Raw genomic sequence first — 65701 nt, 5'->3', positions numbered from 1 at the left:
AAAATAATTCTCACGACGTTTCGGCTACAACGCAAGCAGCCGTCTTCAGGTGAGAATTATTTTATTATGTTTTATTTGTATTATTTTATTACTTCCCTTCTACGTGACTTTACCGAAAGAACCAAGAAGAAAAAAGGTGGACTTCTCCACAAATCTGGCCCGGCTGTAATTGCTGGCGAAACGCCGTACAGTACTCGGATTGTAAATGTTGTGGCTTGGCTCTACAACGCGCCGGTGTGCTGGCCACGTTCTGTTTACGTGACAACCCTTACTAGTTGGCCGTGTCGGGTGGTGGTGGGTTTAACGACACACATATTTACGCGATCTAACCCAAAAAAAACTGTATTATGAACAAAGGTTTTGTTCTTGTTGGGTTAGATCGCGTAAATATAAATGTGTGTCGTTAAACCCGCCGCTACCACCACCCGACACGGCCAATTAGTAAAGGTTTGTCGCGTAAACAAGACGGGCCAATTCGTTACTAGTTCAGCACACCGGTTGTGTTGCAGAGTGAACCCCCCACACTCGTTACAATTCGAGTACCCGTGGCGTTTCGCTGGCTGTGTCGGGTGGTGGCGGGTTTAACGCACAGCAAAAACATTTGCTGTGCTTTTCACACCTGATGATGATTGCTTGTGTTGCAATCGAAACGTCGTGATAATTTGATTGTTTAATATTTTTTATTATTTTATTGTTTCCCTTCTACGTGACTTTACCGAAAGAACCAAGAATATGAGGTTAACGCTGTGAATGACGTCGTTGTTAGCCAGCGAATGTTCTTTAATCGAGGGTAGCGGGGGGGAGATGTGGTCGAGAAAATACATGAATGAAAAATATACATAGAAAACATTACAGACACTAATAATCAATGAAATAATATCAGACAAATGCGGGGTGTTGTCAAGCGATCTCGCGGTGTGGTTTGTAGTTTCCCTGGGGCACTTCCACCGAGACGCAGGCACGCGAGGAATGCACAACACGGGGCCTTGCCGCGACAAACTAATGGCACGATTCACTCCAACACACCACGCGTGGCACCACACACCACGCGTGGCACCACACACCAGGAGTGGCACCACAAACCACGCGTGACACCACACACCACGCGTGGCACCACTCACCACGCGTGGCATGATTCACTAGGCATCATGGCACGATACACGAGGCATGTTATGATAAAATTTTGATTTAAAGCTTTCGTGACTGCAGGGATTCATATTTTTGGTTCTTTCGGTAAAGTCACGTAGAAGGGAAGTAATAAAATAATAAAAATAAAACATAATAATCATAATAAAATTATTCTCACGACGTTTCGGCCACAACGCAAGCAGCCGTCCTCAGGTGAAAACCGAAACGTCGTGAGAATAATTTTATTATGTTTTATTTTTATTATTTTATTACTTCCCTTCTACGTGACTTTACCGAAAGAACCAAGAATATGTTATGATTAATTGAGTCGTCGTGTATTCAAATGCACTCGTGCTTATAATATTTAGAAGCAGAATGTGCAGTGTTTGGTGACGTCCGCTGCTGGATGAAGGCGTCTCCACGCAATGGTGGTGATGGTGGCTCGGCGGTTAGCGCACTGCACTATGAACCCGGCGACTCGGGTTCGAGTCCTGCAACGTCGAACATCCGTGGCGAGTGACGTCTGAAGCGGTCGTGCCCTGGGCCTCCTGCCCCGCACCAACCCGCACAGATGTGGGATGCCTTCACGCAGAAATGGCATTTTTATAACGTTTGTATATTATTACGTGTGTATGACGAACTTCTTTAGTACCGTACGTAGCCAACCATGCTAATCTGAGGTGCAGGGGGCAGGATAACAAACTAAACACAAGAAGCAGGCTCTAAATCAATGTGTTTTCGATCTGGATGTAAAGGTGCGGCGTAGCTCCCGATGGCTCCAACACGTCACTGGAGTGACGTGGGACACTCAACACCATCAGCCCCACGTGCCAATCCAGAATCGGATTGTTTATTTCGACTGGAGGAATCCCATGAGCTATAAAGCCCTCCACTGGACATCCGTGGGGAAGAAAGAGCTTATTTTCACAGTTGTTCAGGAGGGGGGTGGGGGCAGGTCAGCCAGTTGCGATCCACTGCTGGATGAAGGTCGCCCCAAAGTCACCGGCCACCTCTCTCAGTATCCTGCGATTTCATCGTATAACGTGGCACACTTGAGCGCTCCGTTGGTGTTAAGCCACACACATGAACCCGTGTGTCGCAGCGGCGTTTTTGGCTGAGCCATCGAACAAAAACGGCGGTCACTGCATCGCGCGGCGCTTTTGGATGCGCTTCTGCGGCCGTCTGGAACGCTCTTCCTTCCGATATTAGGAAGCCACTGGGCGCTATGGCGCTTTTAAATCATCTGGATTGAAAACGCATTTAATTAGAACGCATGTCTGTGTTAAATGTGTTTTCCTGCTCCCGCACCTCTGATTTAAGATGGTTGGTGGCTACGTACGGTGCGAAAGAAGTTCAACATGCAGTACATACATGGATCTCGGCTGTATTTATAAAAGGACCGTGGCTGCTTTAAAGAATTCAAAGAGATTTCAGCAACCAGGTGCAGATAAGGGCCTGCAATGGTGGGTGTGGGACAGGGTGGTGGGGGCGAGGGGGGGTAAGGGAGGGAGGGGTCAGGGAGAGGGTCAGGGGGGGGGGCTCTGGACCGTGTGTGCCCAGCGAGGCTTTGAGTGAGCGCGAGATATTTCTCAACAAGTCGCCTAACAATTTCTGTTGCCCGCCCGCTATTCAAGTGCCCGCCATCAAATGGGCGAGCGAGATAGTGGCGTTTCTTGTCGCTGCTGCTGTACCCCCCCCCCCTTCGCCAAACCCTTCCCCGACCGAACGTTTAAAACCAAATTCTTGTTTTTTATCTCCCAAACAAACTCGCGCTGATAACGCTCCATAACGCCCAAGCGCGCGTGTATTTGTTTTTGCACCACCACCACCGCCGCCCCAAACCTTAGAGGTTACAAAAAAAATAAAGCCCCCAATGAGTAATTCTGAGTTGGGTTTTTTTTTTTTGCGGTTGCGCGTCGTGGCTGTTTTTGTTGTTGTTGGATTGTTACCGCACGTTTGTTTGTTCGGTGTGTGTTGTCCGACGTTTCGCTCCACGTGCCGGCAGCCTCTCGTGGAAGACGCTCGACCAGCACGTGGCGCAAACCGTCAGAGAAATCGTGCCGGTACAACGGCGCGGGTGACAACCCAATAAAAAAACACATCGGCGAGCCAAACCTGAATAAAAAATGTTTTTTATTACAGATCCAATTTCTTAAAACAAAACAGTTAAGTTTAAAAAATATATTTTGAAATTGATGTGTGGCCTGTCATACGCGTTTAATTATTTATTTTGTAGCGAGTCAAGAAGCGTTTAAAGTGATGCCAGCACACTTGAAGGACCTGCTCGCGATTTGCCGCGAAATCTCGAGCCGGAGAGAGAGGAACAAACTTAGAGCCGGCGACTGTCGGGTGAGGGAGCGTGATACGCGGCAGGGTGGAGCCGTGGAGCAGTGGAGCCGAGGCCGTGGGCCCACAGAGCCGCGCCCCGCTGTGGCCGAACGCGAGCAGCAGCGGCCTCAGAGCCAGCGGCAGAGCCAGCGGCAGCAGAGCCAGCGGCAGACTCAACGCGCAGAGTCGCCCCGTGAGTGTGTGACGAATACTTGCCGGCTGCTGTACTCCTGCAGTGACTGACTCAGAGACGCTAAGAGTTGGAGGCACTCTGTTTATTAACGGCCTTAACAGTTCACACTTTAGCAACTACGGTTCCCAGTAAGGGCAGCTGGCAGACTGCCCGACTGACGACGCCCAGATGGTGAAGACGGAGACGGTGACGAAGACTCCAGCAGCACCACGAGGGGGGCCCCACTCCACACGACAGCCCCGAGCTCCCCTCCCGGGTCCCCCTCTTATACTGTCAGCGTGGCCTGGCCACGCTCCCGGCCACGCCCCCCTTCTGGAACCTACTAGCGGGTTCTCGACGTGTCCCTTCCGTGACCCTTCCCCGAGATCCGTCTCTGGTCTATCACGTGGCCTGCTGCTGTCAGGGCTGCTGTAGCTGCAGATCCCCTTCCCTGCCAGCAACCAGCGCTATGCTGCCACGTGACCAATTCTATGTCACTACACTATGGTTGGGTGGATCACCGCACAAATGTTGTGCAACTTCCTTACCCGTGAATTGTCGAGGTTGTGCCATACCCTGACTCACCAGGAGAAGGCTGTACAGCAAATGTGGACCCCCCCGCCCTCCCTGCCACTCCCCACCACCTGTTCCATCTGGGGATCGAGTGCTGCTCCTTCGCACGCGTGGCGGGTTTTTTTTCGGGTGCTACAGTTTCCTCTCGCATCCAAAAGCTCAATAAGTAGGAAGGCACTTCATGAGCCTGTGGGCCCGATGGCTCGAGGTTCATTCTACCTCCGAGTGGAAACTGTTGCGTGTTACAAGTTAACAGTGATGATTATTAATATAATTTTATTATTTAATGCCGTTTCATTTTAATCTTTTCTTTTTTTGAAATGTAATATCGTGAGACGAGTAAGTTTCTATTTCGGAAATATTTGAGTGGTAAGTAGTGAAACCACCCCTGTGTTATCGATTGGCCCTGAAAGTTGATTTCACAGAACGAGTCTTTGAAGTCACTTCACTTGTCGATCTATTCGAGGGCTGCCTTTTGATTGGCTCTTCAGAGAGTGTTGTGTTCTGTGCCACACTGACGTTTCATATATTTTGGTTAAAAAAAATCAGTTGTAATTTATTACATTTGTGTGTGTGTGTCTGTGTGCCATCACTGTTGACCTTGAACTCGACACTGGCAACACCCAGTCGAGGCACAGGCGGTTGAGACCTCGGATTCGAACTCGAACTCTCAGCATCGCCAGCTCAGTGTATCTGACAGCGCCGTTATGTATGACTCCCCCCCCCACCCTCCCCGAGGTAGCCCTGTTGGGACATGGCCTTGTGCGTGGTGAGCCTTCATGCGCTCGTTGTGCGTGGGGGCGCCGCGGTGGCTAGCAGATGTTAACTCCCTCGCCTGGTATGCAGGAGGTCGTGGGTTCGATCCCGACCCTGACGCCTGCTGCTGTATATTTGGAGTTTGAATGTCTCTCTCATCATCATCACGGCGGCCAATGAGATGTTAGCTACCTCGCCTGGTGTGCAGGAGGTCGTGGGTTCGATCCCAACCCTGACGCCTGCTGCTGTATATTTGGAGTTTGAATGTCTCTCTCATCATCATCACGGCGGATAAGAGATGTTAGCTACTTCGCCTGGTATGAAGGAGGTCGTGGGTTCGATCCCGACCCTGACGCCTGCTGCTGTATATTTGGAGTTTGAATGTCTCTCTCTCTCTCTCATCATCATCACGGCGGCTAGGAGATGTTAACTCCCTCGCCTGGTATGCAGGAGGTCGTGGGTTAGATCCCGACCCTGACGCCTGCTGCTGTATATTTGGAGTTTGCGTGTCCCTCCCTCTCATCATCATCATCACGGTGGCTTGGAAATGTTAACTACCTCGCCTGGTATGCAGGAGGTCGTGGGTTCGATCCCGACCCTTGACGCCTGCTGCTGTATATTTGGAGTTTGAATGTATCTCTCATCATCATCACGGCGGCTAAGAGATGTTAGCTACCTCGCCTGGTATGAAGGAGGTCGTGGGTTCGATCCCGACCCTGACGCCTGCTGCTGCTGTATATTTGGAGTTCGCGTGTCTCTCTCTCTCTCTCTCCCCGTGGCGCGGTAATTTTTCTCAGGGTCCTCCGGGTTTTCCCTTCACATGTAGAAACAACGTCACGCGTTCAGAGTATTTCGCTGCAATACATTTCCACGTGATAATCCACTTTGTTGAGTCGTAATTTGTGGCCAGGTCGCTTTTGAAAAAGGGCTACGTAGCTCGGTGAGCCTCAACCGATGAAATAAAAAAAATAGTTTAGAATTAGTTAATGTGTATGTATGCTTAACAGCACTTGCCTCAAAAGTACGCGAAGGCTATACGGGGGACCTTTGTCTTTGGGCTTGTTTGCGCGTCCGTGCGTGTGAACAAATTGCAGGAAGTGTGTTTAGATTTGGCTGGAGACAGGGGAAATGGTCGAGCCTTTGCTTGAGATAAGTGAAAGTAAATCCACGACCTTGCGTAGAATAGCCGACAGTAACCATAGCGTGTGTGTGTGTGTTTGGGCTATACGGGGGAGCTTTGTGCGTGTAATGTGTGTGGATGTGCAAATATGGGGAGTGGTAGTGTCGTGGCGACCAGGGGTCCGATTGCCGCTCACGACCACCAACACCAGTGTGACGATTATCTGACCCGGTCGTGGGCCTCCACTAGGTCTACTCGGCCTCAAATGAGTAGCCGGTGCGGGTTCGTGAACATCGACACTGGGGGAGACAAAGGCGGCTGGGCATGGGGTGCTGGCCACCCGCCCTCTGGCGTGCCGCGCCGGCATTCATAGGCATTACTCGCTCAACAGTACTTGCCCCATCATGTATGTTCATGCGATACGGGAGGGCCGGGGGTGGAAATTTGTCTTGTCTTCGTGTCTGTCGCACGGCGCGTGATAAGACGGAGGAACAGCTATTGTGCTGTTCCTGTGGGAAGGAGGCCACCCGTCACCATCACCACCACCACCCAGAGAGAGAGAGAGAGGCAGGGGAGAGAGTCACTCGCGAGCCCGCCGAGAAGATGGAGTGGCGAGTGTCTGCGCGGTGACGGGAAGGATGCTCGCCGCGGACGCACGGACCGACAGAGTGAGGGAGGGCGGTGGGGGGGGGGGCCGTTTTGTGCGATAAAGAAGACGAGTGCTCCCCCACCCCGGGAAGGGCGAGGCGGCCTCCGCCTCAATTAACCTGGGCGGGTGCGAGGGCTCTCATGCCGATACCGAGCGCCGCTTGAACCCCGGTGCACTCTGTCCCCCCCACCACCGCCCCCCCCCCACCGCCCCCCCCCCACCGCCCCCCCCACCTTTACACGGTGACAGGGCCGAGCGTTAACCCCTCGTTGCAGAGGTTTGCAGTGCGAGTGCAGCGGCCCGCCCTGGTTAATAGTCAAGAAAATGTCAACGTGATTTTCTGCTCGGACGAGCGGTCGAGGAGATCGTGACAATAGACCAAACCAACTGTTGACTTCTCCAAGAAAGTACTCGTTTTATCGACCCACCCCCCGATTGTGAGCGGCTCGCTTTTGCCTGCTGAGTCACGTGGCCGGCCAATGCTACGGGGTTTTTAATAAACCAGGGGGGGGGGATCCACGCCGGCCAGCCTTCAGAATTGCAATCGGAATATTTATTTCGTAAGGAATCCGATGAGTAATAAAGCTCTTTTTTTCACACAAAGGCAAAGACAAAGATCTCCCGTATAACCTTAACAGACTGTTGGGGCAAGTGCTGTTAACGAGCACCTATGAAGTCCGAAACGGTAGCACGAGGAGGTGGGTGGCCAGCACCACGCCCGACCGCCTTTGTCTCCCCAATGGCGATGTTTACACACCGCACCAAGTACTCATTTGAGTCGGTGATGATGATTGCTTGTGTTGCAGTCGAAACGTCGTGAGAATTTGTATTGTTTTATATTTATATTATTTTATTATATCCCTTCTACGTGACTTTGCCGAAAGAACCAAGAATATGAATCCCTGCAGTCACGAAAAGCTTTAAATCACAATTTAGACTACCCATATGATTTTCGAAATCACCAAAATAACGCTATAAAAACAATGTGACAACAGTAATCATAGGAAATGTGATTTAAATGTAACAATAAACGAATTATATATAACATGTACGACCAAACTTTGCAGCCACTGCCGGGAGTGATAAGGATCGAGTCGGGGTAGATGGGAGGGGATGTTGGGGGGGGAGCATGTTGGGGGGGTGGGGGGAGCATTTGGGGGGGGGGAGGAGGAGGGGCGGGGTTGGTGGGAAGAGAAAGGGAGTTCTCCCCAGATCGCATGTCCCAGAGGGAAGACTCTTAAGTCCCACGGACGCAATCTCAACGGGGGAGCGAGAGAGAGAAAGAGAGAGAGAGGGAGAGGCGGCGGAGTTTTTAAAGAACCGCCCGGGCCGCGGGCAGATAATGAGACGATCGCTAAAACCGTAATCCTGCACGGGGCGGACACACTGGGAGGGGAGGTGGTGTGTGTGGGGGGGGGGGGGTGTGGGGGGGTGTGGGGTGGTGGTGATGTGTGTGGGGGTGTGGGTGATGGTGGTGGTGTGTGTGGGGGGGTGGTGGTGGGGGTGTGGGGGGGGGTGTGGTGGTGGGGGTATGTGTGTGGGTGATGGTGGTGGTGTGTGTGGGGGGGGGGGCGTATGTGGGGGGGGGGGGTGGTGGTGTGTGTGTGGGGGGGGGCGTATGTGGGGGGGGGGGGGGGTGGTGGTGGGGGTGTGGGTGATGGTGGTGGTGTGTGTGGGGGGGGAGTGTGTCGCGGGGTGTGTGGGTGACGGTGGTGGTGGTGTATGTGGGTGACGGTGGTGGTGTGTGTGGGTGACGGTGGTGGTGGTGTGTGTGGGTGACGGTGGTGTAGTGGTTAGTGCGCTACGCTACAAACCCGGCGACCCGAGTTCGAGTCCTGCTCACGGCCAACACCGGTGACGATTATCTGAACCGGTCATGGGCCTCCCCTAGGTCGACTCAGCCGTAAATGAGTACCCGGTGTTGTGTGTAAACATCACCACTGGGAAGACAACGGCGGCCGGGCGTGGTGTTGGTCACCCACCCCCTCGTGTGCCGTGCCGGCCTTTATAGGTGCTCGCTAACAGCACTTGCCCCCACAGTCTGGGCAGGCTATACGGGGGATATTTGTATTTTGTGTGTGGTACAGGTAGGAAGCCACTGGAGTTGCGCACGTTTTCAAATCTATATTGAAAACTCATTCATTTTCGAGCTGTTTTTTGTGTCCAGTTTGTCGTTCTTCCCCCGCACCTCCGATTAGCGCGGTCGGCTAAATGAGTTCAACGAGCATACGTAGCGGAGCAGTTAGTGCACCGCGCTACGAGCCAGGCGACCCGAGTGCGGTTATCTGAACCAGTCCTGGGACTCCACTGGGTCGGCTCAGCCTCAAATGAATCACTGGTGCGGTGTGTAAACATCGCCACTAGGGGAGACGAAGGCGGCCGGGCGCGGTGTTGCCCACCCACCCCCTCGTGTGCCGTGCCGGCCTTCATAGGTGCTCGCTTACAGCACTTGCCCCAACAGTCTGTTAGAGGCTATACGGGGGGTCTTTGTCTTTTATAGTGTCTGTACCGCATTGTTTTTTTTAACATTGTATTTGTTCTGCGATCTCTTCCATGACGAGGAATTGTCGGAAATGCCTCTTTGTTCTGATGTCTTTTGGAGGTGGTTGCGGTGATGGTGGTGGTTGAGTGTGAAAAAATGTGCCCGGTGTCGCATCTGAATAGCTTTCAAGAGCAGAAAAAATAGCGATGCCTTTTAAATTGTCCGAGGAAAGCCCCGTGGAGTCTCAAGACGTGTTGGGGGGTTTTGGGGATTTTCTCCAGGAGAAGTCCTGCGTTGAGATGTGTTTAGCATGCGGGAGGGAACATCGGAGTAGAGTACGCACAGAAATACGCTGCCATTCACGACATCGGGGATTACACTAATCAGGGGAGAACACATCTTCTTGGTTCTTTCGGTAAAGTCACGTAGAAGGGAAATAATGAAATTTAAAAAACATAATAAAATAATTCTCACGACGTTTCGGCCACAACGCAAGCAGCCGTCCTCAGATGAAGAACAGGTCTGTCGGGAAAGACAGCGTCTGAATGAAACACCCCAGGCTTGGAGCGTATATTTAAGCTGGATTGGAGGGGGAAGAGCGCCTTGACAAAAGGGAGCACACTAGACAGGTTCCTGAACCAACTTGCGGCACTTGCCGATGTACAACGCCATCGCCACAGCGCAACCTGTTTGGCACTTAAAAAAAAAATCCCGGCATCGTCCAAGCGAACTTTCCCTTCCAGAGCACTTGCATCCCAGGCGTGAGCCACCAATCCATTGAGCGATCGACCAAATCGATTGAACAATCAGTTAAACAATCAATTGAACAATGACCGCCGTTGTTATCACACCTGCGTTCAAGCGCAATCGGATTCGTAATCGCCCCCTTTTGACGGCGAGAAACATTTTGATACCTGCGGTGAACGCACAGAGAGCCCGTTTCGCAAGGTAGGGGCCAATACATATGCAGGGACAGGGAGGGAAGGTGGCTGGAGAAGTGGCCACGGCACAAGAGGCGTTGCGTGAAACAATGAGAAATAATACTCCTGTTCTTCTTGGTTCTTTTGGTAAAGTCACGTAGAAGGGAAATAATAAAATTATAATAATAAAACATAATACAATAATTCTCACGACGTTTCAGCCACGACGCAAGCAGCCGTCCTCAGACGCTGTCTTTCCGACAGACCTGTTCTTCACCTGAGGACGGCTGCTTGCGGTGTGGCCGAAACGTCGTGAGAATTATTTTATTATGTTTTATTTTTATTATTTTATTATTTCCCTTCTACGTGACTTTACCGAAAGAGCCAGGAAGATGAATCCCTGCAGTCACGAAAGCTTTAAATCGAAATAAATACTCCTGTTGTTGTATTGTGTTAATTGGTTTACTCAGAAAAGTCCTCTCACCGAGTCCTCAACTCTCTTGTTTCAGGAGGGTACCGGCCAAGTTAACCACCAAGCCACTGCGCCTCGCAAGCAACGACGACGGTGATACTGGTTTCCCTCGCTTCGTGCGGGTTCGCTTTGTGCGATTTCGCGCTGTATATCACGCTAACATATTTCTCCCCCAAAATTCGCTACATGTGGGGGGAGGAGGGGGGGGAGTGGGGGGAGGAGGAGGAGGGGGGGAGTGGGAGGAGGAGAGGGGGTGGGAGGAGGAGGAGGAGGGGGGGAGTGGGGGGAGGAGGAGTAGGAGGGGGAGGAGGGGGAGGGGGGGAGGCACCCCCTGCCCTCCCCCCAGTGCTCGTGACGCCGACTGGCCAACAGTGAAGACGACGAGCAGCAGGAATAGAACACAAAGCGGCCGCTCCGTGATTCTCACTCTCTTCCTCTCTTCCTCTCACTCTCTCTCTTCTCCACCCCCCGTCTCGCTGTCCCACCCAACGAGCCGGGGGGGGGGGTTCGCGTCATCCCGGCACGGTAACGCTGTGGAAACGGGCCGGAGTCTTGTAAACGCGCCGATTTAATTTAACGGGAGGAGGGGTGGAGACTTATTGTTATTTGTCGCTTGCCCCCCCCCCCCCCGTGTTTGCCGATCGCTTAAACGGCGATGCCCCCCCTCGCCCCCGTGGAGGAGATGGGGAAGGTGGGGGGCAGGGGGGGCGGGGGGGGGATCATCAGCGTAACGAGATTACGGCCCCGGGACCAGCACAATGCTGGGGGCTCATGTCGTCTGGGATTCAGCCGAAGCTGTTTGCCGCAGGTGGCCCCTGTGTGATGCTAATTGCTCGCTCGCTCGGCACGAAAAACCTAATCGTTATTTATTTTATATCTCAATGTTGAAATTGTTTCGTTTTATTTTTTGTTATTTTATTTTGCAAAACCGCGATTTTTTTTGGCATCAACCGGAGCCATCGGCACAGCCGTTGCATGCACGTATGTTTCACTTCTTTCGCACCGTACGTAGCCAACCGCGCTGATCGCAACGAAGAATCCCTTCGGAAATCTCGGGGTGAGCCGGGGACAGTTCCAGCACTGGTGTTGATGCGTAAAGTTTGCGTTGCTAAACTGCGTTTTTTTAAAGTCACTAAAAATGTATTATCGGTCAATTCTAGCGGAACGCGATGGAGGTCACGCGCTGTGAACATCAAAAACCCGGATTGCGTGAAGTTGTAAATGTATGGCGATTCCTGGGTGACAAAGCATGAGCTGAAGCCTTTTGAGCAAGAATAATGATACTAGATTTGAAGCTTTCGTGACTGCAGGGATTCATACTCTTAGGTTTTTTTCGGTAAAGTCACGTAGGTAAAAAATAATAACATAAAAAAATAATAAATCACGACGTTTCGGAGGCAACACAAGTCTCCGTCGTCAGGTGGGTTACTGTATCACTTGATACCGTAAATTTGGCTGTGACGGTCCCACCTGAAGACGGAGACTTGTGTTGCCTCCGAAACGTCGTGATTTTATTATTATTTTATTTTATTATTTTTACCTACGTGACTTTACCGAGAAAAAAACCTAAGAGTAAGAACAATGATAATCTCAATCAAGTGCAGCCCGCACTACAAATTGTTGTTGTGGCCTTTTTGTCCCTTTGTCTCTTGATGAATTAGTTCGTTCATTGCCAGCAACATTAGCGGACGATTTCATTTCAAAGGGCTTCTTCTGAGCTCCCTTCAAGTGACCTCCTTTCACCGTGCATTAGGGGGCACTGCCCCCCCCCCCCACACTCACTTGACCACGGAGAAAAACTTTCAGCGCGTAGCAGCGACACTGATCAAATTCTCCAGGGCTGAAATTTCTCCAAGTGTAGCTACATTTGTATTTGTTTAAACCCAAGTTTTTGTGTGCAGCAATTGGTGACCGGGCTGAGACCATTACCTGGTTGCACTTGAGGACCCGGTCCACTCGCGGAATCTGAAAACCCATATTCCACTTCAACATGACAGTGGTGCCGATGAAAATATTGATTGATTGTGATGAAAAATATTTGGAGGATCTGTACGGTGAAGTGAAATGAATCTGTGTTCCCACCAGGTGCACATTTTAGCATTAAGGGTTTACTTACTTGCTAGCCAGGAAAGATGAATAATATGGTTCGGACAATGTGTCCATGAAATAAATTGTATTAGAAAGTGTAAACATCGCCACCGGTGAGACAAAGGCTACCGGGCGTGGGTGCTGGTCACCCACCCCCCTCGTGTGCCCTTCCGGCCTTCATGGGTGGTCACTAACAGCACTTGCCCCAACAATCTGTTAAGGCTATACGGGGGATCTTTGTCTTTTATAGTGTCTGTACCGCATTGTTTTTTTTTACATTGTATTTGTTCTGCGATCTCTTCCATGACGAGGAATTGTCGGAAATGCCTCTTTGTTCAGGCGTTGCAAGATGCACTTCGTGGCAGTCGAAGTACTGTTTTCGATATTTCATTTTATTTCAGCAGGTAAGGGCCCACCAAACTATACAGCTCTTTTTTCAGAAGCGACCTGGCCACAGATAATAGCTCAACGAAGTGGCTTCATATCAGCCAAATGCAATCAATGCGCGATGTTGATTGTAAATATTGTGGGGAAAAGCGGAAGACCCGGAGAAAAATGCACGCGACCACAGCGAGAGAGACACGCAAACACCAAATACACAGCAGCAGGCGTCTGTGTCGGGATCGAACCCACGACCTCCGGCTATACGAGACGAGGTAGTTAACATCTCCTAGCCACCGTGATGATGATGAGAAAGAGAGACACGCAAATACCAAATATACAGCAGCAGGCGTCTGGGTCGGGATCGAACCCACGACCTCCGGTATACGAGGCGAGGTAGTTAACATCTCCAAGCCACCGTGGCGCTACGTAATAAATGACGATGACGGTGACAAAGAGAATGATGATCCTCTGGCAACTGCCTTTGGGTCACAACAAACACAGCCATTAAGAAGAAGCCACCCACCCACTCCACCTTCCCGCCCCAGAATCACCCTTCCTACCTTGGACCCCGCTGTGCCAACCCCATTCACCACATTCATGAGCCAAGTGCAATACCGCGCGGGCCGCCTCCACAACAACGCCGGCAGGTGTTGACTCTCGTGGAATATTAACCCGGGGGTGGGTGTGGGGGGGGGTGTGGCGGCTGTGGTCTCCCCGATGCCGTTGTTTTGTCTGCTCCGTCTCCCACGGAGGTCCCAGACGTCGACCTTGCGCCTGGGAGATTCGCTTGCTGTGAGTCGCCCTCGCTCGATCGTTAACGACGCTCGCGACCGCCTCGAGCCGGATTCAAAGCGCGTCGGTGGCTGCTGCTGCTGCTGCTACTGCTGCTGTTACTGTAGCCCAAGGCCTCGTGGATTTTGGAAGACTTCCAAATAATAAAATGGAGAGTGTCTGCACGACGATGGTTGTAATGCAGCGCTGCATGTATGTACGCGTGCGTTTGACTTCTTTCGCACCGTACGTAGGCAACCGCGCTAATTGGAGGTGCGGGGGGGTGGAAGGTCAACAAATTAACACGCATCGGTTCTCAACCTTAACTGCAGCCTTGCACCCCAATCGTCAAAAATGTGCAATGTTAATAAATACGCAGGGATTGATGAAACGAATTAGTTGTGCTTACCTACCCGTGCTTAATGTGCTTCGATTATTTACCTTCAAAGAAAATCTGACCACGTCTCGCCACCCCCAGAAGGAGCATCTCGCCACCCCCAGGGGGTGCAGCGTGCACCCCAGGTTAAGAACCACCACTGCTCTACAGCTAAGTGGGTGATTCAAGCCGCGTAAACGCTGCGCGTATCACTACCGGTTAGGTCAAAAGGTCACGCTCAAACAAGGACCCCGCACTCATCTCTGTTTACAGCCCCGCAGTCAATTGTCGGAAAGTCCACGTTGTTATACCAGGGATGGGTTTATCCATAGGACATAACCACAGGTTACTTCCCCGCTAAGTTAGTACTGATTTTATCGACCCCGGAGGGAACGTGGGCTGAGTGGACCGCCGACCAGGATTCGCTCCCGTGGCCCGGTTAACCCGTTTTTAGTGCCGACTTGACGAATTGCCGTTCGTCTCATCATTGCTTTTGCCTTTCTCGAGAAACAACTCGCGTTTGTCACATTTTGAAAATCGAGGACAAGTGGAATAACCGAGGGTAAATAACCATCAGGTATGTGGCAATCAGGCCACGAGTGGTGGTGGTAAAAACCCAGTTGCCCTGCGCCTGTTAACCCACCCACCCACTCACCATCCACCGCTTGGCAAAAACGGCCTCCCGCGATGTCTGCCACCAATTCCTTCCCTCCTCCCAGCTGCTCCCGTCCAGCGGTGACCTCCGAACTCTGGGAAGCCATCTTCCCGAGGCTGCCCGATTCTCTCCCACCGCTCTCTCCTTCTGCCTTCTTCCCTCCCGAGTTACATTCCGTCTCTCGGCGGGTCGTCCTTACGATGCGATCTGCCCCCCCCCCCCCCCCACTTATCCTTGAATTCTTTAAACGACCACCCTCCCCGTTATTTCTTCATTCCTGAAACCATCTCTTCGAACTCGCTACTAACGTACTTGTCGTTAGTCCTTCGGCAAACCAGTCATCATCACCAACATCATCACCAACATCATCACCAACATCATCACCAACATCATCACCAACATCATCACCAACATCATCACCAACATCATCACCAACATCATCACCAACATCATCACCAACATCATCACCAACATCATCACCAACATCATCACCAACATCATCACCAACATCATCACCAACATCATCGCGGTCCATGGGCAGATTGCCCGTAGGTGTCCACTACACATTTCTTCGTAATTTCCACTTTCCTCTTATATTGTGCCAAGATGCTCAAGTCGTTGCTCAACATCTTTCTGGCACCGATCTCTTATTCTCTTTTCGATTTGAAGCTTTCGTGACTGCAGGGATTCATCTTCTTGGTTCTTTCGGTAAAGTCACGTAGAATAATAATAAATAATATTTTATTATGTTTTATTTTTATTATTTTATTATTTCCATTCTACGTGACTTTACCGAAAGAACCAAGAAGATTAAACATTACAGTTTATTTTTTTTTTCTTTGCGCGAGGTTTTTATCCGAGGTGTTTATTTCCCACTCGCCAGAGAGCCGTTCTTAACGATTTGTCGTTTGGATCATCGTCCGCCGGGGCCGTTACTGTGGCCGCTGTTAGGGACCTCATTAACCTCTGGGATGCGCCGACCTTAAGGGTGGGTCTGCGATGTGGTGTGCAGAGGGTTGGGTTTTTAGTTTTTTTACTTTACAAGGTCAATAAGCAGTAAAGGGGGCCAACAACAGATGGGGGTGCAGTGTGCACTTCCCTCCGTGCTCTTTCAGCACAGACGCTGCCCCCCCCCCCCACTCCATCGTCGTCTTCTCGGCGTTGTTTCCCATTAGTGTGGGGATGGAGGCGGCGGTGGAGGGGTGGGGGGTGGGGGGTGTGTGTCTGCATTTCTGTGTCTTGTTCCTGCACTCACTCCTGCCCTGGGCCATCTCTTCGTCCACTCCGTAGTGCTTCGTAGAACACGGTTATCGGAGATCGAACTGCGTTCCTCGAGGTGTTCTCGAGTTGTTATTGTTCTCGGATTGGTCACCAATGGCACCGCACAAACAAACAAAACAATAAAAATATCCAGTGAATTGGAGCACGTACAGCAAGCTCTCAAGATGAATGGATAATACTGGTAGGAACCTCCTGGTCACACCAGCCCACAGGGGATTATTGTGTCCGTCCGTCCGTCGTGCAGGGAGGGGCTGGGTGGGAGGGAGGGGCTGGGTGGGAAGGGGAGGGTGGGGTTGGGTGGGGAAGGGTGGGGCTGGGTGGGAAGGGGCTGAACTCCGCGCTACCGGGCGCGCCGTTTGCGTCAACTCGGCCTCTCGTAGGCCCCGCTGCGCCGATCCTGGTGCGTGCCGCTAGGCTGGGTGGGGAGGGTGGGGCTTGGTGGGGGGTGGGAGGGGTGGGGCTGGGTGGGGAGGGTGGGGCTGGGTGGGGAGGGGCTGGTCACCCCGTGGTGCCCTTATAAAACTCAACGTTTAACCTACTCACGCCGGCTTGTGCCCGCCCTCACAGTCGGCCGTATTTCCGGTGAACCACCGGCACTTCACGTGGCCTCAGTGCACCTAGCTTGGCACTAACTACCATGTCACGTACACACATACCCGTGTGTGTGCGTGCCTTGTCGTCACTGAAGCCCGAGACCAGGCGAATCCCATAATCCAATAATCAGGACCTTGTAATCCTTTAATTATAGCGAGCTGGTAATGGGTGTGTGGGGTGTGGGATGGAGAGGGGGGAGAGGGAATTCACTCGAGTAAGGGTGAGGGGGGGTTACGGGTGAGCGCGCGCATCTATGAAGGCCGGAACGGTACACGAGCGTGTGGGTGGCCAATAACCACGCCCGGCCGCCTTTGTCTCCCTTGTGTCGATGTTTACACATAGCATGAGGCTGAGTCGACCTAGGGGAGGCCCAGGACCGGTTCAGATAATCGTCACTGGGTGTTGGCCGTGAGCGGGAATCGAACTCGGGTCGCCGGGTTCGTAGCGCAGCGCGCTAACCGTTGCGCCACCGCTCCCCACAACACAGTCCATAACACAACAACAACAACAGCCGCCCTTCGCCACCGAGTGACGGCGATGTCGCAACGGCGCTTGTGCCAGGCCAGGTGCACTTTGAGGCCACCACGTGAAGTGTCGAAGGCTCGCTGCTGACGGGAGGTCTCTGGACAGACCCAGCAGGTGCCGTGGGTCGGCTGACTGAAATGACCGGTAGATGCACCACCAGCTGTACCCCCCTACTGTGGCAAATTTTGCTGCGTTTTATCCGCCCGGCGCTCCGCTCGTTGTTGTGAGCGGTCGCTCCTCTGCCCTCCGTTGTTGCTGGAGGGCAATTGCCTCCATCTGCCCAGTGGCACAGCCACGCTGCAGATTTGACTCCGACTCCACGCGCCCCACGTTTGCAATCCTGAACCGGTGGCTCTCAGCCTGGTAAATGTTGACTTGAAGCTTTCGTGACTGTGGGAATTCATATTCTTTGGGTCTTTCGGTAAAGTGACGTAGATAGGTTCAAAGAAAATAACAAAAAAATACGACGTTTCGATCACAACACAAGCGGGCGTCTTCAGGAAATTCTTCAGGAAAGAAATCGACCGCTTGTGTTGCGATCAAACCGTCGTAGTTTTTAGTTATTTTTTGTTATTTTCTTTGAACCTATCTACGTGACGTTACCGAAAGACCCAAAGAATATCTCAACCTGGTGTTGGCTACTGCTGTACCCCCCCCCCTACCCCCACTTATTGAGTTTCGTTGTAACCAAGTTAACCCCCCCCCGCCTCCTCCCCACCCACCCCTTGCGTGACCCAACACGGCTCTGAGAAAAAAATGTATGAATAATGAACGTCGATATTTTAACCAAAATTGTCCACTTTGTAAGGTTAAGGGCCTCCATAAATGACGTCACGCAACTAGGGTGGGGGGTGGTCAGACATTTGTGACGATGATTGATGAGGCGGGAGGGGGGGTGAGAAATGTGACGTCATGTCAAAATGCGCAACTTTAAATAAATATGGACAACACGTTCTACTTAATTAAATTTACTTTTTAATACATGTTTTCTTCTACAACATCAGAGTGCAGCGCCACGTTAAATACGCACTACAATGACAATAGTTTAAAGCGATTTGAAGCATGTTTTATTTTTTGGGGGGGAGGGGGCAGAGCTTTGTGACGTCATATATGAGGGGGGGTCTGACTTTAAGCGACGCCGTGTGACGAGGGGGGGGGGGGTCAAAATCGTCCAAAATCGCGTGACGTCATTTATGGACGGCCCCTTATCCAAACTCTCTTGTACCTGCGAGCGAATTGAAAAACAAATTTGACGACGTCACGCTCTGCACGCGTGACGTCATTTGTTCACGCTCGCTGGTTACTCTTGACAACCCGCATTGATTACGATCATCGAGTTTATAAAGGTATTTTTTATCGTTCTATGTCACCACATGGATTACAATATTGTCGTGAGAATTGTATTTTATTATGTTTTATTTGTATAATTTTATTATTTCCCTTCTACGTGACTTTACCGAAAGACACAAAAAGATGAATCCCTGCAGTCACGAAAGCTTTCAATGGAAATTTAATAGTGTCGTAGTTATTTTACGTTGCCAGATTCAATACCTGATCACATTATTCACCAAATGACGTCTCGTGTATGATATAATTTCACACATTTCTAAATCACCTCCACGTACCCCCCCCCCCCCAGGTCATTGCCACATTATCCCCCCCCCCCAAAAAAAAACATTGCCACGTTACCCCCCCCCCCACCCCCAGGGATTCCGCGTAACACCCCAGGTTGAGAACACCACTGACCGAGAGGAGTAGCGACGGGAGGCGGATGGGTGGGGGGGCGGGTGGGTGGATGGGTGGGTGGGGGCACGTGCGGAGTGGAGCGGCTGAAGCCACTCGCCTGGGGCGACACACCGAGGCAGGCGAGGCGAGCGGCGGAGAGTCCGGGCCAACGGGGGGGGGGGGGGGGGGCTTGAGCCCCGAGGCTTTCGCGGCGGTTGAGACAAACCGGAGGGAGGTGAGCCCCCCCCCCCACCTCGTAACTCCCCGACCCGGCGGAGACGATTTGGTGGCCACACGGAGGAGGCGGCGCTGTTCTCATCTCGCGCTGCTGCTGCTGCGTGTGAGCGGTGCGCACGCTGAACTCCCTTCGAGCCACCAGCCGTGCCGAGCCAGCAGACGTGCCGAGCCACCAGCCGTGCCGAGCCACCAACCGTGCCGAGCCACCAGCCGTGCCGAGCCAGCAGACGTGCCGAGCCACCAGCCGTGCCGAGCCACCAGCCGTGCCGAGCCACCAGCCGTGCCGAGCCACCGGACGTGCCGAGCCACCGGCCGTGCCGAGCCACCGGCCGTGCCGAGCCACCGGCCGTGCCGAGCCACCAGCCGTGCCGAGCCACCAGCCGTGCCGAGCCACCAGCCGTGCCGAGCCACCAGACGTGCCGAGCCACCAGACGTGCCGAGCCACCGGCCGTGCCGAGCCACCAGACGTGCCGAGCCACCAGACGTGCCGAGCCACCAGACGTGCCGAGCCACCGGACGTGCCGAGCCACCGGCCGTGCCGAGCCACCAGCCGTGCCGAGCCACCAGACGTGCCGAGCCACCAGACGTGCCGAGCCACCGGCCGTGCCGAGCCACCAGCCGTGCCGAGCCACCAGACGTGCCGAGCCACCGGCCGTGCCGAGCCACCGGCCGTGCCGAGCCACCAGACGTGCCGAGCCACCGGCCGTGCCGAGCCACCAGACGTGCTTGTGGGAGGTGCGGGCGGGGCGGGAGGGGAGGGGAGGAGGACAACGGAGAACCGAGAAACACACACACAGAGAGAGCAGTTCTAAAAAAATGAGATTTAAATCTAGATTTGCAAGAAAAAAAGGTGCACGGCTCCACTGGCTTCCTAATGTCGGGAGGAAGAGTTGTGGTCACTGGCTGAACAGTGAGGGGGGGGGGGGTGGCACGTGCCCCCCCAATGATCCGATCGAAATCCCTAATTTCGATCGGATCATTGGGTTTATTAGTAATAAATCGGCATTTTGTGCGACCCCACCGCCACTGTGTAGTATATTATTACGTGGCCAGGGACTCTATGAGATGATAGGACAATAGTCTGAGTCCGTAATTGGCAATAAGTAACGGCAAAGCAGTTATAAGTGACTCACAGAATTGTGCGCAGTTGCGTATACAGCACACGACTTCTCTGACGGCATTCACCTTCAGCGAGCGCGATGCCGATCACACAACGCGGTTCGAATTCGACCCTCGATCGATGGCTGCGTCATCGCCGCACACGCGTCGAATAGAGAGCAAGGGACAAGTCCTTACTTACTAACAACTCCTTACTTACTAACAACTCCTTACTCACTAACAACTCATTACTAACAACTCCTTACTTACTAACAACTTCTTACTTACTAACAACTCCTCTATCATTTTTCATTGCTGGAGGGGTTGCCCCCCACCCCCCTATCTGAAAATCCTGGCTCCACCATTGGATGTGGTGGTGGTGGTGATGGAGGCGAGTATTTGGACTGCTTCTAGAAGTGTGGGTCTATAAACGAGAAAGCCCTGTGTGCTTTCTTATGACGAGTGCTGGGCGGGGTGCAGGAATTGATTTTGAGCCGTGGCTCGGAATCATATTCAGGTCGCCGGGATCGTAGCGCACTCCAAGCACGCGAACTCGTGTTGGCCTCTAACTCGAGGACGATTTCACGATCCACTTCTCTCTCTCTCTCGGTGTGATCATTCTCAGCACGAAATCTCTCCGTCACGTCGCAAGGCGTGTCTGCCTTTGAATAAACACAGGACGTGTCATTCGACACGGTCGCATCGTGCACCAACCTGAGTTGCAGTGCGTATTCAGATGCTGTGTGAATGTGAACGGTCATAGTGATTGTTCTGCGATGATTGCCTCTGATCTTACCGTGCCGTGTTGCTCCACGTGCTAGGAAGGGAGCCTGATTATGAACTGGGCCCTACGCAGAAATCTTCATGACGAAGATGATCCCCCCCCCGTAATTGTGTAATAATCGACGATGTTTATCTGCCGCGAACGGCGCGGCCAAATCTCCGCGTCTCATTCCTTGCAATAACTTCTCCTCTTCGTGGCATCGATCGAGCGTTGGCGCTGCGATTGTTTCCCTGTATGAGCCAGACACGCGGCGAGAGCGACAGGGACCCTCACCACACCCCACACCCCACCCTCACCGCCTCCCCTATAGCCGGGGTCCCCGCGTGGGGCTCCCGGTGTTTATTTACAACAACTTCTAAGAATGACAGCGGCGACACGCGAGCACCGGGACACGGCACGACTCGCCCGGAGCGATGGAACTCGCGTCGCCACAAGACACCCGCGCGCGCTCCCCTACACTTGATCCCAGGGGTTGTATGTCCCTCCTGACTGTTTACCCTCAAACACAAATGGATCGCTGACACGGAGGAGGCTTTTGCGTTCTCTCTCCCCCCCCTCCCAGCCTGCTCTTCCCCCCCTCTCCCCCCCCCCCCCTCGTAGCAACACCATCGATGGCAGCGGCGGTGAGAACTGTGGGCTGAGAAGATGGGAGAGGGGGTAGTAAGTGGGGCTCGAAGGTTCAGGGACGCTGAGAAAGTCTGGGTTTGAGTCCGGGGACTCAATCTCCGCTTCCCCCCCCCCACCCCTCCTTCAGTGTCCGACCTTCTCGGGCCGTCAAACGCCGGCGGGCGAGATGATGATGATGAACGAGCTCGAAGGGCGATCACCCGTACAACGCGCGCCCCAACGTTGGTGCAGGGTCCCGCGGCTGCGAGATGTTAGCTCCCTCGCCCGCTGTGCAAGGAGATCGTGGGCTCGAACCCGGCCCCTCTAACGCCTGCTGCTGTATATTTGGAGCGTAGCGCGTTTTCTCTCTGTCTGTGGTCGCGTGCATTTTTCTCCGGCTCTTCGGGGTTTTCACTCCGCGTTTAGAATCGACAACACGCGTTTAGATGATTTGGCCGCGATACATTTCCACGTGATAAGCCACTTCGTTGAGCTGTTATTTGCGGCCAGGTCACATCTGAAAAAAAATGCTATGTAGATCAGTGGGCCCTAGCTGGTAATTTTTTTTAAATGTTTAATATTTTATTCAACAATTATTAAAATGGAAGAGATGGGGAGAAGGGGATACCCAGCCTTTAGCAGACCTGCCGATCATCAACTCACTGTGCTGCACCCAGAGCGGAGGGCATTTCAAGGAACGTGTAGAAATGTTTTAACTGCCGCGCCAGGAGATCGAATCGAACAGGTGACCTCTGGATGTTGTGTTCAGTGTCCTAACCAAAGCGTGGGGAGCGGTAGTGATGTTGGCGAGCCGAGTTCGATTTCCGCTCACGGCCAACACCAGTGAACGATTATCTAAACCGGCTCTGAGCCTCCCCTAAGTCAACTCGGCCTCAAATAAAATAACCTCGTGCGGTGTGTAAACATCGCCACCGGGGAGACAAAGGCGGCCGGCCGTGGTGCTGGCCACCCCGTGTGCCATTCCGGCCTTCATTCGGTGCTAACGAAGGCCAGAATTGTTGGGGCACTTGCCACCAACAACAAATCTGTGAAGGCTATACGGGCGACCTTTGTCTTTGATACCATATTCTTCGGACTATTGCGGTTTTAATGAAAAGGCCACGGCGGGGAAAGGGGTGATCGTCTGTGACCAGATTTCGTAAAAAAATTACCGATCGACGGGGGGGAGGGGGGGAGTTGCGTATATGAAAGACTGTGTATATTTATATTTCACAGAAGACGAGGCAGGCATGCAGGCGAGGACGAGAGGCGTTGATGGCGAGTCAGGTGGGGGGTGTGGGGTGGGTGGGGCATATAAATAAATAAATAAATCGACGCGCCCACTTGGTCGCGACACGGCTTTAAGCGGCGGCCTGGAATGCCGCGTTCACTCGCGAGCATCAGCAGCAGCAGCAGCATCCGTCTTGCTTGGGTTTCCTTCCCAGCTCGGCCGCCACCACGATATTGTTGTTACTCGCTCGCTTCCTGTCGCATCCACACCCCTCCACCACCACCCCCCACCACCACCCCCCCCCCCCGCGTCTTTTCTTCTTCTCTTCTCCCACCCACTTTTCTCGGCCCGTCGACCACCGGCGGGCCGAGATTTTGATGGAAGAGCACGAGGGGCGATCATCCGTGAGAACGGCGGCGTCGGCGTCGCGTCCGCACGGCCACGGAACTGCCCCCCCCCCCCTCCTCTCCCACACAACCCCCCCTCCTCCCCTGCCCCCCTGCCCCCCACCGCCTTCTGCACACCCCCGGTAAACGTGGAAAGTTGGTGCCAATATTGACCCGACGGTTCCATCTAAATGCCAACATTGGTCCAATTTTTGGTCAACGTTGATCCAACGTTGGGTCAACGTTGGTCCTGGCGTCGAGAGATACACTTCATGTCAGCCGGAGTGTTTTTAATTTTTTTTATGTATCTCTTTTTCTTATTTTAGCTCTTTTTCAGAAGCGGCCTGGCCACAAATGATAGTTCAAACAAGTGGCTTATCATTGTGTGGAAATTTATAGCATCCAAATTCTCGAAACGCGTGACGTTGATTCTAAATGTGGAGGTAAAAACCGGAGGACCCGGAGAAAAATCCACACGACCACGGGGGAGAGGGAGACACCGCAAACTCCAAATATAGAGCAGCAGGCGTCAGGATTGGGATCGGACCCACGACCTCTTGCATACCAGGCGAGGTAATTAACATCTCCTAGCCACCGTGATGATGATGCGAGAGAGAGAGACATTCAAATTCCAAATATACAGCAGCAGGCGTCAGGGTCGAGATCGAACCCACGACCTCCTGCATATCAGGCGAGGTAATTAACATCTCCTAGCCACCGTGATGATAATGAGAGAGAGAGAGAGACATTCAAACTCCAAATGTACAGCAGCAGGCGTCAGGGTCGAGATCGAACGCACGACCTCCTGCATACCAGGCGAGGTAATTAACATCTCCTAGCCACCGTGATGATGATGCGAGAGAGAGAGACATTCAAACTCCAAATGTACAGCAGCAGGCGTCAGGGTCGAGATCGAACCCACGACCTCCTGCATACCAGGCGAGGGAGTTAACATCTCCTAGCCACCGTGATGATGATGCGAGAGAGAGAGACATTCAAACTCCAAATATAGAGCAGCAGGCGTCAGGGTCGAGATCGAACGCACGACCTCCTGCATACCAGGCGAGGTAATTAACATCTCCTAGCCACCGTGATGATGATGCGAGAGAGAGAGACATTCAAACTCCAAATGTACAGCAGCAGGCGTCAGGGTCGAGATCGAACCCACGACCTCCTGCATACCAGGCGAGGGAGTTAACATCTCCTAGCCACCGTGATGATGATGCGAGAGAGAGAGACATTCAAACTCCAAATATAGAGCAGCAGGCGTCAGGGTCGAGATCGAACCCACGACCTCCTGCATACCAGGCGAGGTAGTTAACATCTCCTAGCCACCGTGGCGCCCCTACTCGGAGTGGAAGAGTCAACCAAAGACACCGGTAGAAGAAGCCCTCTAAAAGGATTTTCTCGCGGAGACCCTAGTTGGCAGCATGGGCGTGAGAAAGTCACTTGCAGGGCTGCGCCTCTGCCCCCTATATAAACACACACCTCGGCTCCTTGAATCCGTACGATGCTTGTTTACACGCAGCGGGCCTGTTTGTGTGTTTGGAGGAAGCCCTTAGTCGCATTGTTCTTTGCTGGCCAGGTGTGGTGCCCGCTGTGTTACCTGTAATCCACCGGCTTTAGCGGATTGGGGTTGGTGGGACACACCGGGATGGGGAGAGCGGGGTTGGGTTGTGGGTGGGGGGATCGCTGCAAAGACGCCTCTGCCTACGCGGACAGCGAGGTGTCTTGCAAGAGGCAGTACAGCCAGTAGGTTCGCTCGATCAACTACTCGAGTGGAGGGTGTTTGATGGGTTCCTATCGACGGACGCGTGGATTTGTATCCGCACGCGAACAGCTATTGTTACTAGCGTGCCGACAACGCGAGTCGCCGTATCAAGCAGCTGAGTCGGACACGTGAAGCGGCGATCATAGATAAACCCTCGTTTCTTTTAGAACTGCTTTTGTGTTTGTGTGTTTGTGTGGTAGTGTGTGTGTTTGCGTGAGTGTGTGTGTATGTGTTTGCGAGTGTGTGTGTTTGCGTGTGTGTGTGTTTGTGAGTTTGTCTTTGTGTGTGTTTGTGTGTGTGTATTTATTTGAGTGCGTGTGTTTTTTGGTTGTGTGTGTGTTTGTGAGTTTGTCTTTGTTTGTTTGTGTGTGTGTTGTGTGTGTGTATTTTTTTGAGTGCGTGTGTTGTTTGGTTGTGTGTGTTTAGTTTGTTGTCCTCGCCCCACGCACTTCCGATTGGCACGGTTGGCTACGTGCGGTGCGATAGAAGTTCAGCATGCTGTACGTGTTTAGAGAAGCGGATATCACAGAACTACCCCTGAGATCCTTGCACGATGACTCTGCATGGTTAGTCACACTCGAACGAATAAGCGTGTTCCCCCCCGCTCTATATATGAGAATAGTGTCCATTACATGACAGTCTCATGACAGTCAAAGCGATTAAATAATCATCAGTACATCAACGAATGTAATCATGGGGGCTGGGGTGGTTTGTGCAGTCATTGGGCCACTGGGTTGAAACCATGAACTCACCACAATTGCAGCCTGGATTCGAACCCAGCTCCTGGACGGTAGCGGTTCAGCGCCGTGACCTCTCGGCACCTTCGACCGCCGCCAAAAAACGGGGATTTTATTTAGTTTACAACGCGAGGATGTCGCGTGATTCAGAGCGCGACGCCTCCAACCTTTTTATTTTTTATGTTTTCTAAAACTGCTGCGATGCTTTTGTTTTTTGTTCTAATCGTTTTTTGTCAGTTGGAAGCTGCACTTTCCACCCCCACGTGGTTTGTACGTTGTTGTATTGTTGATAAATAACAAAAGCAGATGAAAAGAACAAAAAAGCCATTGACTGTGGCATGCAGAGGCACGTGGCCAAGATTTGTAAGAAAAAAAAACTTTTATTTGGTACAGTTTCTGAGATAGAACGTGCGCTCGCAGATCAGTCTCTCGCGGTTTCCATCTCATTGCTCCGTGGGTCTCTCTCTCTCTGTCTCTCTCTCTCTCTGTCTCTGTCTGTCTCTCTAAGGACGCGGCTGTCCGTGGTGGTGGAATGGTGAGCCCACGAGACTGGCAATTGACATCCCGCTGATGGTTATGGTGGAGGTGTGGTGGTGGTAGTGCTTGGAAGTGGTAGTGGCCCTTGTACTGTTGTTGGTGGTGCTGGTAGTGGCAATGGCTGGTGGTATGGGAGAGCGAGTTCTATTCTCGCTCACAGCCAACACCAGTAACGATTATCTGAACCAGCCATGGGCCTCCCCTAGGTCGACTCGGCCTCAAATGAGTACCTTGTGTGCTGCGTAAACATCGCCACTGGAGAGGCACATGCGGCCGGGAGTGGTATTGGCCACCCACCCCCTCGTGTGCCGTGCCAGCCTTGAATAGGAGCTCGCCAACAGCACTTGCCCCATAAGTCTGTGAAGGCTATACGGGGGATCTTTGTCTTGGCTGGTGGTGGGTAGTGGTAGTTTGTAGCTGGCTCGTGAGCGTGAAAGATGATGATGAGGATGGGGGAGAGGGGCAGCCCGGTTTGTGATGCAGAGGGTGTCGGATGGAGGCGTGGGTGCTGTTCGCTCTTCGTGGGGGTAGTGGCGGCGGGCGCTGAGATGGTGGTGGTTGTTGGAGAGGTGGGGGGGCGGTGGCGATGAACTGGTTCCCGAGTTTGGGGCGTGTATTCCTAAGCGGGGGGGGGGGCTCATTCTGTCGCTGGGAGGGTTGGCTCGCAGTGTTATTCAGATTAATGGAAGGGTTGCGCCGCTTCGAGATTACTGGGGGATTAACATCTCTACAACTTGTCCGCCCATAAGTTTGCCGACAATAGTGCGGGAATGGGGGGGGGGTTTAGGGGGGGGGGCGGGGGCACAAGAGTGGGTGCCCCCCCCCCCCCCCCACACAACCTCCCGGGGGCAGCGGTGACAGCAGCTGCTCGACCGCGTGGCTTCATGGGAACGGCGAGAGGTGTGGAAGGGCCCTCTCCGATGGGCTGGTGGAGACCTCATGGGTTCATGGCGCCACGGTGGCTATGAGATGTTAACTACCTCGCCTGGTACACAGGAGGTCGTGGGTTCGATCCCGACCCTGACGCCTGCTGCTGTATATTTGGAGTTTGCGTGTATCTCATCATAATCATCACGATGGCTATGAGATGTTAACTACTCGTCTGGTATACAGGAGGTCGTGGGTTCGATCCCGACCCTGACGCCTGCTGCTGTATATTTGGAGTTTGCGTGTCTCTCTCTCACATAATCATCACGGTGGCTATGAGATGTTAACTACCTCGCCTGGTATACAGGAGGTCGTGGGTTCGATCCTGACCACTGACACCCGTTTTATATTTGGAGTTTGCGTGTCTCTCTCTCTCCCGTGATCGCGTGGATTTTTCTCCCGGCTCCCCTGGGTTTTCCCTCCCACCTTTTAGAAACAGGCGTTTAGAACATTTGGCTGATATACATTTCTACGTGATTAAAGCCACTTCGTTGAGCTATCATTTGTGGCTAGATGGCCTCTTAAAAAGAACCACATAGCTCAGTGGGCCTTACCTGCTAAAGTTTTTTTCCTTTATTTTAACGGGGCCTCTTTGGTAGCTCGTGATTATTACACGTTTTTATTAACTCACTCTGTCTGTTGTTGTTGTCGTATCCTCAAATCTTGTAACTCAATTTTAACCCACTTCCCAATGTGGTATCGACTGCCTCCTAGACGAAAGTGAATCTCACCGTCAAAGAGAGAAAACCATAGAAACTTAAACGGCGTGTTTGGCAATAAACCGAGTAACGTTAAGCAACACAACCCACGCCGTCAATCCGCGTCTATAGAGTACAGGTACAGCGGATGAAAACACAAGCCTTCGACATCTTACCGGCCAAATGTCACAAACATTAACATCTTTCGGGGTGCTACGACTAAATAAACATGAACAGTCCATCCATAATACAGGTTTGTTTTTTTGGGTTAGATCGCATCAATATAAATGTGTCGTTAAACCCGCCACCACCCAACACAGCCAACTAGTAAGGGTTGTCACGTGAACATAACGTGCCAATTCGTCACTAGTACAGCACGCCGGTGTGTTGGAGAGCAAAGCCACGACATTAACAATCTGAGAACGACGTTTCACCAGTAATAACAACCGGCATCATCAGGCGACAGCCCGATTTTGTGGAGAAATCCTCCTGTTGTGTGGCGTGAGGTAGGGTTAATGAATGCATATAAAAAGCCTACGTCTTAAAATGAACAGTCCACACACGAACAAAGTGAGTTTTATTTGCAGCTACCAAAAACACGAGCTGCACAAATCGAGAAGTGGCGCCACACGCACAAACAACAAAAAAGACAAAAACAAAGATTCCCCCCGTATAGCCTGAACAGACTGTTGGGGCAAGTGCTGCTAGCGAACACCTACGAAGGCCGGCACGGCACACGAGGGGGTGGGTGGCCAGCGCCACGCCCGACCGCCTTTGTCTCCCCAGTGGCGATGTTTACACACCGCACCAGGTACTCATTTGAGGCTGAGTCGACCAGGACCGGTTCAGATAATCGTCATCAGTGTTGGCCATGAGCGGGAATCGAAACCGGGTCGCCAGGTTCGTAACACAGTGCGCTAACCGCCACACACATCCGCACACCCCTACACACACACGCTCACACACACACCCACACACCCACACACCCACACACACACCCACACACACACCCACACACCCACACACACACACCCACACACACAACCACACACACACACACACCCACACACACCTACACACCCACACACACACCCCCACACCCACACACACACCCCCACACACACACCCACACACACACCCACACACCCACACACATACACACACCCACCCACACCCACACACACACCTACACCCCCACACACACACACCTACACATCCACACACACCCACCTACCGGATTATATGAAGCCTCCCCGCAACGTTTGATTTAAAACACCGCGGGTGAGGATAAATGCGTCTTACTATCTGGGGAATACGGTAATTATTTAAACGTCGCAATCAGAGGAAAAGGTGGGAGGGGGGAGAGTGGATGATTAGGATGTGGGTGGAAGGGCGGAGAAAGTTGTGCAATTCTCCCAAATCCCATCAATAATCACGCGGGGGGTGTCCTCTTCTTCCCACACCCCGTGACTTGCTGTCTCGCGGTTTCCCCCGCGACGCGACACGACACGAGAGTTATCTCGTGGACGTGGTGACCACGTGGGCGTGGAGGCGCACCTGGGAAGATTCCAGGCACGCGTTGACAACGATGGCGAGCAAGTGGGAGGCTTCGATTTAAAGCTTTCGTGACTGCAGGGATTCATCTTCTTGGTTCTTTCGGTAAAGTCACGTAGAATGGAAATAATAAAATAATAAAAATAAAACATTAAATAATTCTCACGACGTTTCGGCCACAACGCAAGCAGCCGTCCTCAGGTGAAGAACAGGTAAAGAACAGGTGAAGAACAGGAGAAGAGCGTTCTTCACCTGAGGACGGCTGCTTGCGTTGTGGCCGAAACGTCGTGAGAATTATTTAATGTTTTATTTTTATTATTTTATTATTCTTACTTCAATTCTACGTGACTTTACCGAAAGAACCAAGAAGAAGTGGGAGGCTCTTGTCACAGTGCATTATCCGTTCTCTTTTCATTAAAAATGATAGCGCCATGTGAGTGTTAACATTTTTTGAAGCACCCTGTTTCACCTCGCTCATCTCGCCAGGGAGCATAAACCCATCATCACGCGTCGTCCTCGCCAGAAGCAGCGGCGGCGGCGGCTTTTGGCTGCTCGCCGTCGAACAAAGACAGCGGTCGTCACCGCACCGCGCGGCGCTATCAGATGCGCTTCTGCAGCCGTCTGGAACGCTCTTTCTCATTCCGATGCTAGGAAGCCGTTGGGAGCTGTGCACTTTCAAATCACCCAGATTGAAAACTCACTTCTGCTACGTTTTGTATCTAGTTTGCTGTCCCACCCCCCGCACGCTTGTTAATTTACCTGTTGTTGTTGTTGTCCATCCTACACACGTGACCAAATAGTGCCAGTTTCCTTCTCAGCACTGTCCGCATCACCCGGCCGTCTTCTTCTAAGCGCGGCCTTTGACTTACTCCTACGCTTGGCCACTCTGCGAGCGATCGGTGGCTGAGAGGAGGGAGTTGGGGGGATGGAGGTGGTGAGGGAGGGAGAAAGGTGGGGAGGGAGGTGGGGAGGGAGGGAGGGAGGTGGGGAGGGAGGTGGGGAGGGAGGTGGTGAGGGAGGAAGAAAGGTGGGGAGGGAGGTGGGGAGGGAGGGAGGTGGGGAGGGAGGTGGGGAGGTGGGGAGGGAGGTGGGGAGGGAGGTGGGGAGGCAGGGAGGGAGGTGGGGAGGGAGGTGGGGAGGGAGGTGGGGAGAGAGATGGGGAGGGAGGGAGGTGGGGAGGGAGGTGGGGAGGGAGGTGGTGAGGGAGGGAGAAAGGTGGGGAGGGAGGTGGGGAGGGAGGGAGGGAGGTGGGGAGGGAGGTGGGGAGGGAGGGAGGTGGGGAGGGAGGTGGGGAGGGAGGTGGGGAGAGAGGTGGGGAGGGAAGTGGGGAGGGAGGCGGGGGGAGGGAGGGAGGTGGGGGGGGGAGTGGTGTCTTTTCTAATTCATCGCGCTCGTGTTCACCAGATTCGGAAACCGAATGCCGTCCCAGAAAAGATTTGCTGGCCACAGGAGTGCGGATTAAGATCGCCTGCCTCCAGCAACTTTCTCCGGCTCAAGAAAGGACTCGCAAATTCAAAAGCCGACTTCTTTCTTTCGCTCCGTCGCTCCCTCCCTCTCTCTCTCCCCATCTCTCTCTTTCTCGCCCTCTCTAGTGCCCTTTCTTCTGCACGTTTAGTTCAGTGTCGCATATTTGTAAGCTTGCACGTTGCGTGTTAGGAGGAAAGAAGTGAAGAGAGGTTGAAATGGAAAGGTGGCCTGGAGTGAAATCCAAGCCACACTTTGACTAATCGGAGGCGACGTTTCTGGGGCGAGTGAGATTTTCGATTGGCGGGTGATTTTGTTTGTGTCGTTTTCTTTCTTGTGACGATGCCAGGTGAGACGTAGTACGCACAGCGCCCGGTCATCCTTGAGAGTCGGGCGTGTCATTCGTAATGACTAAAACAACTTTGGGAATTGTTTTCGATTGGAACCGCCAATGTCTTGATGAGAAAGTGATGCGAATGCATCGTCAGGAGCACGCGTGTGTCGATTGAAGTTTATTGAGATACATTTCTGTCAAAACTACGGCGCAACACAGTACAAACGATTATACATATTTTACCCGTTAGAAATTAGACAATTTTTGTTTAAACGATACAAAAAACGAGTAAACTACCAACACTCACAGGGCAAATCGTTACCCTCGACATTGTTGCCGGCAACAACGACGCATTCATTCCAGGCAACGATGGCAACTTCGTACGGCCAGTTGCCGTTGCAGAGTGACGTTGTTGCCGCCTTTGCCGTTGAATATAACATTCTCAGAAGAAAACTAAAATGTGCGTGTTTTGAATGAACGAATGCGCTTGCTCCACTTGGCACACAACTTCGGGGAGATGGCCACGTGGCCTCTTGTCGGCGATTTGAATCGTCAGCTTGCAATCCAGTCTCGCGTTCGGAGGCAATCGGACTTTCTGTGCGATCGCTCCGTCATTTTCACGCGTAAAACGTTGCAGCACTTTCCGTGACCAGCGCATGAATTCGTGTCTGTGTCTCATTCGACCGTGCCCGGCACCCACCACATTCACGATACTTCTTCTCGCTACGCCTGTCGCTATTCGTCACTTGACATCTACTCCATTCGACCTGCTACCCGTATAACAAAAGAAAATGCTCGCGCTCGGCACAACCACATCCAGTATACTTCTCGCTCTCACCGCTGCCAATCGGCAGGTGCCATCTACTCGAGTTTACCAACGGACCTCAAAGTATTTCTGCGCCCGGCACTCCACATCCAGTATGCTACCTGTGGCTATCGCCGTGGCTGCCCGCAGGCGCGTGCCCATCCGTACGCTCCCCGTTTTATCACGGCCACCCGTGAAATGTGGCACTCAGAAAGTTTGTGTCCAGCCACCCAAATGATTCGATGGTGACATCCGGCCGACGATAATCATCGCAACGAGAACAACACAAATACATTCAACACGTAGTAGACTGTTTGACACGTAGGCTTTCGCGACCAATATCATCCATAAGAGTTTTTTTTTGGGTTAGATCGCGTAAATATGTAAATGTGTCGTTAAAACCCGCCACCATCCGACACAGCCAACTAGTAAGGCTTGATGAAGCTAGTTGTAATTACTGGCGAAACGTCGTACTCAGATTGTAAATGTTGTGGCTTGGCTCTCCAACACACCGGTGTGCTGTGCTAGTGACGAATTGGCACGTTCTGTTTACGTGACAACCCTTACTAGTTGGCTGTGTCGGGTGGTGGTGGGTTTAACGACACATTTATATATTTACACGATCTAACCCAAAAAAAAACTCTTATGGACGTAGTAGACTTTCGCGACAAATATTATTCATAATAAAGGCTTTTTTGGGGGGGTTAGATCGCGTAAATAGAAATGTGTCGTTACCCCACCAGTACACAGACGCAGCCAATTAGTAAGGTTTGTCACGTAAACAAAACGTGCCAATTACTTTACGACTTCATCACACCGCTTGTGTGCTGGAGAGTTAACCCGCTACATTTACAACTCGAGTTGAGTGACGTTTCGACGGTAATTAACAACCAGCATCATCAGCCGATTTTTTTAAATTCCACAATTGGCGGATCCGTGCTGTCTTTGTGAGTGTGTATGTGCGGCCTCCAGCAACAACGGAGGGCAGAGGAGCGACGCTCACAACAACGAGCGGAGCGCCGGGCGATTAAAACACAGCGAGTTGGCACAGTAGGGGGCACAGATGGTGCATTGGCCACTCATCTCAGTCAGTCGACCCGTAGTACCTGCTGGGTCCGTCCCGTGACCTCCTGCCAGCGGGCGTTCGACACTTCGCGTAGCCTTGAAAGTGCACTTAGCCTGGCACAAGTGCCGTGGTGACGTCACCGCCACTTAGTGGCGAATGTCGGTTGTTGTTGTCGTGTGGGGAGCCGTAGTGTGGTGGTTAGCACGCTGCGCTACGAACCGAGTTCGATTCCCGCTCACAGCCAACACCAGTGAAGAATATTTGAACCGATCCTGGGCCTCCCCTAGGTTGACTCAGCCCCAAATGAGTACCTGGTGGGGGTGTGTAAACATCGCCACTCGGAAGACAAAGGCGTTCGTGCGTGGCACTGGCCACCCACCCCCTCGTGTACCGTACCGGCCTTAGGAATAGGTGCTCGCTAACAGCACTTGCCCCAACAGTTTGTTCAGGCTATACGGGGGATATTTGTCTTTGTTGTTGTTGTTGAGTGGCCTTAACCGCCGGCAAAAGTGTCGTCATCCGGGCATCATTCAGCAGCAGGGAGGCGTGAACCGTGGAGATGGAGCCGAGTGGCGCAGACTGTGAACGGCGCCTCTTCCTAGGTTCGTTCCGCCGAGGATGTGAGCCTGGAGAGCGAGACGAGAGAGAGAGAGAGCGACATAGAAAACATAGGGGGAATATCGACATGGAGTAGGGAGAGAGGGGGTAGAGAGAGAGGGGGGGGGGTGTAGAGAGAGAGGGAAAGGGGTAAGGAGAGCAGAGCGTGAAATCTTTCGTGAAATATTTCATTTGAAAAACGGGGGGGGGGGGGGAGCACATAAAGCAAAAAAAAATAAAAAACAAAAAAATTAACGAAATGATGAACGAAGCAAAGTGCCGACTACACCGAGCATCTTCTTGATTCCTCTGATCGTAAATAAAAAGAGAGAGAGAGATAGAGAGAGAAGGGGAGAGAGGGGGAGAGAGGCAGGGGCGGTGAGAAAGATGAACACGAGGGCGGGCGAGGTGGCCAGGAGGTTGCGCGCGAGGCGGCGAGGCAGAGGAGCGAGCGGGCGGGCTGGGAGGGAGGGAGGGAGATTGGCTGGGATGGGATTAGGCGCGTGGTGTGGGAAGGAAGCGAAGGCTGACGAGCCAAGGGGGTTGTGGGGGTCGCTCGTGGACACCGGCCTCTGTGGGTGCCTCTTTAACAGTTCAAGAAGCCGGTGTTCATTGATAGTTTAACTGGGTGTATCACAGCACGGACGCCGTTTGTTTGACATCAACACCGCGTCGTTACGAGCTGTCAGGAGCACACATACCGCGCTGACATACCATGTCGCGTGTACGTGTGCTTGTGTGTACGTGTGTGTGTGCGCGTATGTATGTGCTTGTGTGTGTGCTTGTGTGTGCCTGTGTGTACGTTTGTGTGTACGTGTGTGTACGTGTGTGTGTGTGTACTTGTGTGTACGTGTGTGTGTGTGTACTTGTATGTGCTTCTGTGTACGTGTGTGTGTGTGTACTTGTGTGTACGTGTGTGTGCGTGTGTGTGTGTGCTTGTGTGTGTGTGTGCGTGCGTGTGCTTATGTGTGCGTGTGTGTGTGTCGGGAGCGGTGGTGTAGCGGTTAGCGCGCTGCGCTACGAACCCGGCGACCCGAGTTCGATTCCCGCTCACGACCAATACGTGGCGAATATCTGATCCGGTGCTGGGCCTCACCTAGGTCGACTCGGCCTTAAATGATTACCTGGTGTGGTGTGCAAATATCACCGCTAGGGAGACAAAGGCGGTCATGCGTGGTGCTGGCCACCCACCCCCTCCGTGTCGGCCTTCATAGATTCTCGCTAACACAGCACTTGCCCCAAAAGTCTTTTGAGACTATACGGGGGATCTTTGTCTTCGTTGTCTGTGTGTGTGTGTGCGCGCGCGCTTAGAATGTGTACACTTTCTCTTGGACACACAAATAAGCTCAGCCACAAAGACACTGAGTAACACACACACAGCACACAAACGTTGAGAAACACACACACAGACAAGTCGCACATACACACTGACAAAACACACAGACACAAAGACAAAATCCCCGCATGCTCTTAACAAGTGCTGTTAGCGAGCACCTATCAAGGGAGTGGGTGGCCAACACCACGCTCGGCCGCCTTTGTCTCCCTAGTGGCGATGTTTACACACCGCAGGCTGAGTCGACCTAGGGGAGGCCCAGGATCGGTTGAGATAATCGTCACTGGTGTTGGCAAAGACAAAGACTGTTGGGGCAAGTTATGTTAGCGAGCTGGCACGAGACACACACATATTGAGACGCGCACACACTGATAAACAAAGACAAAGATTCCCGTGTAGCCTTTCACAAGCTGTTGGGGCAAGTGCGTCGCCACCACCATCTTCACGTCTCTTGACCTGATCTTTACACATCGTTCCAGGTACAGTACAGGTTTTAAGGCTGTGTCGACCGAGGGGACACCCAATCCAGGTACAGTGAATACATTTGGCCTCTAAGTTATTTGCATGACAGGAAATAGAATTGTTGTTTTTTCTTTCTCGATCGCCCATCATGAAATCAAAATATTCCACCAAACCATCGTCATGTATACGCGTTGAACTTTCTTCACACCGTACGTAGCCAACCGTGCCAGTCAAGGGTGGCACAGTCGGGTTTTTTACAATCGGGTTTAATTGTCTTTTTATATGAAACCCGATCATCTGAGATTGGGAGAAATCCGGTTTCATTGGTTCTAATTGCAGAACCGCACTTCTCAACGATGGGCTTCATCCATTCCAAGCTAAGGAACTCACTGGCGCCCACGATTGTGGAGAAGTTCGTGTTCATCAAGACCAACCTGCCCGCCGCATTCTACGACTACTCCGTGCCCGATGGCCCCGAGTACGATAGCAGCACCGACGAGGAAGCAGCCTAAGCCTTGGATCAGAGTTTCGTATTCATTAAACCAGGTTTTAATTCCTCGAAATCGGGTTTAATTGTATTAAAGAAAAAAAACCCGATGCCTGCTGCTGGAAAAATCGGGTTTTTTCCACACATGGTGCCAATCGGTGCGGGTGGAAGGACAAAAAACTGAACTAAAAACAAATCACGCGTGCACGCACCCGCTCTACGAATCAACAACACCACCACGTTTCACGCAACCTTTTTGTTGTTGTTGTTGCTGTTGCCTATTCTAATTGTTCAAAGTATGAACAACAATAAGAATATGGTTTTTATTTTGTTGACCCTTTTCTGGCAATACAGCACGAGGCGTCAAGATGCTCAAGCACCAAACCCACTTTGGCGGCGACTCCGCAGGGCTCGGCTCCCGCAATCCGTGACCCGCCCGACTTTCATCCCACGGCCGCCCCTCGACCCGTTTGCGACAATGCAAATCGGGGGTGGGTGGGGGGGGGCAGAAACGCGAGATGGGATCGGTGGGGGGCCCCCCAAAGCTCTCAGTAAACGCGCAACGTTGTGGGGGTGGCGGTTGCGGGGGGGAGGAGGCAACGTCGTTGTTGGCCCCGACTTTCCACCGTGTGCGTCTTTGTCGCACGTTTGAAGAGAGAGAGGGAGAGGGCTCGACTGCGTTTAGCGCTCGTGAGTGAATGCCACGATTTAAAGGGGGAACAGACTGCTGTGGGTGAGGGGGGGGGTGCATAGTGGTTAGCGCACTGCGCTACGAACACGGCCACCTGAGTTCAATTACCCGGCCCACGGCTAACGTGAGTGGCGGGTGATCCCTGAACCGGTCCTAGATCCAGTGGCCCGCGGGCTTTGGCAATGAAGGACGCTGGGCTAAGGAGACTCTGTCCTGCTCAAGAGGTTCGGGGTGGGGGGGGGGGTGAGACGGGAAGGGGGGGTGGAGTGCTTATTGTGCTTTTGGAAGAAGAAGAGGAGGAAGTCATATTCTTGGTTCTTTCGGTAAAGTCACGTAGATAGAAAACAAACAAAAATAATAAAATTAAATGAAAGACCGCTTGTGTTGCAATCGAAATGTCGTGGGTTCTTTGCTTTTATTATTTTACATTTTTTTAGTTTTACTATTCTTTTTGTAGGTTTTTTGCTTTTATAATTTTCAATGTATTTTATTACTTTTATGTTTCTTATCTTTTATCTACGTGACTTTACCGAAAGAACCAAGGATATGCATTCCTGCAGTCACGGAAGGTTTAAGTCAAAAAGAAGCGGAAGATGATGATGATGATTATGAAGAAGATGGAGATGCAGAAGAATAGGAAGAAGATGGAGACGAGGAGGAAGAGGATTAAGAAGAATAAACACGTGTGCAGCAGTGCGACACACGAAGAGTTTGCCGTGCGGGCGCTCTCCCTGGGGCCGTCACCTCCGAGGCACGCACGTGACCTTCGTTTTTATTAAAACCATCCGGGACATTGCGGGGAAAAAGACGATCTCGCAGCAAATATATCGCACGGGCGGAAAGCCACAATGCGAAATGCAGTCTTGTCCTGAGCGGTAAAAAAAATATGACGCGTATTACGACAACAACAGGATTGGGACTTTTGTTTTAATGATGACTTGTCGATGTTTAGAGTACAGCCGTAGCCTCCTTCCTCAAATAATAGGAGGATCGACTCAAACCGTGGGGCAGGGCCGTGCCGAGGGGGGGGGGGTGCGGGGGAGCCCGACACAACAGATGCCGTCAAACTAAACCCCAATTATTATTACATCTCACACCGCGGCTTCGAAGCGCGCGCGCGCCCCCCCCCCCCCCCCCACACGGCCAAAGCGCGGGGCCCGGGCCGATCGCCCCGATCCGCCGTGTACCCCCTAGGGACGGCCTCTGACCAACCCTGGGAACACCGAGGCGCGTGGCTGGCGGGCTGGGTGGTGGTGGTTGTGGTTGGCTACTCGCGCTGTGCGCCACAGGACGCAGAGAGGAGGGGCGGGGGGGGGGGCTCTCCCTCGCTGAAGGACGAATACAACTTTCAAGGCACCTTTGTGAGGGCAAAGACAAATGCAAAGATCACCCGTATAGCCTCAATAGGATGTTGGGGAAAGTGGCGATTATCTGAACCGGTCCTGGGCCTCGCCTGAGTAGCCTCAAACTTGGAAGACAAAGGCGGCCGGGCGTGATGCTGCCCCCCCCCCAAAATAGAACAGTCCCAAGCACAGTTTAGTTTCTCCAGTTTCTACAAGTGTGTTGTGTGTGTGTGTGTACGTAGAGTCGAGTGTCTGTGGGGAGCGGTGGTGTGGTGGTTAACGCACTGCGCTACGAACCCGGTGACGCGAATTCGATTCCCGCTCACGGCCAGTGACGATTATCTCAACCGGTCCTGGGGCTCCCCTAGGTCGGCTCGGCCTCAAATGAGCACCTGGTGCGGTGTGTAAGCATCGCCACTGGGGAGACAAAGGCGGTCGGGCACGGTGCTGGCCACCCAACCCCCCCGGTGTGCCGTGCCGGCCTTCATAGGTGCTCGCTAACAGTACTTGCCCCAACACTCCGCTTAGAGCTACACGGGGGATCTTTGCGTGCGAGGTGAAGCATGATGATTGAGAGCCAATTAAATAAAGGCCGTCTCGGGTTTCACAATTCCCTAGAGAGGCAGCCAAAGTGAGCACTTGTTTAGGTGTTGGGGAGGGCGGGGCGGTGGGGGGGGGGTCTACGTAGTTCGTGTCCGCTCCGACGAAGTAGCAACATTCAAGGTTTTCATCTTCTTGGTTCTTTCGGTAAAGTCACGTAGAATGGAAATAATAAAATAATAAAAAATAAAACATTATAAAATACTTCTCACGACGTTTCGGCCACAACGCAAGCAGCCGTCCTCAGGCGAAGAACAGGTCTGTCGGGGAGACAGCGTCTGAATGCGTTGTGGCCGAAACGTCGTGAGAATTATTTAATAATGTTTTATTTTTATTATTTTATTATTTCCATTCTACGTGACTTTACCGAAAGAACCAAGAAGATGAATCCCTGCAGTCACGAAAGAAGCTTCAAATCGAAATTCAAGGTTTTATTTTTTGTGGCGGCGGAATTTCCCTGATCTCGAGCATCGGACCGGTGCGTTCACCTTCAGCCGGAACGTTCCAGAACCCTCGTCAATGAATCGTATTCTGGCCCGCCACAATCCCCTCTCGCCTACAACAATGAGATGATTCTCATCATGGGACAGGTGCCTGACGCTGAGAACACTATGCAACACCATTTTTGTTCCTGGGTACTAAGTGTTATGTTTTTTTATTGCTTATGTCTAAAAAGGTATAAAAATTGCTATTATTCCCCACAAACTTTGCTTTTGTGACCAGGACTTTATGTGAACGAAAGACACAAATGCACACCACGTTTTCTCATTGAAAATAGGTACTTGTTTTAATATCACTGTTCTGGTCACAAAAGCAAAGTTTGTGGGGAATAATCGTCATTTTCTGTACTTTTGAGGCATAAGCAATTAGGAAATTTCACTTACTGCCCAGGAACATTTTTTTGTTCCACAGTGTCATCTCTACTCTAAGCCAGCCTCAGCGGCGTTCCAGAAATTATCGGGTGAGAAATGCAGTCCCTGGAGAGATACGGATAACAGGGTGAGGATAATGAGGGCTTCATTTCATCATCATCATCACGATCCATAGGTGTCCACTGCACATTTTGTCACTTGTTTTCCACTTTTCCTCTCTGCCTTGTGCCAATACGAACAAGCAGTGTGCCACGTGTCTCTCTGACACGAATCTCTTACGACCTCGTCAAACCGTTCTCTCGCTCCGGTGACTTTCATTTATCCCGAACAACAACAACAACAACACTCTTCTTGGTTCTTTTGGTAAAGTCACCTAGAAAGGGAAATAATAAAATAATAAAAATAAAACATTATTAAATAATTCTCACGACGTTTCGGCCACAACGCAAGCAGCCGTCCTCAGGTGAAGAACAGGTCTGTCGGGGAGACAGCGTCTGAATGAAACACCACTACGCTTGGAGCGTCTATTTAAGCTGGGTTGGAAGGGGGGAAGGGCACCTTGACAAAATAATTTGCATATAAAGAGGAATTTAGCATATTTATGGGAAATGCAGGTATGTGATTAGTACCACTTGTTTATTATTATTTTATTATTTCCCTTCTACGTGACTTTACCAAAAGAACCAAGAAGATGAATCCCTGCAGTCACGAAAGCTTTAAATCGAAACAAAAACAACTTGTAATGTTCCAGTTGTTGTTAATAAAAAATAAAGTAATAAAAAATCACGACGTGATTTTTTATTATTTTATTTTTTATTAATTTTAATTTCATTTTTTATCTACGTGACTTTACCGAAAGAACTAAGAGTATGCTCCAGCAAGATTACTGTAGCTACTGTAGCTACAGTGATTTTGCTGGAGTTGCCTTCGAAACGTCGTGATTTAATTTAGTTGTTTTTCATTGTTTTAATTTTATTGTTTACCTGCGTGACTTTACCGAAAAAAACAAAGAGTATGAATCCTTGCAGTAACGAAAACTTCAAATCTAGAATGCATCGACTTTGTTGCAGACCCATGATTCACTTGAAATTCAAGCTTTTCGATTGTTTTTTTTATTCTGATTCAATATTTTAAGCGTTTAGTATAAGAGGTATTTAAAAAGCAGTCGGGCACTTTGGATTGTTCAAGACGATTTCATAAATTGCCTGGCGATCGCAGGCATCGAATAAAAACCGCATCATTAAAACCTCGTCATCATCACCCTCCTCCTCCTCCTCCACGCGACCCTCTCTCCTCGCTGCCTCCTCCTTATTATCAACATCATCTACATCTTCTCCCCATGCGTACGTGAGAGTAGCCGTCCACTGTGGCTAGGATATGTTAACTGCCTCGCCTGGTACACAGGAGGTCGTGGGTGCGATCTCGACCCTGACGCCTGCTGCTGCTGTATTTTTGGAGTTTGAATGTCTCTCTCTCTCTCTCATCATCACCTGTGGCTAGGAGATGTTAACTGCCTCGCCTGGTACACAGGAGGTCGTGGGTGCGATTCCGTCCCTGACGCCTGCTGCTGTATATTAGGAGTTTGAATGTCTCTCTCTCTCTCATCATCACCACGGTGGCTAGGAGATGTTAACTGCCTCGCCTGATACACAGGAGGTCGTGGGTGTAATCCCGACGCCTGCTGCTGCTGTATATTTAGAGTTTGAATGTCTCTCTCTCCACATGTTAGCGCGACATTTTTCTCCGGGTTCTTCGGGTTTTTTTCCCTTTCCACATTTAGAATCAACATCACGCGTTCAGAGTATTTGGCAGTCATACATTTGCACGTCATAAAGCCTGGTAAAATAAAATACAAAGTTCAGTTTTAGTGATGCCCAGCAAGTAAGTCCCAGCGTGGCGTGAGCATCGCTCTGTCGCGAGCGCGATCTGAAATCTCCTGGGCTCTGGAATCTCCTGGGCTCTGAAATCTCCTGGGCTCCTCCCGTTCTCACTTGTTTGAGTCCTCCCCAAGCTCCGCCGAGTGGTGCGCTTCGAGTCCACACCCTGGCGGACATCCCCTCCCCAGAGATTCACAGATTCATCACCTTGTCGGATTTCTGCTCTCCCTCTCACGCTCGCCACCACCACAAACCCACACCTCGTCCTCGCACGTGCCGAGTCCACGTGCTACTCTCTGTGACGCGTGCGCTCCTCCCTGTGACGCGCGTGTTGAGTTCCCCCTCCTCCCCCCGTGCTCACTCACTCACACCCTCCTCCTCATCTCTCTTCTCCTGCCCGCTGTCAACCTACACTCCTCCTCCTGCTGCTTCCCTCCCTCCTTGCGTGCCCCCCTCCCCCCACACTCCACCCCTACCCCCCCCCCACCCCCCTCGGTGCGACCGCTCGCGTCACTTGCACGTGTACACCTCGGCCCTCTCGCTGCACGTGTTGCACTTGACGAAGCAGCACCAGTGGAACTTGCAGTTGCACTGCCACGAGCGCGTGTGCTGGTGCGTGTTGTAGCCGCGGCCGCAGCAAAGCAGCTCGCAGCCGTCGGTGAGCGGCGAGGCGCGGTCACAGAGGCGGCCTCGGGTGCCCGGCGAGCCGGCGGCCGCGTCCTCCTCGCAGTAGTTGGGCGAGCGCTCGAGATAGACGAGGTCTCCATCGGCTGGCTTGCGGAAGCTGCTGCTGCCGCTGCCGCTGCCCCGCGTCTTCTTGAGCTTGAGGAAGGCCGGGCGGTGGTAGCGGCCGGCCACGACCGCCTCCACGTGCGCCGCCGCGTGGTAGCGCTCGCGCAGCGCGTGGCCCATCTCGCGGTAGCTGGGCAGCGTGGTCCAACAGGTGCGCGTCGTGCACGAGCCCGACACGCCGTGGCACTTGCACTCCAGCTTCATGCGCTCGTGCAGCACCTGCGCGGCGGCGTGCGGAGGGCGGGGATGGAATGGGGATGGAGGGGATGGTGATGATGGTGATGGTGGAGATGATGATGATGATGGAGATGATGGTGGTGATGGGGATGATGGTGATTATGGAGATGATGGTGGTGATGGTGGTGATGATGGTAATGATGGAGATGGTGGTGATGATGGGGATGATGATGATGGTGATGATGGAGATGATGGTGGTGATGATGGTAATGATGGAGATGATGGTGATGGTGGAGATGATGGTGATGATGGGGATGATGATGATCGTAATGGTGGTGATGATGGAGAATGGGGATGATGGGGATGATGGTGATGATGGAGAGGATGGTGATGATGGGCATGATGGGGATGATGGTGATGATGATGGTGATGGGGATGATGGTGATGATGGGGATGATGGTGATGATGGAGATGATGGGGATGATGGTAATGATGATGATCGTAATGGTGGTGATGATGGAGAATGGGGATGATGGGGATGATGGTGATGATGGGCATGATGGTGATGATGGAGAAGATGGGGATGATGGTGATGATGGAGATGATGGAGAGAATGGGGATGATGGTGAGGATGGGCATGATGGTGATGATGGAGATTATAGAGATAATGGGAATGATGGTGATGATGGTGATGATGGTGATGATGGGGATGATGGTGATGATGGTGATGATGGGGATGATGGTGATGATGGAGATGATGGAGAGAATGGGAATGATGGTGATGATGGGGATGATGGAGAGGGTGGAAAGGATGGAAAGGATGGAGGGCAGAGCAGCGATGATGATGAGTAATCGGCGTTGATCATGACAATGGTAATTATCCCCAAATGGCTTTCAGACATTCAGGCAATTACCGACTAAACATACATTGACTTTGACTCCGATGGAACTCGCTTAAAAACAAAACTACTGTACTAGGTCTAGCTCCAGCTCCTCTCGGATGGGGGGGGGGGTCAGCAGAGCCGTCGTGAGGGGTGCGGGGCCCGGAGAACACCCCACCGTGTGGGCCCCCCACAACGCGTGGAGCCCCCCCCCCCCCAAACTCCGCTGCGTGGCACGCGTCAAGTCCACAATCTCGCGGACTCCCCTCCCCAGATTCATTATCGTTGTCGGATCTCTGCTGCCCTCCCTCTCACGCATCTCAACTCCCCCCCCCCCAACTCGCTCTCGTGTACCCGCACACGCAGAGTCCCTGTTGGAGTCTCTGGCTCTGCGACGCCTTACGCGGGTAGCACGACCCTGCGCGTATGTTCCACGTGTGCTCCTCTCTGTGACGTGTGCGCTCCTCTCTGTGACGTGTGCGCTCCTCTCTGTGACGTGTGCGCTCCTCTCTGTGACGTGTGCGCTCCTCTCTGTGACGTGTGCGCTCCTCTCTGTGACGTGTGTGCTCCTCTCTGTCACGTGTGTGCCGAGTCATCCCCTCGTGTGCTCGCTCACACGCGTCAACTCTCTCTGCTCACTCGCTCACACCTTCCTCCCCCTCTGCTCATCGTCATCTCTCTTCTTCTATTCGTTGTCAAGCTCCACTCTCTTCCTCTTCCTCCTCCTGCTGCTGCTTCCATCCCTCGCTAGTGCCGAGTCCGCGTACTCGGCACGCGCCTTAGAACTACACCGCAAGTATTGCATCTGACACCTCGCCCACCTCGCTCCCCTCGCCCCCCACCTCGCTCCCCACCTCGCCCACCTCGCTCACCTCACCTCCTCACCTCGCTCACCTCGCTCACCTCGCTCACCCCGCTCACCTCGCTCCCCACCTCGCCAACCTCGCTCACCTCCTCACCTCGCTCCCCACCTCGCTCACCTCACCTCCTCACCTCGTTCCCCACCTCGCTCACCCTGCTCACCTCGCTCCCCACCTCGCCAACCTCGCTCACCCCGCTCACCTCGCTCCCCACCTCGCCCACCTCGCCCCCCACCTCGCACCCCACCTCGCTCCCCACCTCGCTCCCCACCTCGCCAACCTCGCTCACCTCGCTCACCTCGCTCCCCACCTCGCACCCCACCTCGCTCCCCACCTCGCTCCCCACCTCGCCAACCTCGCTCACCTCGCTCACCTCACCTCCTCACCTCGCGCCCCACCTCGCTCACCACTTCGCCCACCTCGCTCACCTTGCGCCCCACCTCGTTGTTGTGCAGGTTCATGAGCGTGCGCGCGCTCTGGCGCACTTCGCGCGCGTCCACGAATAGGCGCGAGAAGTGGAGGCCGTACTGGAGGTCTGCCGAGCATCCGCCCCAGCGCCAGCCCTCGCGCGCGCTGTACGCGCCCTGCTTGGCGCGGTCGCAGCCGCAGTCGCTCAGGTTGCCGCGGCTGCACGACGCCGTGAGCGCGTGCGCCACTCCGGCCGCCAGGATGGCGTGGGTGAACGCAGCCTCCCTGCTGCCTGCGGGCACGTCGTGAAGGGGGTGGGGGGGGTAGCGATATGCGGAGGTTCAAACGCAGCACGCCGCTAAGGTGGCTAGGAGATGTTAACTACCTCGCCTGGTATACAGGAGGTATTGGGTTCGATTCCGACCCTGACGCCTGCTGTATATTTTGAATTTTCGTCTCTCTCTCTCTCATCATCATCACGGTGGCTAGGAGATGTTAACTACCTCGCCTGGTATGCTGGAGGGTCCGTGGGTTCGATCCCGACCATGACGATGCCCTGCTGCTGTATATTTGGAGTTTGCGTGTCTCTCTGTCTATCTCGCTCATCATCATCACGGTGGCTATGAGATGTTTACTGCCTCGCCTGGTATGCAGGAGGGTCCGTGGGTTCGATCCCGACCATGATGCCTGCTGTATATTTGGAGTTTGCGCGTCTCTCTCGCTCATCATCATCATGGTGCCTAGGAGATGTAAACTCCCTCGCCTGGTGTACAGGATACCTTGAGTTCGATCCCGACCCTGACGATGCCTGCTGCTGTGTATTTGGAGTTTGCGTGTCTCTCTCTCTATCTCGCTCATCATCATCACGGTGGCTAGGAGATGTTAACTACCTCGCCTGGTATGCTGGAGGGTCCGTGGGTTCGATCCCGACCCTGACGCCTGCTGCTGTATATTTGGAGTTTGTGTGTCTCCCTCTCTCATCATCATCACGGTGGCTAGGAGATGTTAACTCCCTCGTCTATGTAAGCAGGAGGATTGTGAGTTCGATACCGACCCTGATGCCTGCTGCTGTATATTTGGAGTTTGAATGTCTCTCTCTCGCTCATCATCATCACGGTGGCTAGGAGATGTTAACTACCTCGTCTATGTAAGCAGGAGGATTGTGAGTTCTATACCGACCCTGACGCCTGTTCTGTATATTTGTAGGTTGCTGTCTCTCCCCCCCCCCCTTCCCGTGGTCGCGTGGATTTTTCTCCGGGTCCTCCGGTTTTTCGCTTTACATTTAGAGTGAACGCGCGTTAAGAGTATTCGGCTGATATTAATTTCCGCGTGATGATAAGCCACTTCGTTGGGCTGTCATTTGTGATCGCCAGGTTGCTTCTGAAAAATAGCTACATAGCTCAGTGGGCCTTACCTGTTAAAATAAATAAAAAGTTCTTTTTTTAGATATCTTTGGCGTCTGACGAGAGTTGGGATGTTAGGGAATGGCAGTGGGGGGGGGGGGGGGATTTAAGGCTGAGAGTGTCAAGGGGATGTGAGACTCGGGGAGATCAGTGGGGTGTGAAATCTCGCACGCAGGAGCTAATCCTCGTGTAGCCGCCACTGCTGCCGCTGCTGCTGATGTTGAGCTCAGGGAAGTGATCTCATTCCTGGAGTGAGATGAAAACTCCATCGCATGAATTTGTCCATTCATACGGCGATTCGTTGAGAAGATATATTAGTTATCCTCAATGGCAGCTGTTGACTTGCTGCAGTTTGGCAAATGTTGGGTGGGATGGGGGAGGTATGGAGGGAGGGAGCTTTTTATGGATCTCAGGTTTTAAGGAATGTATTGCTTTGGTGTGGTGATCAATTCGTTGTGATGATCATCATCATAGTCACGAATCACCAATCGTGTAATAAATAATCATCATAACGATCACTCATCATCATGGCCGTCAAACATCCAACCAATCATCAAATCGTCGATTTTCCAATCGATCATAATCATAACTCACTCAATTATTCACCGATATTCATCATCACTATCAATCATCAGTGTCATCATCCGATAACTCACTGTCCAATATCAATTTACATTCTCTAATTACGTGATAAAACATCCAATAATACATGGACAGTCGTATAATCACCGACCAATCAGCATCAATCACGAATCATAAATCTATCAACCACCAATCATTAATTATCCAATCAATAATCGTTAACACATTATATCAGTCACGCCGATGCATATGCCTGTCTGAACACGGCGTTCTGTCTGAGCATTCCTCAGTACCATTCATCATTCACCATCTAATCGATCACCAATCAACAATTATCGATCAATAATGAATCGTACCTACGCGTATGTCCTAGCCGAACGCTCTGTACTCGCCACACCCCTATAGCACCACCATCACGACCGTACCATCATCTAATCGATCACCAATCAACAATTATCGATCAATAATGAATCGTACCTACACGTATGTCCTGGCCGAACACGGCGTGCTCGCCACACCCCTATAGCACCACCATCACGACCGTACCATCATCTAATCGATCACCAATCAATAATTATCGATCAATAATGAATCGTACCCACGCGTATGTCCTGGCCGAACGCTCTGTACTCGCCACACCCCTATAGCACCACCATCACGACCGTACCATCATCTAATCGACCACCAATCAATAATTATCGATCAATAATGAATCGTACCTACGCGTATGTCCTGGCCGAACACGGTGTACACGCCACACCCCTATAGCACCACCATCACGACCGTACCATCATCTAATCGATCACCAATCAATAATTATCGATCAATAATGAATCGTACCCACGCGTATGTCCTGGCCGAACGCTCTGTACACGCCACACCCCTATAGCACCACCATCACGACCATACCATCATCCAATCGATCACTAATCAATAATTATCGATCAATAATGAATCGTACCTACGCGTATGTCCTGGCCGAACACGGTGTGCTCGCCCAGCCCCGAGCAGTTCCAGCGGCCCTGGCGGAACTGGTATCGGCACTCGTCGAGTGCGCGCTGCGCCCCCTCGCCCAGCGCGATGATCGCGTCTGGGCGACTCCTGCAGACCGCTCGCTGCCGCGGCACGAGGCCCGGTATCTTGTTGCAGATCGTGTTGGCTCCCAGCGCCACCACGGACGAGAGCGCTCTGCGTGTCGTGGTGGTGGTGGATTGGAGAGAGGAAGGATTGAGGAGTTAGTGTTTGGAGAATATAAAACACATTGTCCTGCGGAAGGAGCTGGTAGGAACGTTGGGTTGCTCGGTCAATGTGGCCAGGGTCAACGGCGGCGTGGTGTATTACGCAAATATGCCCGACTGTGAGGGCGGGCACAAGCCGGCGTGAGTAGGTTAAACGTTGAGTTTTATAAGGGCACCACGGGGTAACCAGCCCCTCCCCACCCAGCCCCACCCAGCCCCACCCTCCCCACCCAGCCCCCACTCAGCCCCACCCAGCCCCTCCCCACCCTCCCCACCCAGCCCCTCCCCACCCTCCCCTCTCCACCCAGCCCCACCCCTCTCATTTTTGGATGAACGACGGACGGACGGACACAATAATCCCCTGTGGGCTGGTGTAACCAGGAGGTTCCTACCAGTAAAATAATTATTAATCTCATCTTGTGTTGCAGATGATGTCGGTTCCCACCACGGACGACAGCGCTCTTTGTGTGGTGGTGGTTGTGGTGGTTGTGGTGGTGGTTGTGGTGGTTGTGGTGGTGGTTGTGGTGGTTGTGGTGGTTGTGGTGGTTGTGGTGGTGGTTGTGGTGGTGGTTGTGGTGGTTGTGGTGGTGGTTGTGGTGGTGGTTGTGGTGGTGGTTGTGGTGGTTGTGGTGGTGGTTGTGGTGGTTGTGGTGGTGGTTGTGGTGGTGGTTGTGGTGGTGGTTGTGGTGGTGTGGTGGTGGGGTGGTGTGGTGGGTGTGGTGGTGGTGGTGGTTGTGGTGGTGGTGGTGGTGGTTGTGGTGGTGGTTGTGGTGGTGTTGTGGTGGTTGTGGTGGGTGGTTGTGGTGGTTGTGGTGGTGGTTGTGGTGGTTGTGGTGGTGGTTGTGGTGGTGTGGTGGTGGTTGTGGTGGGTTGTGTTGGTGGTTGTGGTGGTGTTGTGGTGGTGGTTGTGGTGGTGGTTGTGGTGGTTGTGGTGGTGGTTGTGGTGGTGAGTTGTGGTGGTTGTGGTGGTGGTTGGGGTGGTTGTGGTGGTTGTGGTTGGGGTGGTGGTTGTGGTGGTGGTTGTGGTGGTGTTGGTGGTGGTTGTGGTGGTTTTGTTGTGGTGGTTGTGGTGGTTGTGGGTTGTGGGGGTGTGGTGGTTGTGGTGGTGGTTGTGGTGGTGGTTGTGGTGGTGGTTGTGGTGGTGTTGTGGTGGTTTGTGGTGGTGGTTGTGGTGGTGGTTGTGGTGGTGGTTGTGGTGGTGGGTGTGGTGGTGGTTGTGTGGTTGTTTGGGGGTTGGGTGGTTGTGGTGGTTGTGGGTGGTGGTTGTGGTGGTTGGTGTGGTGGGTGTGTTGGTTGTGGTGGTGGTTGTGGTGGTTGTGGTGGTTGTGGTGGTGGTTGTGGTGGTGTTGTGGTGGTGGTTGTGGTGGTGGTTGTGGTGGTGGTTGTGGTGGTCAGTGGTGGTGGTTGTGGTGGTTGTGGTGGTGGTTGTGGTGGTTGTGGTGGTGGTTGTGGTGGTTGTGGTGGTGGTTGTAGTGGTTGTGGTGGTGGTGTGGTGGTTGTGGTGGTGGTTGTGGTGGTGGTTGTGGTGGTGGTTGTGGTGGTGGTTGTGGTGGTGGTTGTGGTGGTGGTTGTGGTGGTGTTGTTGTTGGTGGTTGTGGTGGTTGTGGTGGTGGTTGTGGTGGTAGTGGTTGTGGTGGTTGTGGTGGTTGTGGTGGTTGTGGTGGTTGTGGTGGTTGTGGTGGTGGTTGTGGTGGTTGTGGTGGTGGTTGTGGTAGTGGTTGTGGTGGTGGTTGTGGTGGTGGTTGTAGTGGTTTGTGGTGGTGGTTGTGGTGGTGGTTGTGGTGGTTGTGGTGGTTGTGGTGGTGGTTGTGGTGGTGGTTGGTGGTTGTGGTGGTTGTGGTGGTGGTTGTGGTGGTTGTGGTGGTGGTTGTGGTGGTTGTGGTGGGTGGTTGTGGTGGTGGTGTGGTGGTGGTTGTGGTGGTGGTTGTGGTGGTGGTTGTGGTGGTTGTGGTGGTGGTTGTGTGGTGGTGTGGTGGTGGTTGTGGTGGTGGTGGTGGTGGTGTGGTGGTGGTTGTGGTGGTGGTTGTGGTGGTGGTTGTGGTGGGGGTTGTGGTGGTGGTTTGTGGTGGTGTGGTGGTGGTTGTGGTGGTGGTTGTGGTGGTTGTGGTGGTGGTTGTGGTGGTTGTGGTGGTTGTGGTGTGGTTGGGTGGTTGTGGTGGTGGTTGTGGGTGGTGGTTGTGGTGGTGTGGTGGTTGTGGTGGTGGTTGTGGTGGTGGTTGTTGGTGGTTGTGGTGGTTGTGGTGGTGGTTGTGGTGGTGGGTGGGGGTGTGTGGTTGTGGTTGGTGGTGGTTGTGGTGGTTGTGGTGGTGGTTGTGGTGGTTGTGGTGGTTGTGGTGGTGGTTGTGGTGGTGGTTGTGGTGGTGGTGTGGTGGTGGTGGTGTGGTGGTTGTGGTGGTTGTGGTGGTGGTTGTGGGTGGTGGTTGTGGTGGTTGTGGTGGTTGTGGTGGTGGTTGTGGTGGTTGGTGGTTGTGGTGGTTGTGGTGGTTGTGGTGGTGGTTGTGGTGGTGGTTGTGGTGGTGGTTGTGGTGGTTGTGGTGGTGGTTGTGGTGGTGGTTGTGGTGGTGGTTGTGGTGGTGGTTGTGGTGGTGGTTGTGGGGTTGTGGTGGTGGTTGTGGTGGTTGTGGTGGTGGTTGGTGGTGGTTGTGGTGGTGGTTGTGGTGGTGGTTGTGGTGGTTGTGGTGGTGGTTGTGGTGGTGGTTGTGGTGGTGGTTGTGGTGGTTGTGGTGGTGGTTGTGGTGGTGGTTGTGGTGGTTGTGGTGGTGGTTGTGGTGGTTGTGGTGGTGGTTGTGGTGGTGGTTGTGGTGGTTGTGGTGGTGGTTGTGGTGGTTGTGGTGGTGGTTGTGGTGGTTGTGGTGGTTGTTGTGGTGGTGGTTGGTGGTGGTTGTGGTGGTGGTTGTGGTGGTGGTTGTGGTGGGTTGTGGTGGTTGTGGTGGTTGTGGTGGTGGTTGTGGTGGTTGTGGTGGTTGTGGTGGTTGTGGTGGTGGTTGTGGTGGTTGTGGTGGTGGTTGTGGTGGTGGTTGTGGTGGTGGTGGTGGTTGTGGTGGTTGGTGGTGGTTGTGGTGGTGGTTGTGGTGGTTGTGGTGGTGTGGTGGTTGTGGTGGTGGTTGTGGTGGTTGTGGTGGTGGTTGTGGTGGTGGTTGTGGTGGTTGTGGTGGTGGTTGTGGTGGTTGTGGTGGTGGTTTGTGGGTGGTTTGTGGTGGTGGTTGTGGTGGTGGTTGTGGTGGTTGTGGTGGTGGTTGTGGTGGTGGTTGTGGTGGTTGTGGTGGTGGTTGTGTGTGGTGGTTGGTGGTTGGTGGTGGTTGTGGTGGTGGTTGTGGTGGTTGTGGTGGTGGTTGTGGTGGTTGGTTGGTGGTGGTTGTGGTGGTTGTGGTGGTGGTTGTGGTGGTGGTTGTGGTGGTGGTTGTGGTGGTTGTGGTGGTGGTTGTGGTGGTTGTGGTTGTTGGTGGTGGTTGTGGTGGTGGTTGTGGTGGTTGTGGGTGGTTGTGGTGGTTGTGGTGGTGGTTGTGGTGGTGGTTGTGGTTGTGGTGGTGGTTGGTGGTTGTGGTGGTGGTTGTGGTGGTGGTTGTGGTGGTGGTTGTGGTGGTGGTTGTGGTGGTGGTTGTGGTGGTGGTTGTGGTGGTGGTTGTGGTGGTGGTTGTGGTGGTGGTTGTGGTGGTGGTTGTGGTGGTGGTTGTGGTGGTGGTTGTGGTGGTGGTTGTGGTGGTGGTGGTGGTGGTTGTGGTGGTTGTGGTGGTGGTTGTGGTGGTGGTTGTGGTGGTTTGTGGTGGTTGTGGTGATGGTGGTGGTGGTGGTTGTTTTGGTTGTGATGGTAGTGCTGGTTGTGGTGGTGGTTGTGGTGCTGGTTGTGGTGGTTGTGGTGGTGGTTGTGGTGGTTGTGGTGGTGGTTGTGGTGGTGGGTGGTGGTGTGGTGGTTGTGGTGTAGTGGTTGTGGTGGTGTGATGGTCGTTGTGGTGGTTGTGGTGGTTGTGGTGGTTGTGGTGGTGGTTGTGGTGGTGGTTGTGGTGGTTGTGGTGGTGGTTGTGGTGGTTGTGGTGGTGGTTGTGTGGTGTTGTGGTGGTTGTGGTGGTTGTGGTGGTGGTTGTGGTGGTGGTTGTGGTGGTGTGGTGGTTGTGGTGGTGGTTGTGGTGGTTGTGGTGGTGGTTGTGGTGGTTGTGGTGGTGGTTGTGGTGGTTTGTGGTGGTGGTTGTGGTGGTGGTTGTGGTGGTTGTGGTGGTTGTGGTGGTGGTTGTGGTGGTGGTTGTGGTGGTTTGTGGTGGTTGTGGTGGTGGTTGTGGTGGTTGTGGTGGTGGTTGTGGTGGTGGTTGTGGTGGTTGTGGTGGTTGTGGTGGTGGTTGTGGTGGTGGTTGTGGTGGTTGTGGTGGTTGTGGTGGTTGTGGTGGTGGTTGTGGTGGTGGTTGTGGTGTGGTGGTTGTGGTGGTTGTGGTGGTGGTTGTGGTGGTGGTTGTGGTGGTTGTGGTGGTTGTGGTGGTTGTGGTGGTGGTTGTGGTGGTGGTTGTGGTGGTGGTTGTGGTGGTGGTTGTGTTGGTGGTTGTGGTGGTGGTTGTGGTGGTGGTGTGGCCGCATCGAGGGGGCTAAACGGACGGGGGGGGGGGAGTGTGGGCGGGGGGTGGGTCATTAGCGTTTTCGACCTCTGCTGAAAATCGTAACAAAGAAAGTTGCGTTATAATTAGCGGACTGCGTTATGGACACCTTGACCAGAACACCGTGACCTGAACACCTTGACCTGAACACCTTGACCTGAACACCTTGACCTGAACACCTTGACCTGAACACCTTGACCTGAACACCTTGACCTGAACACCTTGACCTGAACACCTTGACCTGAACATCTTGACCTGAACACCTTGACCAGAACACCGTGACCTGAACACCTTGACCTGAACACCTTGACCTGAACACCTTTACCTGAATCCAATTCCCTGCCACGGCTGACCACGGCGACAATCGCGCCATCCGACTTTGCAATCCAGCACCACCGTTCGAACCCAAACCCGCGCTGACCAGCGTGGCCACGTGTGGGCAGATGAGAACCCCCCGTGACGGACACGGTGTGGCGAGTTCATCATCCAGCAGTGGATTAACGAAAATGTATCCTCGTTGGAATTTTCGCATCGTGCATTTACTGTGTGCTTGGGTTGTGCCGCAATCACCTTGGCTGCGTCGAGGTCAGGCATGTCCCGCCGTGCGTGTGTGTGAGGTACCAATGGTGTAAATGCTTCACCCCGAGCTCTCATACTCTGATGGTGCATTGTCTTTGAGTTGTGCGCCTTTTGGCGTCATCTGGTCCAACACCATGTGAGACTAGGCTCTAAGGAAAGCTGTCTCGGGTGTGGACCAATCAACTTCAAGGACAGTGCATACATGATCAGAGTTATGTTTTCTGTTTGCATTATGACTGCAGGTATTGTGGTCTATGCAAACATGACTCCTTGTAAAAAAAGGTGTCAGTTTTGTTGCCAGATTAAAGGGTAAAAAAAAACAATTATCATGTGTGTGATGTTCAGTTATAATTCATGGGTGTTGCTACTCGCTAACAGCACTTGCCCTCAACAATCTGCTAAGGCTACACGGGGGGGGGGGGGGGGGGAGGGGGTCTTTGTTTGTGTGTGGCGAAGGAGCGGTGGCGCAACGGTTGGCACACTGCGTAATGAACCCGATGATTCTCGGCCACGGATAGCTGACACTAACATTGACAAGTGATATTGCGTACAGCGTGTCGCCAACGTTGTTACTCTTAGGGTATTGGCCAACATGTTTAACGGCTAACATCGGTGGCGAGTGATATGTAGCTGGACCGGTCGTGAGCCTCCCCGAGGTCGACTCAGCCTCAACTGAGCACCTGGTTCATTGTGTAAGAACATCAGCTTGGGGGGAGACAAAGACGGCCGGGCGTGGTGTTGGCCACCCACCCCCTCGTGTGCCGAGCCGACCTTCAGAGGTGCTCGTTCAAAGCACTTGCCCAAAAGCCGAACTAACTATATCACAATTCTAGATTTGAAGTTTTCGTGACTGCAAGGGTCCATACTCTTTGGTTTTTTCGGTAAAGTCACGTAGGTAAGAAATAAAAAATAAAATAAAAATACTATTTTTTTACTTAAAAAAATGTTTATCACAATGGTTAACTTTACCAGACAAGGCCCACTGAGTTATGTAGCTATTTTTAACAAGCGACCTGGCCACAAATGATAGCTCAACGAAGTGGCTTATCGTGTGGAAATGTATAGCAACCAAATACTGTCAACGCGTGCTTCCTAAATGTGGAGGGGGAAAACCGGAGGACCCGGAGAAAAATCCACGCGATCACGGGGGAGAGAGAGAGAGAGACACATGCAAACTCCACATATACAGCAGCAGGCGTCAGAGTCGAGATCGAACCTCCTGCATACCAGGCGAAGGAGTTAACATATCGAGGACAACGATACCGTCACCTTGACCATTAACCACTTGGTTGAACTGTTCCAATATTGTTGTGTTTTTAAGCGAAATACATCTTAACAGTGACGATCACATTGGCCCAATAGGGCTCTCAAGACAAAGTGTGATATATTAAGAGTTCGAGTCGGAAATGTGAGTTACACTTGTACAAAGTGTCGCTGTGACCCCGTTTCTACCCCACTAAAACCATCCAACACGCCACGCTCACAAAGACAAAAGTGGGTGGTGGGTGGCGTGAGTGTGTGAGTGTGTGGAGTGAGTGGAGTGAGTGTGTGGAGTAACAGACTGTTGGGGCAAGTGCTGCTAGCGAGCACATATGAAGGCCGGCACGTCACACAAGGGGGTGGGTGGCCAACACCACGCCCGGCCGCCTTTGTCTCCCTAGTCGCGATTCTTTCCGCACCGGGTACTCATTCGAGGCTGAGTCGACCTAAAGGAAGCCCAGGACCGGTTCAGATAATCGTCACCGGTGGTGGCCGTGAGAGGGAATCAAACTCGGGTCGCGGGGTTCGTAGCATAGCGCAGCGTTCCTAGCCGCTACACTACAGATCCCCGTACACACACAGACACACAGACACACACCACCACCTCCTCCTCAACCTCGCCTCTCACATTCCTACAACGATTAGCCAGGAGATGGCGGCGCAGCAACGGATCCGTGGATCTATCCGTGCGGAGCTTTGAGAGTTGCGTCCACGTGACACGCGCGCGCGTGCGCCATGGGCTTAAGCCGGGTCAAGAACCAAACTTTCATTGACCAAAGCATCCGCAATGCAGCAGACACCCTCCTTAATGCCTTCTTAGCTAAAGGGGACTTGATATACGGTGTTTTGTCAATGCACTGCTGTATGAAGTCCTCCCGATGTCGTGTGAGTCTTGGAGTATGGCGTGGTGGGGGGGGGGGGGGGGGTTGTTTTGACCATACTTCACCAGGCTGGCCAGTGCGGGGTTGGTGAAGGGATGGGAGCAGGAACCACTCGCCACTGATGTTAGCCGTGCCCTGGCTCTGCAACGCAGTGCGGTCACCACTCAACACACTACCGCTGCACTCAACATATGGAACGCAACGGTGGCTAGGAGATGTTAACCACCTCGCCTGGTATACAGGAGGTCGTGGGTTCGATCCCGACCCTGACGCCTGCTGCTGTATATTTAGAGTTTGCGTGTCTCTTTCTCATCATGATCACGGTGGCTCGGAGATGTTAACTACCTCGCCTGGTATACAGGAGGTTGTGGGTTCGATCCTGACCCTGACGCCTGCTGCTGTATATTTGGAGTTGCGTGTCTCTCTCTCATCATGATCACGGTGGCTAGGAGATGTTAACTACCTCGCCTGGTATACAGGAGGTCGTGGGTTCGATCCCGACCCTGACGCCTGCTGCTGTATATTTGGAGTTTGCGTGTTTCTCTTTCTCCCCGTGGTGGCGTGGATTTTTCTCCGGGTCCTCCGGTTTTTCACTCCACATTTAAAATCGACATCACGCGCTTCGAGTATTTGGCTCCTATACATTTCCACGTGACGAGCCGCTTTGTTGAGCTATCGTCTGTGGCCAGTTCGCTTCTGAAAATAAGCTGTATAGCTCAGTGGGCCTTGCCTGGTAAAACACAAACTAGTTTGTAGTGTAATAGTTCATATGATGTGGCTCTACACGCTGCCGATAGACTGTTCTCTAAACAGTGCTGCGTCAAAGTAAACACCGTGGCGTGTCGTTTTCTGCGTTTGGTGTCACGCTACACCGGAGGCAAATTACTCGGTCCACTAATGGTGTGGGCTCGTCTATGGCGTGTGTGTGTGTGGTGTGTGTGTGACGTGTGTGTGTGTGTGGCGTGTGTGTGTGACGTGTGTGTGTGTGAGAGAGTGTGAGTGAGAGACGTGTGTGTGTGAGACGTTGCACAGCAATTAAACATGCACTCTGTGTTTCTTTATGTCTGTGGGTGGTTCTAGTCACAAGTGTAGATTCGAGTGAAAATTGTACCAAATCCATGTGTGTGTGCTACGAAGAAGGGGTCATTGCCCGAAACGTCGCCGACGGTGTGTGGTTTTTTTGTCTTCCTGTTATGTATTGATCAATGCGAGTTGAATTGAATCTTCGCTCGTTTGTTAATTGTCCTTGTTGCACCACAGCCAACGCAGCAGCAGCAGCAGCATCATCCCGCATCTCCGATTGGCACGGTTGGCTACGTACGGCGCAAAAGAAGTTCAACATCCGTACAGAGCACACGTACCCAAATAACTTGTACCAAATCCGATCTCTCTTATCTGGGCTTCTAGACCCCCACAATAGATTCCACATCGGTCACCACGGCCCGTACGTTACTGTTCGCATTCCAGTATATGCACCCATACACTACAGTATTTGTATACTGTAGTATATGCACCTGTCTTGGCCGAATGCAGCACAGAAAGTACACAGAGGGTGGAAGAGGCGGACATCCTGAGTTCGGTTCCCGGCCACGGCTACCGTCAGTGGCGAACGATGTCCGAACCCTGTCCTGACCCACCGCTCCTCCGGTCACCCTTCCTCGACCGCGTGCACTGCCCAGCGTGGTGAAGTATGGCGAAGGCAACTTGCACGCGCGTGGCACGCCACGAGGAGGAGGAGGAGCGAATTGACGACGGGCTGTTAGTTCGTCTTATTGTTGTTTGCGTGTACAAATATAGCGTCTTCTTGGTTCTTTCGGTAAAGTCACGTAGAATGGAAATAATAAAATAGTAAAAATAAATAATAAAATAATATGCCATTATTAAATATTATAAAATAACATTATATAATTTTTTCTTTCTATTATTTTATTATTTGCCTTCTACGTAACTTTACCGAAAGAACCAAGAAGATGAATCCCTGCAGTCACGAAAGCTTTAAATCGAAAAATATAGCGTCTTTACAAACACGTATGTTCGAAACGAATGCACATTGGGCATATTGAACGAACGTAGAATCAAAATGAATGGAATGATGACGAAAGTAACGATATGCAATAGTCCTCGCAGTGTTTCGACATCGCGGAGTGTGGCACCGATTTCGGATTGATTGGTACCCCAGTCGCGGAGTTGAGTACACCCCTGGACAAAAACAGTGTCCCAGAAATAACATATTGAATTGCCTAGGCCCATTTTGTATTATTCGGTACCCCGGGGGTACCGCCATAAGGATAATTTTAAAAATAAATCCGTGTTAATATCCTGAATACGGAACGCGTCCGAAGTGTAGGGCAGAGACGGAGTGATGACAGAGTTTGGTGTTGAGAGCGCAAGCGGTGGATTGTTATTCTTCGCGATCGGGGAGAGATGCTGGTGGCGTCGGAGACGTAGGGAGGGTTGGCCTTCATCCAGCAGTGGATTGACCAAGGCGGTGTAAATGATTAATCGAGCGCTATAATTAGTAACGCTTATCTTGGTTCTTTCGGTAAAGTCACGTAGAATGGAAATAATAAAATAATAAAAATAAAACATAATAAAATAATTCTCACGACGTTTCAGCCGCAACGCAAGCAGCCGTCCTCAGGTGAAGACAGCGTTCAGACGCTGTCTTCCCGACAGACCTGTTCTTCACCTGAGGACGGCTGCTTGCGTTGTGGCCGAAACGTCGTGAGAATTATTTTATAATGATTTATTTTTATTATTTTATCATTTCCATTCTACGTGACTTCACCGAAAGAACCAAGAAGATGAATCCCTGCAGTCATGAAAGCTTTAAATCGAAAAATAGTAACGGTTAGTAATGGAATCTAACAACAATTAAAAGTCGTCAATATGACGCAATGCGCTCTTGAATTCAGAGGGCTGATTCGACAACCCTTGACATTTGAGTAAAGGTAATCAAATATATTGGAAACAATTTCAGGGATAGATTCGCGTGTGCATGTCATCACGGAGCCTTGAGCTGGTGTTGATGGTTGTTGGTGGTCTTGGTGGTGTTGGAACAGCACTGCAATTGCGTATTGGCCGGGCGTGGTGCTGGCCACCCACCCCCTCGTGTGCCGTGCCGGCCTTAGGAATAGGTGCTCGCTAACAGCACTTGCCCCAGCAGTCTGTTAGGGCTACACGGGGGTCTGTGTTGGTAGTTTTGGTGGTGTTGGTTGTGTTGGTGGTGGTGTTGATGATGATGATGTTGATTGTGTTGATGGTGGTGTTGGTGGTGTTGATGATGGTGTTGGTTGTGTTGGTGGTGTTGATGGTGTTGATGTTGATGACGTTGGTTGTATTGATGTTGATGGCGTTGTTGTTGGTGGTGTTGATGATGGTTGTGTTTGTGATGGTGTTGATGGTGTTGATGATGTTGATGATGACGATAATGTTGGTTGTGTCGATAGTGTTGATGATAATGTTGATGGTGTTGGAAACAACCCAGATTTATTGCCAAAAAACGTTTACGCTCCGCTGAATAAAAATTCAATTCCTTAAAAAACAAAGTAACCTCCCATCCCATCCTAGCACGTGGAGCGAAACGTCGAACATCGTGCCGAACCAACACGCGATACGATCCCGAGGAAGCCGTTCGTCAGCACAGCCGCGGACACCTTTGGCAGTGACTTTAAGTGGGTAAGCAGTCGAGCGATTGAGAAATGAATGGATGGACTTCATATACGACCACACAGACAGGATGGACGTGGCAAGTGTTCTGTGTGGTCGTATACCGACGCGTGCAATGTTCTGCATATGCGTTGTCGCGTTGTTTCGGTCGTTGAAATAAAGACCGTGATAATGTTGCTAACGTCCAAGCAGCGCTGTGAATCGATACTCGAAGTGGGTGTATCACAGCGCGCAGACGCTGTGCGTTTGACATCAACACTGCGTGGTGACTGCGAGCTGTCAGCATCACACGTGCCGCCGTGACATACCACGTCGCGCGCATGTGTGTACGTGTGTGTGTACGCGTGTGTGTGTGTGTGTACGTGTGTGTATACGCTTGTGTGTGTGTACGTGTGTGTTTTGTACGCGTGTGTGTGTACGTGTGTGTGTGTGTACGCGTGTGTTTGTACGTGTGTGTGTGTACGCGTGTGTGTGTGTACGTGTGTGTGTGTGCGTGTGTGTCTGTGTGTGTGTGTAGGTGTGTGCGTGTGTGTCTGTGTGTGTACGCGTGTATGTGTGTGTGTGTGGGGCGCGGTAGTGTAGCGGTTAGCGCGCTGCGCTATGAACCCGGCGACCCGGGTTCGATTCCCGCTCACGGCCAACACAGTGACGATTATCTGAACCGGTCCCAGGCCTCTCCTAGGTCGACTCAGCCTCAAATGAGTACCTGGTGCGGTATGTAAACATTGCCACAAGGGAGGCAAAGGCGGCCGGGCGTGGTGCTGGCCACCCACCCCCTCGTGTGCCGTTCCGGCCTTCGTAAGTGCTCGCTAACAGCACTTGCCCCAACAGTCTATTTGTGTATATATACAATATGTATATGTGTACATTATACGCAATGTCATGTATGTGTATATGTATTTGTATGTGAGAGCGTGCATATGCGTGTGCATATAAGTGTGTGTGTATGTATGCGTATATACACAACATACACACATTACGTGTGTATATATGGTGTGTGGTGTAATATATAATGTCATATCTGTGCATGTGTGTGCATGTGTGTGCATGTGTGTGCATGTGTGTGCATGTGTGTGCATGTGTGTGCATGTGTGTGCATGTGTGTGCATGTGTGTGCATGTGTGTGCTTTGGAGTGTATGTGTTGTGTGTATGTGAGGGTTACGGGAGAGACAAAGGCGGCCGGCCAACATAGGCTGCTCGTGAACAGCACTTGCCCTAAGAGTGCCGCAGGCTACACGGGGACAAATCTTTGCCTTTGTGCGCGTGTCTGCCCCGCCCCTCCTAGGTCGACTCAGCCTGAAAACTAGTGTCTGATGCGGTGTGTATGTGTGAAGTATCATAACCGGGGATACAAATACGCTCGGGTGCGCGTGCCCGTTACCGCCCCAACAGTCGATATGGAATTCACTTGATTCACATGGAATGTATGGAGTACACACATATACCATATACTGCGGTATAAGATACGCATATACAACGCGCACGCCTCGCAAATGAATACGTTCCGTTGATATCTGTGAGCGCTCTGTTAGCAAGCACCTATTAAGGATAGAATGGGGGTCGGTGGTGCAACACGCTCGATCGCCTGCTTCTCGTTTGAGGCTGAGTCGACCTAGAGGAGAACTGGGAAACGACAGCAGGAATCGAACTCGGGTAGCTGGGGTTTGTGGCGTCAACCACCGCACCACGACTACACCGACGTCCCCCAAAGACAAAGATCCTCCATGTAGCCTCGAACAGACCTTAAGGGCAAGTGCCGATTGCATGCAGCAACTTATGCAGGCCGGTACGGTCCCCGAGGGGGGTGTGGGTGGGCCAGCACCACTCCCGACCGCCTTTGTCTCCCCAGTCCCGATGTTTACACAGCGCACCGGGGTACTAAACTTGAGGCTGAGTCGACCTACACACAAACAACAACGACGACATCGCCAGGACTCGCGAAGCCAGGCAAGACGACTCACGACCAACCAGCCGAGCGAGCGAGCGAGCGTCTTCCCACGCGCATCGGACGCGTCTCTTACCCGAGCCGAGCGAGGATGATCCCCGTGCAGAGCGAGATGTGCAGGAGGCCGGGTCTCCGATGACGCCTTCTCATGGCGAGGCCGATACTCGATTCGGGGCTAGGGAGCCCTTTCTCCTCTGCGCCTCGACCTTTGTTGATGGTGTGTTAGAGGCGGTGCTGGTGGTTGGTTGTGGTGCTGGTGCTGGTGGTGGTGGTGGCAATGCCCACCCGAGGAACGTGCCCTCAAAGGAGGGAGAGTCGCGTGGTGCTGGTGGTTGGTTGTGGTGGTGGTGGCAATGCCCAACCGAGGAACGTGCGCTCAAAGGAGGGAGAGTCGCGTGGTGGTGGTGGTTGGTGGTGGCCGCGTTCGCAGGTGAACTGTGACGAGTTGAAGGCGACTCACACGCAGTCGCCCCTCTCCGCCTTCTCGCTCTGTGCGTGTCTCTCTCTCTCTCTGCGCCTGTCCCCGTCTGTCGTGTTACTCGTCGTGCGGCTGTCTCGCCCCTGATGTGCGTCTGTCTCAATCCGCCTCTGCGACCGCCGCTGTGTTTGCGTGTCTCTCTGTCTCTCTCTCTCTGTCTGTCTCTCTGTGTCTCTCTCTCTGTGTCTGTCTCTCTCTCTGTCTCTCTCTCTGTCTGTCTCTCTGTGTCTCTCTGTGTGTCTCTCTGTGTCTCTCTGTCTGTATCTCTGTGTCTCTCTCTCTGTGACTCTCTGTCTCTGTCTGTCTCTCTCTGTCTCTCTGTGTCTCTCTGTCTGTCTCTCTCTCTGTCTCTCTCTCTCTCTCTGTGACTCTCTCCGTCTTACTGCGTCCCACTAGAGTCACCCCCTGTGCCCGTATCTCTGACTGTCTCAAAATCTCTCCGTGTGTGACACGCGGTGTCTCTCATCGCGTGTCTGCCTATGCGCGCGCGCGTGTCTCGCTCTCTCGCTCTCTCGCTCTCTCTCCCTATATATTTATCTCTGCATATCTCTCTCTGTTTGCCTCCCTCGGCCTCTATTTATCTCCCTACCCGCTCTGCATTGTTTACATCTCCCATTATCTCTGACGCAAATCTCCGCGCCCCCTTACCCTGACGGCACCGTTCGTTACGCGCGGCTCGTCCCATGCGCGCGCCTCCTCGGCCGACTCAACGCGCGCTCCTCATCTCCCACAAGACTCCCCGCGCTCTTCTCTCGGCCCAGCCGACAGGAGACATCATCGCCGGCAGCCGTGCGCATGTCGCGTTACGCACGTGCGGCGTGCCGCATGCTGCCGTACCGACCTAACAAGTCGCGACTGCTGTTTGTTTTGTTTCAGTTTAAAACACACCAAAAAAAACACTGGGGGGGGGGCGGTTTGAATCGATTCCACAAACGCCAGCAATATGGGAGGGAGGGTTAATTGATGGATTGAGATCACCTATCGAGCTTTGCTCAGCTTCCTCTCCACAACCACCACCACCAAACCAACCACCACGAACTTGCCCTGTGGTGAAGGTGGCTGCTACCCCCCACTGCAAAACTCTACGACTGTGACTCGCGAAACCTCGCGGTCGGACGGGTTCACGCCCCACGGCGACTGGGAGCGGGGGGCGAGGGGGGGGCACGGAAGGTTTGGAGGTGGAGACTTGGTGGTGGCTAGTGGTGGTTGTGATGGTGCTGGTGGTGCTGGTGGTGGTGGTTGGTGGTGGTGCTGGTGGTGGTGCTGGTGGAGGACGAGGTAGTGTCTTCTTGGTTCTTTCGGTAAAGTCACGTAGAATGGAAATTATAAAATAATAAAAATAAAACAAAATGAAATCATTCTCACGACATTTTGGCCACAACGCAAGCAGCCGTCCTCAGGTGAAGAACAGGTCTGTCAGACGCTGTCTTTCTGACAGACCTGTCTTTCTGACAGACCTGTTCTTCACCTGAGGACGGATGCTTGCGTTGTGGCCGAAACGTCGTGAGAATTATTTTATTATGTTTAATTTTTATTATTTTATCATTTCCAATCTACGTGACTTTACCGAAAGAACCAAGAAGATGAATTCCTGCAGTCACGAAAGCTTGAAATCGAGACGAGGTAGTGGTTCGTGAAGTGGTGGTGGTGATGGTGATGATGGTGTGTTCGTGATGGAGGAGGTGCTAATAGGGGTAGAGGAGAAGACGATGATGATGATTGTGGCGGCTGTGATGGTGTTCGTGATGGAGGAGGTGGTGTTGGTTCTGGTGGTAGAGGAAGTGATTTTGATGGTGGAAGAGGAGGTGATTGTGGTGATGGTGATGGTGGTGGTGGAGGAGCAGGTGATGGTGGTGGAGGAGGTGATTTTGATTATTCTGATGATGGTGTGGTGGTGGTGATTTAGGAACTGATTGTGGTGATGGTGGTGTTGGTGGTGGTGGAGGTTATTGTGCAGGTGGTGGTGGTGCAGGAGGAAATGGTGATGATGGTGTTGGTGGTGGAGGAATTGGTGGTGTTGGTGGTGGAGGTGGTGGTGGTGGGGGGAGCGGCGGGACAGTGGTTATCGCCTTGCGCCACGAACCAGGCTTGCCGCGATATATCGATATATGTCGTACGATAATCGTATCGTCCACTTTGCTAAATATATTTAGATCGTGATTATCGTTTCTCGTTTAATTTAAAATTAATATGAAATTTACTGACAATTTTTTTACAAATATCAGTAATTAAAGGTGGTGGTTGCGGTGGTTGTGGTTATAGCAGTGGAGGTGATGGTTATTGCAGGGGTGGCGATGGTGATTGTCGTGATGATAGTGGTTTTTGATCCAGACCCTGACGCCTGCTGTATATTTGGAGTTCGCATTCTCTCCACGTGGTGGCGTGGATTTGTCTCCGGCTCCTCCGGGTTTTCCCTCCACATTTACAAACACGCGCTTTCAGTGTTTGGCTGCAATAAACGTCCACGTGATAAGCCACTTCGTTGAGCTAATATTTGTGGCCAGGTCGCTTCTGAATAAGTAGCTACAGAGCTCAGTGAGCCTGACCTGGTAAAATAATAAAAATAGTTGAGATCGTTACCCGGTCAAATAAAAAAAAATTACATTTATAGTAGTGCTAATGGTTATTGTAGTGGTGGTAGTGATGGTTATTGTAGCTGTGGTGATGTTAACTGTAGTGGTGGTGGTGGTAATTGTAGTGGTGGTGGTAATTGTAGTGGTGGTGGTGGTAACTGTAGTGGTGGTGGTGGTAATTGTAGTGGTGGTGGTGGTAATTGTAGTGGGTGGTAATGGTTATTGTAGTGGTGGTGATGGTTATGTAGTGGTGGTATTGTCGGTGGAGGCAGTAGGGGGAGCGAGTTTGGGTCACGATGTGATGGGGTGCTAATATTGGTACTTTGACTCTACGGCGCCCTCTACTGCGAATACTAAATAGCACTGCCAGCACCCAATAGTATTGGGCTATGAGCAACCCCTAATAGTATTGTTGCTATGAACAATACGTAATAGTAATGGGATTTGGTCGTACATAGCACATGTGGTAGAAGGGTATCACGGACACCGTGTCTACATCTCTGATCTATGTGCTGTTAAGAAGGCCCATTACCCGAAACGTCGCCTATTGAGTACTTTTTTCCCTTTTAATGCCACAGTGTTATTGACGAATGTGTTGATTTTTTTCGTGCGATTTAGCACCATCTGGCAATGCAGCACCATCACCAAATAATTAGTTTCACGAAACACATTCCTGCGGAGGGAGCTGGTAGGAACGTTGGGTTGCTCGGTCAATGGCCTGCAGGGCCAACGGCGGCGTGGTGTATTCCGCAAATATGCCCGACTGTGAGGGCGGGCACAAGCCGGCGTGAGTAGGTTAAACGTTGAGTTTTATAAGGGCACCACGGGATGACCAGCCCCTCCCCTCCCAGCCCCACCCCTCCCACCCCCCACCCAGCCCCTCCCCACCCAGCCCCACCCTCCCCACCCAGCCCCTCCCCACCCTCCCCTCCCCACCCAGCCCTCCCCACCCTCCCCACCCAGCCCCTCCCCACCCAGCCCCTCCCCACCCAGCCCCACCCAGCCCTCCCCACCCTACTCACCCAGCCCCTCCCCACCAGCCCCTCCCCACCCTCCCCACCCAGCCCCTCCCCACCCTCCCCTCCCCATTCTCCCCTCCCCACCCAGCCCCTCCCTCCCCACCCAGCGCCTCCCTGCACGACGGACGGACGGACGAACACAATAACCCCCTGTGGGCTGGTGGAACCAGTGGGTTCCTACCAGTATAAAGGGTAGCCACCTACTTGCTCTACTGCCTCTATGGACACCGTGTCGCCATCTCCGCGTGACCCACCAACCACGACCTCTATAGCAGCTTGACCAGCTCCGATTGTCACGGCTCACAAAGCACGCGTGGAATCCCGCCAATAAGCATGTTGTATTTATTATCGATGTTTGGCGAATCATGTGAACATTCATTGCTCACGAGACGCTCGGCGTGATAGACGTGAATACAAGTACAGGCGAGACGGAGAAACAATAGAAACGAGACGGTAAAAAAACAAGATAAAAATTATTCTAGATTTGAAGCTTTCGTGACTGCAAGGAATCATATTCTTAGGTTTGTTTCGGTAAAGTCACGTATGTAAAAAAAAATTAATTAATAAAAGTAAAAAAAAATACTACGTGACTTTACCTAAAAAAACTAAGAATAAGATAATAAGATAAAAAATAATCAATTATTGATTCTAATCACTAAGCGGTGGAAATTCCACGTTCCTGTGTGCTTGGTGGTCGTTTTTTTTTCCTCCCAAAAGACAACCGCTATGGGTCTCTATGTGTCTCTATGGGTGTCTATGTATCTCTATGTATCTCTATTAGTCTCTACGTATCTCTATTAGTCTCTACGTATCTATATGGGTTTACTTTGTGATCCTTAGCTTGGGTTGCAAGACCACGATCGCACTCCTCTGGATTGT

General features: G+C 52.4%; 1 protein-coding gene across 1 annotated transcript; it reads right to left on the bottom strand.

Moving 5' to 3' along the window:
• Positions 1–42002: 42002 nt before the first annotated feature.
• Positions 42003–62111, bottom strand: LOC133351761 (protein Wnt-7b-like). The gene is made up of 4 exons (XM_061567248.1): positions 60829–62111; positions 47561–47787; positions 44635–44906; positions 42003–42507 (listed from the first exon to the last, which is right to left on the bottom strand). Exons 1-4 carry the CDS (start codon positions 60900–60902, stop codon positions 42007–42009), a joined length of 1074 nt encoding a protein of 357 aa, XP_061423232.1. The 5' UTR covers positions 60903–62111; the 3' UTR covers positions 42003–42006.
• Positions 62112–65701: the final 3590 nt, after the last annotated feature.

Source organism: Lethenteron reissneri, chromosome 38, assembly GCF_015708825.2.
Source record: "Lethenteron reissneri isolate LAM-NWPU_2019-01 chromosome 38, ASM1570882v1, whole genome shotgun sequence".
In the NCBI taxonomy this organism is placed as follows: Eukaryota; Metazoa; Chordata; class Hyperoartia; order Petromyzontiformes; family Petromyzontidae; genus Lethenteron; species Lethenteron reissneri.
The sequence above is the reverse complement of the archived record's forward strand: the minus strand, read 5'-3'. Positions and strand labels throughout refer to the sequence as shown.

Bases quoted from the DNA above. Each gene is read 5' to 3' on its own strand.
- LOC133351761 (XM_061567248.1), bottom strand. From the start codon at position 60,902: ATGAGAAGGCGTCATCGGAGACCCGGCCTCCTGCACATCTCGCTCTGC. The intron at 47,788-60,828 runs GTAAGAGACGCG...CACGACACGCAG, and splicing joins ATCATCCTCGCTCGGCTCGG to AGCGCTCTCGTCCGTGGTGG. The intron at 44,907-47,560 runs GTACGATTCATT...ACGTGCCCGCAG, and splicing joins CGGCCAGGACATACGCGTAG to GCAGCAGGGAGGCTGCGTTC.